The 72,089-nt window shown below is 39.4% G+C and overlaps 3 protein-coding genes and 1 long non-coding RNA gene across 5 annotated transcripts; 2 read left to right on the forward strand and 2 right to left on the reverse strand.

Annotated features, from left to right (window-relative positions):
* Positions 1–595: 595 nt before the first annotated feature.
* LOC135708693 (uncharacterized) lies at positions 596–2,133 on the reverse strand. Its single transcript, XR_010518307.1, has 2 exons — positions 1,670–2,133; positions 596–1,334 (listed from the first exon to the last, which is right to left on the reverse strand). It is a non-coding gene; the product is annotated as an uncharacterized LOC135708693 (long non-coding RNA).
* A 5,219-nt stretch (positions 2,134–7,352) lies between these two features.
* On the forward strand, positions 7,353–8,821 carry LOC135708694 (cytochrome c-2). Its single transcript, XM_065230797.1, has 2 exons — positions 7,353–7,457; positions 8,159–8,821. The coding sequence occupies exon 2, from the start codon at positions 8,180–8,182 to the stop codon at positions 8,504–8,506; it is 327 nt and encodes a 108-aa protein (XP_065086869.1). The 5' UTR covers positions 7,353–7,457; positions 8,159–8,179; the 3' UTR covers positions 8,507–8,821.
* A 14,194-nt stretch (positions 8,822–23,015) lies between these two features.
* AP-2alpha (adaptor protein complex 2, subunit alpha) lies at positions 23,016–40,959 on the forward strand. Of its 2 annotated transcripts, none has more exons than XM_065230785.1 (8): positions 23,016–23,477; positions 23,695–23,979; positions 32,718–32,929; positions 33,007–34,685; positions 34,741–34,884; positions 34,951–35,367; positions 38,825–39,029; positions 39,102–40,959. In XM_065230785.1, the coding sequence occupies exons 2-8, from the start codon at positions 23,916–23,918 to the stop codon at positions 39,177–39,179; spliced, it is 2,799 nt and encodes a 932-aa protein (XP_065086857.1). In that variant the 5' UTR covers positions 23,016–23,477; positions 23,695–23,915; the 3' UTR covers positions 39,180–40,959. The 2 variants fall into 2 exon arrangements, with proteins under 2 accessions (XP_065086857.1, XP_065086858.1); XM_065230786.1 differs by having other exon boundaries at positions 23,016–23,127.
* Positions 40,960–43,402: 2,443 nt separating this feature from the next.
* Positions 43,403–47,133, reverse strand: RpI135 (RNA polymerase I subunit Rpl135). The gene is made up of 4 exons (XM_065230787.1): positions 46,970–47,133; positions 46,157–46,902; positions 44,673–46,090; positions 43,403–44,607 (listed from the first exon to the last, which is right to left on the reverse strand). Exons 1-4 carry the CDS (start codon positions 47,036–47,038, stop codon positions 43,451–43,453), a joined length of 3,390 nt encoding a protein of 1,129 aa, XP_065086859.1. The 5' UTR covers positions 47,039–47,133; the 3' UTR covers positions 43,403–43,450.
* Positions 47,134–72,089: the final 24,956 nt, after the last annotated feature.

A 72,089-nucleotide genomic window follows, 5' to 3' on the forward strand; every position in this document is an offset into this window, starting at 1 on the left:
GTGTTCCGATGCTTGTGGACTAACTGGTTAGGTACAAAGGCCCCGATCCCAGATTCTGTGGTTCGAATCCCGGTTGTAACTTTTTTTTTATATTTGTTATTTGCTACTTTTCGAAATCATTCGCCTACGGGAGCAAATTTTATAGCTTATCATTTAAATAGCATATTGAGGAAAGTAACTTTTATATAATAGCACCACTTTTAGTTTCTCCGTGTCGTTTTGTGTTTGCTTCAATGTGAATGTGTTTTCATAAAGCTGTGCAATCGTTCTTCTCAATGTGATATGCTGTAAAATTTGCTCATTACACTCAATGTGTGAGAAAACGTCAAGCCATTCTGCGTGATTCTGAGATAAACAACTGAATAATTTTGACGTAGAACTGCGTCTTTGTCGACTATACTAGGGTGTTAATCAACTTCAATTAGGAAAGGGGGCTGATTTCCAAAGATTTCCAAGAGCCTCACAGAGTTAGGTTCTTTTTGTTTTAGTTTGAATCAATTTCACAAAATAGTAATAAAACACTAGAGATGAACTAGCCTAAGGCTAAAAATCTCTTTAATAAAGAATTAAAAAAAAAAAAAAGTAATAAAACAAGTTTTCCCGTGCTTATCACGTAATTGCAATATTTATTGATAGATTCTTAAGTTTTAACAAACATGTTTCATAAACTCTGTGGTGTTTATCTTTAAAAGATATAAATTCATATTTTCTACTTACGATTAGATCTTAAATGCATAAATAAATCTGGTATGTTCTAATACAACTCTACAGCAATTGGCTTATTATTGTTTTATTTTGCTACAGATAGGGTTGATACATATATTATGTCACGCTCTAGGGGAGTCTAAGATTTTGTGACAAGCAATGCATTAGGTATAGGGAAAACGTCACGATAGAGGGGGGGGGGGTTAATTTATCCTCGATTTAGCGTGACATAATTAATGCATGGGCCCATAGAAGGAATTATTTTTAACATCAAAGTGCTTTCAGTAACTTGGAATTATTTACTGTTTAACATCCCTGTTTGATCATGAGATTGGCAAAACGGAAGACCTTCAACCAGCTGAAAACTCCGGAGGGTCCAATTCCCGGTGTGCTCTCAGCGCTCGATGCAACGCTATCTGCACTGGTCCCTGCCGTTGCATTACCATTGCTAGCTTCGGATACATCCTGCTTCACGGGTGACGATGCATTTGCATTAGTCTTATCAGCCGATATCTTTGGTGAAGTCATGCTAAATCTTTAACACTCTTTTGATGCACTCTCTTAGTTCTAAAGCTAGCGGTTCTCTTTCTCCTGGTTAGTGCGTTCGCTCCGATTCGCTCGGGATGTTCCTGTGATTATATAATAATAAAAAATACAAATTTTACTAATGTAGCAAATGCGACAAATCAATCAATATTTTTCCGTATCAAATGTTACACTTTTGATTCTATCGATTGCCCTGCAGTTTAACTGGCAAAACATTCACTCAAAATGAAACTAGCCCACACTTATCACATATAACTACTAAAATACGCTAACCGATACCCTCTCATATTAGGCCAAGATTCATTTCCTTGCCTTTATGCAATGGTTGTTTAGATAAGGAAAGTGATAATGAAGTTTTCCTTAACACTAATTGATTGAACACGATTTTTTAATAATTTTGTTTTTGATGTTGGTGTACCTTTTCTCGGCAGACTTTTTTTTTATGACGACAGGCAATCCACAATGAAGCAGAAAACTTTTCTGAATGAAGGAAGGAACTCTACTGTTTCTGCTAGATACGGGAGAAAATTTCTTCTCCCGTGTGAGTGAGTATAGTACTGTCCCCGAAGTTATCCGCGAAGGCAACGACGACGACGACGACGATGGTGACGAGGTCAAGGTTCGCTGAGCTAATGGTGCTGTTGATGTGAGTGCGAGAAACAGGTGTCGGTATGCTCCGGGATAAATATCGGAGCAAGATATGTTGCGCATGCGGGGCTGGGCTCGTGAGAATCCATTCCACTGAAAGATTGATTGAAGCTTTTGTTGAGAGAAATGCGTTTTGCGTTTGTTGTTTGGTTCATAAATAAAGTACAGCTGATTGAAGCACTTTGACCTTCGAACTAGTTTAATGCTGCTGTGATGAGGCATGGTCACCGTGTACCTTTCACTAGTGCGATCAGAATTTTATCCTTGAAACAAAATACATTATTACACACTTAGATTTTTAGCCGAGGTGGGCACCACCGACCTGCTCGATATTTTATTTTGCTGGATCTCAGAGAAAAACTTGCCGAGATTCAGCAAAATTCATGTATGTAAGCTGAGATCTCAGCAAATTTTTCACTGCCGTAATCTCAGCAAATTTTTCACTGAGATCCAGCAAAATAAAATGCCGAGCTGCGCGGTGTGCCCATCTCGACAAAAAATATCTAAGTGTGTAAACATTCTTATTTAGACAAATGAAAGAGATTTGCCGTGCTTAATGATATTAAGCACAAATAAGAAAGAAATTTCTGATCAAAGCACAAAACTGACATCTACCACCGTGTTCGCGGGAAATATCAAGGAGGGGAGGTGGCTGTCAAATACGAACAATCGTCGCCTACCTCGCATAACTGGTTCTAAACGTAAACAAGCCATAAGAAACCTACAGCGTTTGTTTACCTTCCCCTGCAGAAACAATCATCCATACAAATAAATTAAATTTTGTATGGACCGTGGATATTCGTCAACCTCCCTTCCCCCTTAATCTGCCAACTTCCCTTACTTGTTAATTCGCCAACCTACCTTCCCCCTAAAAACACGAAAGATTTCCATCCGGGTGGCTGCTTGTTTTTACATTGACCTGGGCCGTGGTCCAATTCCTATCGACAAGCTTGATGTTCTTGTTGAGGCTTTTCTCTCAGCTCCACTGCGACTACTGTCTCTACTGCGATATCTTTCCTGGTTCTAATCCAGCATTTGCTTTCATTTCCGCCCCTAGATAGTGTATCGTCGATTCACCTTCACTTATATTGCTGAAAATCTGTTAATATCGACTTCTGATCTGTTGGTTTCAGTTTATCTATATTATGCCATATATATCGGAAAATTTTATATCGGCTTTTATATGGATCACTACACGGATAGAAATCTCCTTATACCTTTTGGCAAATTTCCATTGCTGATTATTCATAAAATGTATAAGTCAACTAATAAGCAGACGCCTTGCAAAAAGTTAATAAAGATCATGTGTCAAATTAAATGTATAAGCGGTCGCACACACGATGGAAAATGAACAGGTGGGCAGGAACTCACAGTCTCCCAGTGTTGGTGAGTTCTTTGCCGTTAATGTTCACGAAAAGTTCACTATTTTGCTATACAGAAATTCAAAACAAAAATTTTAATCTGCGGATTTGAACAGTTTTTGACCTGTTTCATACTACCGGAAGGTGTATGCTGGTCACAAATGCCGTGCCAAACTGATTTCCTACTCAATTAATCAATCTTTGATGTGAAATTCGCTAATAAACACGAGGCGCATTTCGTATAGCAAACATGCCATAAAAAAATGGGCATGGTTCATTTATGTAAACAAACTAACACTTCTTCCGACTGTTACACCTATGTATTAGTCGTCTCGGGTCGCACATACCTTTTATGCATTCTAATAGGGCCTATGTGGTTTGTCTTATGGAATGTATAAGGCTGATGCTTTGGCAAAAATGTATAAGTGAAACACATGAATTAAATAATTGATTTTCGTGATCATCGTGTCGCGTCGCGTTTCGCGACCAGGGTAGACGCGACTCACGCAAGGAATAATACTAAATAATAAGATCCTTTTGAATTGGTCGTGTCGCGTCGCGAATCGCGTCTACCCTGGCCGTACCCTTATACAACACCAAGTAGTATGTTCAATGTTGCGGTTGAATAAATTATCCAAATTTGTGTGAACAAAGCCTGAACAGAAGTTATTATGAAAAATAATACAATGCAGTTGAATCAAATCGTCAAGAAGTCGTTTCTTCAATAGGTGATTGTTGTTTGTACATCTAATCGACGAAAAATGAGCAATGCTGCTAATAACGGCAAGCATAGAGCCATATGGCCAACTTAGAACCGGTTCTGGATATTCCTGATTATGGTTCCGTATTGTTAAATTTTACACTGATAAAATTTCAAAAATTGTTTTTATGTGCCCCACACATGAATTTTTGCAATGTGATCAACAAATGATCAATGATCAACAACTATCTGGCCGTACCCTAAGGCATGTCGAGAAGGTATTATTTGTCTTTCATGAGTTGTAACAGAGCTTATTCGATAAAAATTTTGAGTATTCAGCAGATCCGAAGGAAGACGTGATCAGAGATGTTATGCCTCAGAACATCCCGGCGGCGCCGACTGGGATTGAACCCAGGCCTGCTGGGGTGAAAGGCAATCACGCTAACCACTACACCACCGGCACCGCTAACATCATTGCTCTTAAACAGCAATGATTTATACGATGGTATACGCTAAATTCTCATGAGATATAACGTTTAATTAGACACTATTACACATTTATTAAACGATAATTCAACAACGGGAGAATCAACCCGAAATAAAACAAGAACAGGAGACCCGGGGTGTTTCTCGTTAGTTATTGTTTTCATTATTTTTGTCCAAGCGCGCACCCTCACAGATTAGAAAATTTATTACATACAATACATTACATGCAGATGTCGTTGCATGGGACTCGAACCATGCACCTTCCGATCACTAGCCGCTAGCGTTGCCATCTGAGCTATTCTAGAATACATCATATGGGCAGCTAAATAATCAATAAAAGCTTGCTTGAAACTGTGGGAATAATTAATTCACTCGCCGATGTTTTACATGAGATCAATGTTACCTCTTCATCTCTCCAATTTCCATGGCTATTGTTTTCACTAGATCTAGATGCCGTTTATCTTAAGTAACAGCGAAGAGAAACCCGTGAAAAGCGTACGTTCGTCGTTTCGCTTTCTCATTATTAAAGTAAATAAATCGAACTGTTTGTTGCTAAGATGATTTCGGTAGTCCTTAAATGATGAATGGGCTGCACATAAGGAGACGTGATTGATAATTATCCCGAATATCCTGGTAAATACACTTTGACTTAAGTAACATTAGGGGGCCACCAAACTACGTATAATAACTTTTAACTCAAAAACCAGTATTTTTTAGTATATTAGCTAGCGATCTGCTTTGTATGATTAAAGCCCTGCTTAATATGTTAAACATTGCTATCACTATGAGATTCATATGCGTAGCCAGAGGGGGGCAGCAACACAAAGGCTTTCGGTGAAATGGCGTTCGGTGAAATGGCGTTCGGTGAAATGGCGTTCGGTGAAATGGCGTTCGGTGAAATGGCGTTCGGTGAAATGGCGTTCGGTGAAATGGAAATTTTCCCCATAGTAATTTTTTTTTTCGCCCCTCCCTAGCTCGAAACCTGGCTACGCTCTTGATGAGATTATATCAGTGCTAACATTTGAAAACGGCACAAAAGCCATTTGTAAACAAATGGTTTGTGGGCCCTTTACTCACTACTTGAAGTACACCCACGCGACACAACAGCAACATCGGGTAGGGGAAATTTTCCCCTTCCTGACGATGCTGTTGGTTTGCGTGGGCGTTTTCCGGGTAGCGAGTAAAGGGCCCACAAACCATTTGTTTACAAATGGCTTTTGCGCCGTTTTCAAATGTTAGCACTGATATGTGTTTAATTGGGAATAGGAATAACTTTTCGGTCATCAAAACAAAACTTTATTTTTCTCGGATCGGTGCGAATGTTACTTTCGACATAATGAAAATTTGCTCTAGATGTATGAAAAAATACAAAATACACACGGTAAGAAAAAAGTTCCCAATGGCCAGTTCATGTTTACCCATTTTTGACTAGTTTGTCTCCTTTTCTCTTTCTGATGTTGTCAAAAACGGAGGGACAAAATCACCCAACAGGGGTAGTAAAGTGTGGGAGCCCAGCGTTGAGTATAATCATTTTTACGTACATCTGGGTACAACTAACTTACTTTTGGGTAGAAATCTAGCCATTTGTAGAATAGTTCAATAATTTAGATTATCATTCGGGGCCCATGCATTTATTATGTCACGCAAAATGAAGCAAAAAATTACCCCCTCAACCCTATCGTGACGTTTTTCCTATACCTAATGCATTGCTTGTCACAAAATCTTAGACACCCTCCCCCCTCCCCCCTTAGAGCGTGACATAATATATGCATCAACCCTCGTTTATGGTATTATTTATTAGGGAAACTTAATCGCAATCATTTAAATCTCAAAAATTTAATTTCAACCGCCATCTCAATACTTCTCACGCGTTTCCTCGTGAAGCGCTCGTGTTTATTTACATTGCTCGATTGGAACCGCGTTTGACGGTTCGATTCGAACTTTTGGCATCAGTCTTCGCGCGTCTCTTATTAAAAATCGTCTCTGGCTTTACCTACTTTTGGGTTCCTGCATAGTGCCGAGAGGAGTGAAAAGAACTTACTTTAGGGTACACGCTATTTCAAAACTACCCAAATTTGGGTAGAATCCACCCAGATCGGTCAAAACTGAACCTACCCAAAAATGGGTAAACTGTGTTGGGAGTGACAAGTTGACAAATGAACAAGTCGATCGGATCATGTCGATGTTGTTCATTTGTCAACTTGTCACTCCCACCACAGCTTACCCATTTTTGGATAGGTTCAGTTTTGACCGATCTGGGTGGATTCCACCCAAATTTTAGTAGTTTTGAATAAGCGTGTACATCTTGGGCTTTTACGAGCTACCTCTATGCTTTACGGGCTAACCAAAAAATTTAACATCTCTTCTTTCGGTCTCGATCTTTTTTATAGCTCCTGTTAGGTTTTTTTTGACAACCATTTTGGACGATTTCGCATTTTGGCACCACTCAATTACAAACCTTTTGTTAACATATGCTGATGGGCCCTTTTCTATTGTTGCTCCAGATATGGAAAATTAAAACTTCGTCGGTGGCAAAACATCGCTATTTAAAAACTACCCTAATTTGGGTACAATCCACCCACATCGGTCAAAACTGAACATATAAAAAAATTGGTAAACTGTGTTGGGAGCGAGGTTGGGAGTGACAAGTTGACAAATGGACAACATCGAGATGAATCCGATCGATTTTGTTCATTTGTTAACTTGTCACTCCCAACACAGTTTACCCATTTTTGGGTAGGTTCAGTTTTGACCGATCTGCGTGGATTCTACCCAAATTTGAGTAGTTTTGAAATTGCGTGCATAATATTTACTTTGATCATAAAAACTTTTTTCACATGGGCTCTCGGACTTTTCGTTGACAGATCTGTCAGTTCACATCAACGTGCCATGTGCCATCGATTTTTTAGCAATCTTGCGAAACTTCTAAACGCGTTGTGCTTGAAGTAAAGTCTTGGTGGATAGACGTGTTCGACCTTTCGGTGCGCTGTGTTCTCATTATTCCTGTGAAGGTAGGTACATTTATTACTTTATGTAATTATTTATAGCGCGAAGAAAAGTACATTGGACAAAGGAATACCAATTTTGTTTTGGTTTTCCACTTGGTTGGTGGCGTGGATTTTTCATCTTCCTCTCGTGTCTGGTGGTTGCCAATCTCAGCAGGGCGAGATTAATTTTAATTATAAAAAAAAATCGGACCGAAACCTTTACTGTTACGAAACGAAGAAGAAAATTTAAGTGTGCCTAATTTTGTGCTGGAAGTATTCAGTGAACTCCAATTGGGATTATTTTTCGAGAAGTGTCCTTGTTATATGTGAGTAAAATTCCTGCTAGGTTACGTAATGAAAAGATGCTCGACCTTGCTGCTTCTCGATTTTTCCTATTCCGGATTTAAATTCAGTGTCACGAAATCAAAAATTTAGAAAGATTGAGGGTCAAAATACGTCAGCTGATAGGAGGCAAAACCCCGCTCAGACCAACTGTATGCTAATACTAATGATAAAGACGATGAATTACATCAGATCAGACGTTTGTTACGTCACAAACGTGAAGGAGGTTGACCTTCAATATCTTCATACGTCAGTGCGATATTTGGGCGTCCATTATCAGTGCAGTACTGATTAATACACTTAAGTGAAATTGCATAACATGTAACAAGCAAAAATCGATCACGTGATTCATTCTAACTTTATTTCATTGTTTTCTCTTTCAGTTCCAATAACCTTAATTCGACATGGGTGTACCAGCTGGTGATGTTGAGAAGGGAAAGAAGCTGTTCGTCCAGCGATGCTCGCAGTGTCACACTGTCGAAGCTGGCGGCAAGCACAAGGTCGGCCCAAACCTGCACGGAATCTTCGGTCGCAAAACTGGCCAGGCAGCTGGATTCTCCTACACAGATGCCAACAAGGCTAAGGGAATCACCTGGAATGAGGACACTCTCTTCGAGTACCTAGAAAACCCGAAGAAGTACATCCCCGGCACCAAGATGATCTTCGCTGGTTTGAAGAAGCCCAACGAACGCGCCGATCTCATCGCTTACCTGAAGTCGTCTACCGCCTAAAAACGCCATAGATCGTTTATCTACAAAAATATCTAATTCACAATAGCAACAACACTGCTCGGACTTAAAACAACATCAACCAAATCACTGAATAGATACGAAGAAAAAGAGAGTTCAAGCCAACCCATTAGGACAATTTAAAAAAAATCTAATTTTAATTTTATTTATATATTAGATTAAAGAAAAAACAGCTCAGTTGTTTCGCAAATTGTATTGATCGTGATGCAACAATAAAAACATGTGGAACACAGTTCGGTGGATTGATCCTCCTTAATTAAGGAGGAGCTTCCACGTGTAGTATTATGAAAGCCCAAATATTACGAGTATGTTATCGAAAGAAGAAAGGAAGGTCGCACTAGGACTATATTTGTTTTACTCTTTCAATTCAAATACCGATTTTTTTCTTGATTCACAATGGGATTGGATTGATGAAATTCGAATGCATTGTTTGGTCTGCATACTAACTGTCAGTAATTATAAAGGAACTCAAACTACCGAACCACCGGGAATTAGAAATTGAATAGTGAACGGTAAACATTTCAAAATTTTTATGTAATTTGAAATTAAAACAGTAATTGGAGATGAAGGAAATAAAATTCAAGTGAACAATGGTCCTCCAAAGGCCAAAAACAAAATAGTTTTAATCAAACTGAAAAGTTCATGGATTATTCTTCAAGAATCCTAGAGATGAACACTAGCCTATGGCTAAAAATCTCTCAAATAGACTAAGGCTGAAAGCCTCCTAAATAAAGCTAAATTAATTAACTCTCAAATAGAGAAAAAAATCTTCAAGAATCCCTTGACGTTCTAATGCGAGGCTAGCTGCTTTGGGCTTGAACTTGTTATGTAGCTGGATGAAGGGGTGAATGGATTTGCTTCTAGGACGCTTACTGCTACTAAGCGCAGATTAAAAAGGAATTGCTGGCGAAATGTTTTGCGTGCGTTCGCTTTTGCTTTAATTAACGTATTCCGCAAACCGTTGTTATCAGCACCTAAATGGTTGCAGCACATGTTCCTAAATTTATTTATTTTTCTCTATTTAGGAGATTTTTAGCCGCAAGCTAAATGTTTCTAAATTTGCATCGATACAATATGTGGTTTTCGAATATCAGCATTGGTTATCTAACGATTTAATTTCCCGAATAGAAATTGTAATGTAGGAAACATCAGCGGACATCTTCAATACATTGTTTTTAGTTTTCGTTTAGATCTATAAGTACTGCCGCTCTTCGCATGTCGGTCCCATAGTCGTTTTTGTCAAAACTAAGTTTTTCAAAGCAAATGTTTTCATAATTCGGAATTAACTCAACAACTTTGTTCTGAAAAATTTACTAAGGCAGCCAAATTGGTTGTCCCATCACATAAGAACCAATACTACGAATCAAACTTACAATGCGATTTTTTCGGCTTGCTGTTTTTCGCTATGGGACGGAGATGCGGCAGAATAGATTTCAACTTTTCTAACCAAATTTATAAAGAAATACTTTATTCGTAAAATTTAAGAATTTTAAAATTATTCTCCCATTCCTAGCCGTGCAAAATTATGAAACCATCACCATTTTAGTAATTCTCCTATTTGTCACAAGCGGCGGTTTATGTTATCGTTAAATCGCCAATCATTCGTTTACATATATCGGTGTTTCGATTTATTTACTTATATTGCGCGTTTCACACCAAATTGGACTAATAAGCGCGTTTTCACTTATTAAAAAGTGTGATAAAACTGCAAGTTTACGTCTAATCGTCTTGGTGTCTTCGGTGCACTTATTCCTTATGATGCAAGCAATAAGTGCTCCGAAGACGTGCACTTTTATCACACTTTTTGCATTTTTGGGACAGTCCAGTTTCAGATGCAATCAGCAATACAGACTACAGAGTTACATAGATGTACTCTAATAAAAAACATAAACGAACGATAACCTAAAACATTGAACTATTCCTCAAATGGTTTGGATGATATCCCGAACAGTAAATTACACATAAATTTTAATTATGGTAACTCTAAGACTAGTAGGTCCCGAAGAAACGTGCACAACTTTTTTGATCAGCTCTGGAACTAAACGGCGCCGGTGGTGTAGTGGTAAGCGTGATTACCTCTCACCCCAGCAGGCCTGGGTTCAATCCCAGTCGGCGCCGCCGGGATGTTTTTTTTTTTTTTTTTATATATCTTTATTAAGGAGACTTTCAGCCGTTGGCTGGCTCGTCTCCGACTATCCGCCGGGATGTTCTGAGGCATAACATCTCTGATCACGCCTTCCTTCGGATGGGAAGTAAAGCCGTTGGTCACCGGTTCATGAGTTGATGGGTCGATAGGTAGGGTCCAGGTGTGGGAGCTGCCTTCCTGGCACGTCGGTAGCATTGGTGCTCAGCACGGAAAACAAGATCGACGGAAAAAACAAACCAAAGGAAAAAAAAAAACCCCGGAAACTATCTTCGGTCCCAAGCTAATCGATGCACCCCTCGAAACATAGAAAAATCCTGAAAATCCACTAACCCCGCTTTTTATCTGTCAAACTTTCATAGCGAATCAAAACAAACATAGTGTAGTACTAGAATTTCGACTAGAATGGGGTCGCTTATAGCACAAACGAAGTGACAGACGGAGCGGCTCGAAAACTTAAGTGACGCACCTGCTAATGCAATGTTTCAGTTTACCACATGGCAACACCACTACTACTGGATTGTGCCACATGGCAACACTACTAATGGATTGTACCACAAGGTACCACATGGCAACACTAAATGTACTAGAATGTTTTGGTTCTATCTCTTTCACTCTACTCTAAACTGAAATGCATAAAAAAAAATGACAAAATGAATCACTCTTTGCACACTGTCAAAGATCATATTGCACACAAAATCAACTATGTTCAAATCAAAACAAAAATACTAGCCCATCTAGTGGCTGATGGCACAAGCTTCTAAGAAAATTCTATTACAGCGAACCACATTATTTTAATTGATTTCTTCGCCAGTTAGTCGTCTGTCACTTCGTTTGTGGTATAAGCATAGAGGTAACTCTAAGACTAGAAGGTCCCGAAATAACGTGCTCAAATTTTTGGCTCAGCTCTGGTACTCTCTTCGGTCCCAAGCTAATCGATTCACCCCTCGAAACATAGGAAAAACGAATAACCCCTCATTTCATCTGTCAAACTTTCATAGCGAATCAAAACAAACATTGCGTAGTACTAGAATTTCGACTAGAATGGGATACGTTAATCGTTTGCTTGGGACCAATAGGCTAGTCAAGTAGTGAGCCAATTTAAAATCGTTAGTTTCGTATTGATTGTTGGTATAAGCATAGAGGTAACTCTAAGACCACTGGGTCCCGAAGAAAATCATTATTATTTTTGGCTCACTCAGTACCAGAACAACGGTCCCAAGCAGTCCCAAGCTATTTCACTCACCCCTGCATGTTCTGCATGAATCCACACACCCCTGATGTTATCTGTCAAACTTTCATAGCGAATCAAAACAAACATAGTGTAGTAATAGAATTTCAACTAGAATAGGGTACGTTAATCGTTTGCTTGGGACCAATAGGCTACTAAAGTGGTGAGCCAATTTAAAATCGTTAGTTTCGTATTGATTGTTGGTATAAGGCTGATGTTTTGGCAAAAATGTATAAGTGAAACACATGAATAAAGTAATTGATTTTCGTTTCATGTATGTCTACACCTAAAAATGTGAAAAGAAATTATTTTTTTTCTATATTATAGGGTTAACTACCCCATTTCCGGCCTATTAAGCATAACCCGCACTTAGCCTTTCATAATCTAGCGCAGTTTAGCGCCAAACGGAATGTTATTATAACGGATGGCTTCCAAATTTATATACCTTTCTGTACGTACCATAATATTTGATAAAAAGAAACCAATCGTTGAGATATTATCAACACTTCTTCTTGACGCCAAACTTGGCCTACGGATTTTAAACTCGGCCTAACGCATTGAAACGCAATTGAAGCCTATTAAGCATAACCCGAGCCTTTGACTTATCAAATGATGCTCGAAAACTTGAAGGTTGTCATTTTATAAAGAGCTAAAAATGGTTTGGAGATGATAAATACATAGTTCCATAAAAGTAAACATAGTGTATTATCAATAGTAAAAAAAAAAAGAAAAGTGAAAATTACTAATTTCATCATCTTTTCTGGGGAATGGTAAATTCTTGGGAATGCTTTTCTGGGGAATGTTTTTCTGGGGAATGGTTTTCTAGGGAATGGTTTTCTGGGGAATGTTATAGAACCGTTACAAACGATACTCCTTTAGCTCAGTCGGTAAAGGTGCAGCTACAAAGCAAGTCTATGCTGGAGGCGACTGAGTTCGTTTTTCCGTCCGGACTATTAATTTTTCAGATTGGTAAATTTCTCTACTTCTTTGGGCATAGGATGGTACAGGCATAGAAAGCTCTCAATTAAAATGTGAAAGTACTTCAAAGAACACTAAGTTGAGAGCAGGCAAAAATCTAATATGCTATAAGCATTAAGCTTGAAATGCCATGTAGGAGTATATAAATGGTATTTTTAGGCAATGAATACAGTTTTTTTTGTCGCGGATTAGTTCCCCATATTCTGCGAGTCACGTGACTCTCTCTCACCGGTGAGGTGACAATAGTCACCTCGTGTGAGGTGACTCTCCATTTGATTTGCATGGAGAGTCACCTCACACGAGGTGACAATTGTCACCTCACCGGTGAGAGAGAGTCACGTGACTCGCAGAATAAGGGGGGGGTGAGGTGACAATTGTCACCTCGTGTGACTATCCACGCAAACAAATGTAGAGTCACCTCACACGAGGTGACTATTGTCACCTCACCGGTGAGAGAGAGTCACGTGACTCGCAGAATAGGGGGGCTTGTAACAGCCCTGCGATGGAGATTCCGTAGACGGATCCCGATGTGCTTTCCGTAGACGGATCCCGATGTGGTTTCCGTAGACGGAATCCGATGATGGATTCCAATGGGGAATCCGAAGCCGGTCCCAATGGAGAATCTCAAGCCGGATCCCGATAGAGTCCGAAGCCAGATTCCGATACCGTGTGTGATGCTGGATCCCGATAGTCAAAAGCCAGATCCCGATATGGAGTCCAAAGCTGGATCCCAATAGGGAGTTCTTCGAAACTTCTTGGGAAGTTCTTGGAACTTCTTTGGAAGCTCCAATGAAAAAATAACATACCCGAACGATAACCCAAATGATACAATCACAGTAATTACCCGATTTTGTCAGCCGCAATAGACTTTTTTTTTCAATAATTTCACATAACCTAATTCTAAATCTTTCTCATTCATCTTCAAGGTGCATGCTTAAGGTATACTCTGATGCAAAAAGACAAATGGAAAACGGCATGGGTTTCTTCGAACATAAGAAAATATTTTCAAAAAGGTGGCTGGCAAAATCGGGTCATTACTGTATTCCACAAATGATTTGGATAATAACCTGAACACGTCGTTCCAAGAAGTTCCAAGATCTCTCTAATAAAATTTGTATTGTAAATAACAAATTTTATTAGGGAGATCTTGGAACTTCTTGGGAAGTTCATGGGGAGTTCTTGTGAACTTCTTGGAAGTTCTTGGGAAACTAATTGGTAGTTTTCGAGAACTTCTTGGGGAAGGTTCATTAATTATGTCACGCAAATTTGGCCCATTTTCAACCCCCCTTCACCCCTTTGTCTCATTTTTTATATGGACTTTAATTTGTTTTTGTATGACTCGTCACAGTTTCCAAAACTCCCCCTCCCCCCTAAAAGTGTGACATAATTAATTGACGATCCCTTGGGAGTTCTATGCAACTTCTTGGATGTTTTGAATGTTCTGTCAAGAAATTCGGACATCTTTCAAGAACTCAACTTTAACCTAACTTAAACTAAACTTTAACTTAATATTAATATAAATTTAACTTAACTTAACGGAGCCAAAAATCAGTAATGTTTGAATTTACATTTTATACAGCAGTAAATCTAGGTTAGATTGGGTACCAATTACTCGTGGTGGGCTCGAGGCTAATAGGTAACAATTTCAATTGGAAGGATCTAGGTAGGAAACTGGTTTCTTAAGCCTCCTTCAGACACTACTCTCGGACGGTTGACCAAATGCTGACTGGGCAAGGGCAAGTAGCACAGAAATAGGAGGATAATAATACTGGGACACAATGGCTGGAAAATGTGTGGAAAGGAGGGGATGGTCACATCAAACTCTTACATCAGACAAACAAAGGAATTCGTAGACCGCCTGGATGTAGGGAAGATCATAGGTTCCCAATACATCTCTTACTTCACGTATTTCCCATCAAGGTGTATCTTCGGGTTCCCCATCGGGATCCACCATAAGATTTTCCCCATCGGGAGCCTTATTTGGACTCTGCATCGGAATCCGTGTGCGGGATCGATCATCGGATTTTCCATCGGGATCACTCGATTTCCCCATCTGGAGATTTTTTCGGTTTCGTCGGGATCTATCGTAGAATTCATTTTCGGATGCCCCCGCAGGTGTCTGTGTTCGAATTTCTCCTCTGTATCCATAAACTGGAAACAAATACAGGGTTATTCTGCGTGGCGTATGAGGTGAGACGACAATTGTCACCTCGCAGTCACATGACTCTTCTCACTCTATTCCGACAGTCGACTCGGGTGAGGTGAGAGGTTCATTCTTGGGTGAGTTGCAAAGTGACTCGGTGTTCATTCGCCGAAATGTCAGTTTGCTTTGTTTTCCGAAGAGGGCCCATGCAGTTTTTGTAGGTTCACTTGTCAGTTTAATCGCAGGTTTTTATTTTTTACTATGAACATGCGTTTCGAGTCGTATTTCATGTCAAACAAGATAGATTAAATATTTTATTATTTTCTTAAACATAATCCGCGTTCACATGTTCGAAATCATGCATAAAAACATCATTTAAATGGATTGAAAATGTTCGGCCTGTGCTAGACCCTTTCAGTTTTGGCTGTTTGTTGTTTTCGGTTGCGGACGAAGATTTTTTTTCCAATCGTGGTTTTTTTTTTTAATTAGGGTCCAGGTTCCAGTGTATTCCTCCATTTACGAACCACATCGGCGGTTCGTAAATCGAAATAGACGTAAAAAACATTATTTGCGATTTATTTCCTAAAAAGTTTTTGGAAAATTTTGTCGAATACCGCACAAAATGGGTATTTTTTGGTATCTGGGTGACGTACGGGGACCGGAAATCAACGCCTGACGTTATTTTTATTTCAATATGGCGGCTTCCGGTTAGAGAAAAGCTGGGAAGTACTGCAAAATAACCAACAACATGGGTATTTTTGGAATCTTGGTGACGTGTAGGGACTGGAAATCGATGTCTGAAGCCTTTTTGAAATTCAATATGGCTGCTTCCGGTGCGAGAAAAACTTGTACATTCTGTCAAATACTCCACAATATGGGTATTTTTGGAGTCAGAGTGACGTTTGAGGACCGGAAATCGATGTCTGACGGCATTTTGACATTCCATTCTGGTTAAAGAAAAACTTGGAAATTCGGTCAAGTACCCCTCAATATGGGTATTTTTGGAATCCGGGTGACGTGTAGGGACTGGAAAACCATGTCTGACGTCCTTCTGAAACTCAATATGGCGGCTTCCGGTTAGTGAAAAACTGTGAAATACTGCCAAATTACCCACAATTTTGTTATTTTTTGAATCTTGGTGAAATGTTGTACCGGATATCGATGTCTGACGGCATTTTGACATTCAAGATGGCGGCTTCTGCTTGTTAAAAAAACTTGGAAATTCTGTCAAACACCCCACAATATTGGTATTTTTGGAGGGACCGGACATCGATGCACGAGGCCGTTTTGAAATTGAAGATGGTGGCCTCCGGTTAGAGAAAAACTTGGAAATACTGCAAAATACCTCACCATATTGGTATTTTTGGAGACGGGGTGCTGTGTACGGACCCTAAATCGATGTCTGAGGCCATTTTGAAATTCAATATGGCGGCTTCCGGTGCGAGAAAAACTTGGAAATTCTGTGAAAAACCTCTCAATATGAGTATTTTTGGAGTCTTGATGACGTGTAGGGACCGGAAATCGATGTCTAAAGCTTTTTTGAAATCCAATATGGCGGCTTCCGGTTAGAGAAAAACTGGGCAATACTGCCAAATTACCCACAATATGGGTATTTTTGGAATCGGGGTGACGTGTAGGGATCGGAAATCGAAGTCTAAAGCTTTTATGAAATCCAATATGGCGGCTTCCGGTTAGAGAAAAACTGGGCAATACTGCGAAATTACCCACAATATGGGTATTTTTGGAATCGGGGCGACGTGTAGGGACCGGAAATCGATGTCTAACGCTTTTTTGAAATCCAATATGGCGGCTTCCGGTTAGAGAAAAACTGGGCAATACTGCAAAATTACCCACAATATTGGGTATTTTTGAAATCTTGGTGACGTGTAGGGACCAAAAAACCATGTCTGACGCCTTTTTGAAATATAAGATGGCGGCTTCCGGTTAGAGAAAAACTTGGAAATACTACCAAATTACCCACAATATGGGTATTTTTGGAATCGGGGTGACGTGTAGGGACCGCAAATCGATGTCCAACGCTTTTTTGAAATCCAATATGGCGGCTTCTGGTTAGAGAAATACTGGGCAATACTGCGAAATTACCCACAATATTGGGTATTTTTGAAATCTTGGTGATGTGTAGGGACCAAAAAACCATGTCTGACGCCTTTTTGAAATTCAAGATGGTGGCTTCCGGTTAGAGAAAAACTTGGAAAAACTACCAAATTACCCACAATATGGGTATTTTTGGAATCGGGGTGACGTGTAGGGACCGGAAATCGATGTCTAACGCTTTTTTGAAATCCAATATGGCGGCTTCTGGTTAGAGAAAAACTGGGCAATACTGCGAAATTACCCACAATATGGGTATTTTTGGAATCGGGGTGACGTTTAGTGACCGGAAATCGATGTCTAACGCTTTTTTGATATCCAATATGGTGGCTTCCGGTTAGAGAAAAACTGGGCAATACTGCAAAATTACCTACAATATTGGGTATTTTTGAAATCTTGGTGATGTGTAGGGACCAAAAAACCATGTCTGACGCCTTTTTTAAATTCAATATGGCGGCTTCCGGTTAGAGAAAAACTTGGAAATACTACCAAATTACCCACAATATGGGTATTTTTGGAACCGGAATGACGTGTAGGGACCGGAAATCGATGTCTTAAGCCATTTTGAATTCAAGATGGTTGCTTCCGTTTAGAGAAAAACTTAGAAATTTTCTCAAATATCGCACCATATGGGTATTTTTGGAGTTGGGGTTACGTGTAAGGGCCGGAAATCGATGTCTGCGGCCATTGTGAAATTAAACATGGCAGATTCTGACTGGAGAAAAACTTGAAAATTAAGTCAAATTCCTCTCAATGTGTGTATTTTTGGAATCTTAGTGAAGTGTAAGGACTGGAAACCCATGTCTGATACCATTTTGAATTCCATATGCCAGCTTTCGGTTGGAGAAAAGCTGGGAACTACTGCCAAATTATCCACATTATGGGTATTTTTGGAGTCTTGATGACGAGTAGGGACCGAACATCGATGTCTGGCGTTTTGAAATTCAAGATGGCTGCTTACGGCAAGAGAAAAACTTGTAAATTCTCTCAAATACCTCACAATATTTGTATTTTTAGAGTCGGATTGACGTGTAAGGACCTAAAATCGATGTCTGCGGCCATTTTAAAATTAAAAATGGCGGCTTCCAGTTAGAGAAAAAATTGGAAATTTTGTCAAATACCCCTTATCTAGGGGTATTTTTGGAATCGGGGTGACGACCAGAAATCCATGCCTGGCGCCATTTTGATATCCAAGATAACAGCTTCAGTTTAAATAAAACTGGGATATTGTCAAATACACCACATTATGAGTATTTTAGGAATCTTGGTGACGTGTAGGAACCGTAAACTAATGCCTTTTTACCCTTCTTACAAAGAAGGGTATAGATATCACTTGAAAAACCGACTATCGATCCGAGGCCCGGAGGGCCGAGTGTCATATACCATTCGACTCAGCTCGACGAGATCGGAACATGTCTGTGTGTGTGTGTGTGTATGTGTGTATGTGTGTATGTGTGTGTGTATGTAACGAAATGAATGCGCTCACGTTTCTCAGCAACCGCTCAACCGATTTGGACAAACTCGGCGCCAAATGATAGGTCTTGGGGTCCCATTGAACGCTATTAAACGGTTTTGGAATCGATGAACCGGTTCCGGAGATATGGCCGGAATAAGATCCGGTGAATATGGGCCTTCACGCTGGATTTAACGGAAAACGTATCAAAACCATCATGCGACACATCAAATTACTACAGAATTCAAAAATAAGATCAATGCAAGTCGTGTTAAGTGTTCCAGACCACATTGGACACACTTGGACATGTTCCGGGTACCCCGGGGAAGTTGATTGAATATGAATTGAATTAAAACCCATTAAATCACATTAAAATACGATGATAAGGTAGCCTCACCAAATAGACTACACCCGGATATATTCCGGGTACCCCCAGGCAGTGGCGTAGCGTCACTGGATGACACGGGGGTGGGCGCTTGGTCACTGATAATGACAATAAAATAAATAAACTTGAATAAGTAAGAAGGGTCTGATCACACCATAGGTGGATAAATTCGGGTTTTTATATTCAAGATGGTGGCTTCCAGTTACAGGAAAATTGAAATGCATGGCTGACGACATTTTGAATTCAATATGGTGGCTTTCCGTTAGCAAAAAACTTGGAAATTCTGTCCACTATGGGTATTTTTGGAATTGGAGTGACGTGTATGGACGGAAAACCCGCCTGTATTTTTTTTATTTTTCTGTAACCGGAAGCCACCATATTGAATTTCAAAATAGCATCAGACATGGATTTCTGGACCCTACATGTCACTCGATTCCAAAAATGTTCATATTGTGGTGTATTAGACAATGTTTCCAAGTTTGTCTTCTATCGGAAGCCACCAGATTGAATTCAAAATGGCCTCAGACATCGATTTACGGTCGCTACACATCACCCCAATTCTTAAAATACCCATATTGAGGGGTATTTGACAGAACTTTCAAGTTTTTTTTCAAACTGGAAGCCGCCATCTTGAATTTCAAAATGGCCTCAGACATCTATTTCCGGACCCTACACGTCACCAAGATTCCAAAAATACTGATACTGTGGGTAATTTGGCAGTAATTCCCAGTTATTCTCGCACCGAAAGCCACCATATTGAATTCAAAATGGCGTCAGACATCGATTTCTGGTCCCTACACGTCACCCCAATTCTAAAAATACCCATACTGAGGGGTATTTGACAGAATTTACAAGTTTTTTTTTCAAACTGGAAGCCGCCATCTTGAATTTCAAAATGGCCTCAGACATCTATTTCAGGACCCTGTTACACGCCACCAAGATTCCAAAAATACTCATACTTTGGGTAATTTGGTAGTAATTCCCAGTTTTTCTCGCACCGGAAGCCGCCATATTGAATTCAAAATGGCGTCAGACATCGATTTCAGGTCCCTACACGTCACCCCAATTTTGAAAGTACTTATATTGAGAGATATTTGACAGAATTTCCAAGTTTTTTTCGAACCGGAAGCCACCAGCTTGAATTTCGAAATGGCCTCAGACATCGATTCTAGACCCTACACGTCACCAAGATTCCAAAAATACTCACACTTTGGGTAATTTGGCAGTAATTCCCAGTTTTTCTCGCACCGGAAGCCGCCATATTAAATTCAAAATAGCGTCAGACATCGATTTCCGGTCCCTACACGTCACCCCAATTCCAAAAATACCCATATTAAGGGATATTTGACAGAATTTTCAAGTTTTTCTCCAACCGGAAGCCACCATCTTGAATTTCAAAACGGCCTCAGGCATCGATTTCTGGACCCTACACGTTACCAAGACTCCAAAAATACTCATACTGTGCGTAATTTGGCAGTAATTCCCAATTTTACTACAACCGGAAGCAGCCATATTGAAGTCAAAATAGCGTCAGACATCGATTTCCAGTTCCTACACGTCACCCCAATTCTAAAAATACTCATATTGAGAGGTATTTGACAGAATTTTCAAGTTTTTCTCCAACCGGAAGCCACCATCTTGAATTTCAAATTGACCTCAGACATCAATTTCCGGTCCCTACACGTCATCCCGACTCCAAAAATACCAGTTTTGTGGGGTATTTGGCAGAATTTCCAAATTTTTCTCCAACCGGAAGCAGCCATATTGAAGTCGAAATAGCGTCAGACATCGATTTCCGGTCCCTTCACGTCACCCCAATTCTAAAAATACCCATATTGAGGGATATTTGACACAATTTTCAAGTTTTTCTATAACCGGAAGCCACCATCTTGAAATTCCGAATGGCCTCAATATCGATTTTTTGTCCCTACACGTCACCCCGACTCCAAAAATACCAGTTTTGTGGGGTATTTGGTGAAATTTCTAAGTTTTTCACTAGCCGGAAGCCGCCATCTTGAATTCAAAATAGCGTCAGACATGGGTTTCCGGTCACTACACGTCACCCGAATTCCAAAAATACCCATATTGAGGGATATTTGACAGAATTTTCAAGTTTTTCTCCAACCGGAAGCCACCATCTTGAATTTCAAAATGGCCTCAGACATCGATTTCCGAACCCCACACGTCACCAAGATTCCAAAAATACTCATACTGTGGGTAATTTGGCAATAATTCTCAGTTTTTCTCCCACCGGAAGCCGCCATCTTGAATTCAAAATGGCGTCAGGTAGCTATTTCCGGACCCTATACGTCACCCCAATTCTAAAAATACCCATATTGAGGGGTATTAGACATAATTTTCAAGTTTTTCTCCAACCGGAAGCCACCATCTTGAATTTCAAAACGGCCTCAGACATCGATTTCTGGACCCTACACGTTACCAAGACTCCAAAAATACTCATACTGTGGGTAATTTGGCAATAATTCCCAGTTTTTCTCCCACCGGAAGCCACCATCTTGAATTTCAAAATGGCCTCAGACATCGATTTCCGAACCCTACACGTCACCAAGACTCCAAAAATGCTCCTACTGTGGGTAATTTGGCAATAATTCCCAGTTTTTCTCGCACCGGAAGCCGCCATCTTGAATTCAAAATGGCGTCAGACATCTATTTCCGGACCCTATACGTCACCCCAATTCTAAAAATACCCATATTGAGGGGTATTTGACAGAATTTTCAAGTTTTTCTCCAACCGGAAGCCACCATCTTGAATTTCAGATTGACCTCAGACATCGATTTCCGGTCCCTACACGTCATCCCGACTCCAAAAATACCAGTTTTGTGGGGTATTTGGCAGAATTTCCAAATTTTTCCCAAACCGGAAGCCGCCATATTGAATTTCAAAATGGCCTCAGACATGGGTTTCCGATTCCTACACGTCACTCTTATTCCAAAAATACCCATATTGAGGAAGCCGAAGAAACAAAAAAAAAATTGATTGAAACAAATTTAGAAGTAATAAATTACCGAAAACCGCAACCATCGCTTATAGAACTCTAAGGTTTTCCTTCCAGTCGACTGCAGCGGAGGTTACGACTCTTGTCACTTAAAATCGTCACTTCAGTACGACTTTTGTCACCGAAATACGACTGTGAGAATAAGGTGAGAGTTCACCGGGTTCATCCCAAGTGACTTCTCTCACCTCACTCGCCAGCTGGAATCGGTTGACACGAGTGACTCGAGTCGTCTCACCTCATTCGCCACGCAGAATAACCCTGATTATCCCCCCTTATTCTGCGAGTCACGTGACTCTCTCTCACCGGTGAGGTGACAATAGTCACCTCGTGTGAGGTGACTCTCCATGCAAATCAAATGGAGAGTCACCTCACACGAGGTGACTATTGTCACCTCACCGGTGAGAGAGAGTCACGTGACTCGCAGAATAGGGGGGATCAACATTCGGCCACCATCTTCTTCTACGATGACATGAAACAAACACTGAATTAAAAACTCATCAGTTTCTTGACAGCGGGAAAATATATAGCGAAATATCGCTAATATTTTGAAACCCACCAAATCTTTCAAATATATTAAATATATATTACAATGTCTTGCCCCTTGCTGCTGTTCATACTTGGTATAAAGTTTAAGCTATGATGGTGTAAAATTTAATCTAAGGAGCGCACCCGCATAAACAATAACCATAAGAAGCGCCTAACCACCAATTCGGGATATCATCCCAACTTTATGTGGGATGGTCGTACCATCTATGATATCGTTAGAGTATGGTACCCGTTTATTAGGGTATACAATCGGTGAATTTGAAAAAAGTTAATTTTTAAATCTAATAATGAATTGTATTATTTTTGAGTGTAGGATAGAAAATCATTAGACCCCTTGTAAAGCGCTGTGCGATATTCGATTCTGATCTGACAACCGATGTGTCACTTTCACTTCGAATGTGCATGTGTGCGAGAAGAGAAGAGAGAAAACGCCAGCTAAATTTTAATGTGAACAACTACAAACGGTAAAGTATACCAGTATAATACCAAAGTAGCAGACGGACGAAGTAAAGAGCGAAAAAATCGATTGATTTTTATCCTTAATCCCGGAGCGAAGAACGGTTAGCAGTGAATCCTTTCTGGCCAACTACTCAAGGTATTGTGTTATGATTCCAGTTGGAGGGTGAAAAATTGCACAAAGATCACGTAATCGGGCCCAGGACCGGATTGAAAAGTCGTCAAAAGCGCTATTCTGTCCGATTTGTGTCGGGCTTAGCAGCAATTCGCAAGTGTGGAAGTGAAATTTTTTAGGGCGTCAAAAGAAGTGATTATCATCATCATACGTCGTCGTGGAGTTGTCGTTTTGCCTCTTTTCACCGCGTACATTGATTCATTCATTCATATTGTCATCTCCGGAGGCCACCACGGACAGCACGGGAAAAAGTTGTAGAACATTGCTAAGAGAAGTGCCCGTCTTTTTCCTTCTCCGTGCTCTGCACTGTGGATGTAAGTTTCTGAATCTGTTATCAGATAATTGAGCTAAATAAATTATTCTTTTCTCTGACCGATGCTCGATACGGAGGCAGTAACTTTCGCTGTTCAGTCTGCGGGTTAGAGTTGAGTAGACAAAGCAGGAAGGCGAAATTTTTCCTGTAGTGTTTAGTAAAGAAAGTGTTTGCGAATAAGTCGGTGTTCTTCATGTTTTTATTTGCATTCGATACAGATTCCCACTAGCAGCAAGGCAGTAGATTACGGAGGCGCTGCTGCAGCTGGTATGATTAGCTGAACTAAAGTAGGCAAAAGTGAATACAACATCGATCGGAAGTGCGTCTGTGAGTTGATTAGTTGCCTATTACTACAGGAAGCATTCGAGCCGATAAAAAAAAATTGCGGAAACAAGGAGATAAACAATAGTAATCGACCGGAGGACCGTGTTATTCTAGCATGGCACCTGTTCGGGGAGATGGAATGCGCGGCTTGGCCGTGTTCATATCCGACATACGTAATTGTAAGTACCTAAGATCTGGTAATTAGTCGTAATAACTTTTTAAATATTGCCAACCGAAGGTAAATTGACGTCGGGTCAAATTGATAGCGTTCGTTTTTTTTTTCAACGTTTATTTCTGCAAGATGATTCAATATTTCTCTATTTTTATATAATTGTTCAAGTTTCTTTTTGTTGCCACATTTATTAATAATAAACACATTTTTCACACATATCAATTATATTTTATGAGCTTTAATCACATTAACTCACAATATGCAGACAAGTGATAATAAATTAACTAAAGTTATTCTGCCGTTGTACACATAACTGTTCCATGTTCTATGGATCCTGATGTACCGTGAGACACATGTGCTTATTACGGCAGTATTGGAACAAGTCTTAAAAAGTCATAAAAAAAAACTCTTGATCAATTTATTTACATATTGAATGATTGAAACTAAAACTTGCGTAAATAATTTAACAAATCAATCTATTAGGTTTTATTACCTGTACACCAGTACTGGTTTTAACAAATATTGAATTGAAAATAAACTACAAACAAAGTAAATATTCACATAATACTTAAAATCATGATCAATTTGCCCCGGTTTATGGTACTTATTTCTTTTTCCTTATGCGTACAAAATAGAGTTCTCCTCATGAATAAAAAAAAATAAAATAGTTACTCAAATTTGGGTTCCTTTCCTCTGATCATTTTTAGTAGTTTTCATTTTGTTAGTGATACCCAGAAACTATTTAGTAAACATGATTTTAATCAATGTAAATTGCAAAGTGTAGAAAACCAAAATTCAAAAGTAGGTTAGTCAAGTCGAAATCACCTTTAGTTATAATTTGCTTACAATGTAGTGTAGTAACTGTATCAGTCTTTGTATTTAGATGGCGAGGGTTGACAGAAGAGCATACATATTTGATCCTGATGAATGTGGGCGTCTATAGTGGACTAACGGTATAATGAAAGAAATAAGGATTAGTAATTTCCATTTAATTCCACTACCTTAATTGCTTATCCTTGAAAGATACGCGTATTTCGTCGTCTACAATGTGCAGATCTCTTTAGTGTCTTGTACTAAAACTCGACTGAAAAAACCATCGCATCTTACCGATTATAAATTAGGGTACATTTTTTTCACTTCAAAGAACTAAGGTCTTATATCTATTTTCCAGTATGGACTACCTGCATATTGAACCCGTAGATGAACTAGTCATAGGATAAAAATCTCAATAAAGAATTAAAAAAAAAAAAACCTGGATATTTTTAATTGGTAAGATGCAATGGTTTTTATCAGTCGAGTATTAGTACAAGGGCTCTACCCCGTTTGACATGATAAAGTTTGATTTTCGTAATGTCCATTTGGCCTAAGAGCTATTTGGTATAAAAAAAGAGCTGCTCCATAAAAAGTTTGACCGATGAGAAATTTTACAGTTGACCGATTTTTGTTCCGACTAATCGGTCGATTGTTGCACCGACGTATATGGGAGTTGTTTGTCGGAGACATAATGATTGTCGAACCAACTGTTAAAATCGAATCAATTTATTTGCTGCTGTTAGAAGAAAATAGATGAAAACTATTTTCTTCTTATTCGCTCTTCAAGCTTATTGCTTATCGTATATTAGCTTATTGCGTGCTCTCAGTGTTCTAGGTGCACCTTCCACAGGTATTAATTGAGAGCTTTCGATGTCTGTACCATTTTTGCATTAGTATAATTGTGTGGCAAGTATATATACTTAGAAATTTTTACAGAAATCTGTAAAATTTTACCGAAATCTCAACAGCTGAATGTTCGGTAAACAGTTTTACAGTTTTCCTACAGTTTTCACAGATATCTGTAAAAAAAATTTTACAGATATCTGTGAAAAAATCACAGATATTTGTGGAAAAGTATAGGAAATCTGTGAAACTGTTTACCGAACGTTCAGCTGTTGAGATTTCGGTAAAATTTTACAGATTTCTGTAAAAAGTTCTAAGTTTGTAATCATACCATAGAGGTAACTCTAAGACCAGAAGGTCCCGAAGAAACTTGTTCAACTTTTTGGCTCAGCATCATACACTATGCACAGGGAAGTCGAGAAATTTTCCAACCCGAAAAATTCCCAGACCGGACCGGGAATCGAACCCAGCCATCTCCAGCATGGTCTTGCTTTGTAGGTGTGCCTTTACCGACTGAGCTACGAGAGGTCTCATAGATGAAAAGTATTGCATTTATTAAAAAAAAAAATCATTTTAAAACATGATCATGTTTTGTTTTACCAGTGCAATTCGTTATGAGAGAGTCATGCATTAATTTGTTTTGTCTAGCAATTTGTAAACCATCGCAGCAATCTGAATAAGATAATTTCGATTTGTCTTCGCTAGACCCAGTTTGCAGTATGTATTGCATTCGTTACAGAAAATATTTCTGACATTTTTTTTATGAAAAACATTATTTCGCATTATTTATTTTGGTATTGATAAGTTATAGCAAACACAAACCGCGCTGCTTGTTTCTAAGATATTCTATTTGCGGGACTCTTATTATCCGGAGATGAACTAGCCATAGGCTAAAAATCTCCTAAATAAAGAATTTGAAAAAAAGGACTCTTATTGGCATTGGCTCTGGTAACAACGATTGCCAAACTAATCATCCTTCTCCTTCATCCAAGGCCGACGTCGGTATTATATCTATACATTGAATGAATCAATTAATCAATCTCTGTGCAATTTCACTGGTTCTGATCGATAGGCGATCAACTCCATAAATCAGCTGAATTGTAAATACACTGAAGTCTTTTTTTACGCGGTTTTTTTTTACACGGTTTTTTTACACGGTTTTCCACGATTTACACGGTACGTTTTTAACGATTTCTCGACAACGATACAACCTATCGCCTTGATTCCAATCACATTATCCGTTTCAAGCTATAGGTAATCGAATGGCATACTTAAAAAAAATCACAATTTTTGGTGGAAATACAGAAATCTTTAAAATATGTCTATATGGACCATATCATGCATTAATTACAAATGGCATCCAAATCCGATTTTTTAAAAACATTTAAGCATGCGAAAAATCTAAATCTCGTAGGTTTTTTTTTACACGGTACGTATCCCCCGTGTAAAAAAAGACCTGAGTGTACACACTCTGGAAAATATTTAAAAAAAATACGTTCATTTGTACACGTTGAATCTAAAATCTAAAATACTTTGTACACGAAAAATACATTTCATACAAAAATCGTTTTGGTGTCTTCGGAGCACTTATTGCTTGCATCGTGCGCCGAAAACACCAAGACGATTTGACAACAACTCGCATTTTTATCACACTTTTTAATAAGTAAAAACGCGCTTGTTTGTCATGTTTGATGTGAAATGGCCAATAAATGTTCATAAATAATGAATAATGTTTTGTTTTAAACTTAAATTAAACAGATTAATTAAGTTAAATAAAATTATAATGATCATTAGTAAATATTGCCCCGCGCTCCTGTCAAATTTTCGTCAGCTTGTACCGGACAGCTTGTACCGAAGTCAGTGTTCATTGCATGAAGTTTTTGACAGTTCAGTGGAACCAACAATCAATTCGAAACTAACGATTTTAAATTGGCTCACTACTTGACTAGCCTATTGGTCCCAAGCAAATCGATTAACGTATCCCATTCTAGTATACATTCCAGTGCTACACTATGTTTATTTTGATTCGCTATGAAAGTTTGACAGATAAAATGAGGGGTTCGTGCTGAGCCAAAAAGTTGAGCTCGTTTCTTCGGGACCTTCTGGTCTTAGAGTTACCTCTATGGTGGAACTGTTTACAAGCACTTAGATTTTTTTTTTCGGAAAAAAATATTTTAAGAATTCCGAATTTTTATTTGAAATATGCCGAGGAAATGCGCGGTGAAAGGATGTTGCTCGTGGACATTGCAGAAGTATGGTTTACATCTCACTGCAGTCTGAAAAATATCGAGAAAATCTACCCAAGAAAAAATCGACTAAGTCCACGTAAACAGTACCACTGAACTGTCATCCGATTGAGGTTAACCCCGGCGGTGCAACACCTTATTGGCTCACTACTTGACTAGCCTATAAGAGAGTTACCTCTATGCTACGAGACAGTTGCGATTAGCTGACTTTTTTGTTTACCAAGAACTTTTGACCGATCACACTAGAACCAACCGGTGGAAACTAACGATTTTAAATTGACTCACTACTTGACTAGCGTTTTGGTCCCAAGTAAATCGATTACCGTATCCCATTCTAGTCAAAATTCTAGTACTACACTATATTTGTTTTGATTCGCTATGAATGTTTGACAGATAAAATGAGGGGTTCGTGGATTTTACTATGTTTCGAGGGGTGCATCGATGAGCTTGGGACAGAAGAGGGATTTTCTTTTTTTTTGTTTTCTCTATTTAGGAGATTTTCAGCCGCAGGCTGGTTCATCTCCGGAAAGAGGGATTTGTACCTAAATTATCTTGCAACGTGCAAAATAATAATTGATTGCATCGCAATATTTTGTACATTTCTTGGTGCCATTAATTAAATAACTACGATCAATTAATTAATAGAGTTAGAATATTGTTTTTGATTCCAAAAACTAGTTAAATTTGAGAAGTATACAAAACATAAAGGCGATCGAATTTCTGTTCGATTGCAATACTCTCAAATTTAATCTAGTAAGAATAAGAAATCCTCGTAAAAATTCTAATGGAAGCGTTTGATTGGCTTGGGAGTTCATTTTTCATGTTTCAAACAATTAATAATTTTAAATGATGTATAAAATGCTCAAAAATTCGGAGTGGATAAGGAACAAGATTTTGATTAAACTATAAAATATCGCCAGGACAATTTCGAAAATGATTAATATTTTAGTAACATATCTTTGTATTCCACAAAATGTGATTTGGCTTATAGGACTTCAAGATCTAAACTCCAGGAATATATGAAGATCTTTAAATACTGGTTTTCTCATTCTCAGATCTCTTGTATGCTTTTTCTGATGTACCAAAACAAGATTTAGGCTCATTTTTCGCAGTGAAACTCTTTGATTTTATACGGTTATTTTTTGTTTAAGACGGATGTTGGGGTTTGGTTTATTATTAAATAACCGGGAATTGAACAATTGAATTTGAATGGACACCCTGGCCCAGGGATATTTTTTTCTAACTTCAAGAACTTTAAAGAACGAATTCTCACATGACCATAATTTGAAGAGCCCCTTTCTCATTTGAAGCTCATCGTCACTGTCAATTGAGTCACTTACTATCATTTGATATACGACAGTGGAGTATGGAAGAAACTCAGCAAAATAATCCCGAACAGACAAGTCGACCCAATGTCGGATCAATGTACGGCAAATTTAAGGTCGATGTCAACCAAATGTCGTGTTGTTGTTGGGTCAATTTGGGTTTATGTCGGGTCAACATCGGGTTGGGATTTGGTAGAAGTCAGGTTGGTGTCAGGTTGGCTTAGCTTTTTCACCGGAATGTCGACCAGAGCTCCGTTTACACTTACAGGTAAACGGGCATACATTTCAACGAAGAGATTCACATTTCTACATATACCTAATATGTATAAATTTCTTTCGTTTCGATGAAATTTATGCCTGGAATTCAGATGCAGGATAGTTTTAATGTCTATACCTTTCTCTCCCTTCACCATCACTCCATATCCCATCATCTTGACGAGAGATGAGTTACTTGCATGGTGCACGCCCAAGTCGTACTACAGGGTAATATGCCGAGCGTGGTTATATCACAAAAACCACGCAGGAACGGAAATCGATGGAGCTGAGGAATAATGAGGTAAATTCTACGCAGTATTTTAAAGGAGCCAACTCTAAGCTGATAATAATAGCAATTAATAATCAATCAACCATAAAAAAGGTAAGAATGAATTTATTTATTTTAAATGCAGTAATGACCCAATTTTGTCAGCTTCAGACTTTTTTCTTTCAATAATTTTACATACCCATAAATCAAAATTTTTCTCATTCATCGTTAAGAGGGATATTTAATGTATACTTTGGTGCAATAGGTTCAAGAAGATTACTGAAAAAGGACATGGGTTTTATAGAACATTGGAAAACATTGTCAAAAAAGGGGGCTGACAAAATCGGGACATTACTGTATTCCATTTACATTTACATGATTTATCACATATTTCCGGAGAGCTTCGAGGTTGGAGCGTAGTTGCTTTTGTAGATACGCGCAGAGAAATGATTTTTAAATTCAAATGCATATATATTTTTGGTATTGATTTAAATATATTATTCGGTTGATTCAAAGAAAAATATTTTTTAATCAACAAACTGGTTGTAAAGCCAATATTCTGTTTGTTGATTATAAAAACCATTTTGTTGATTCAAAAATATGTTTTGTTGGAATAGTGATACAATATGTTTGAATCAATAACAAAATACATTAGGCCCTGAAACAAAATTCAATTTTTCTGCGTGTAGGCACGTCATTTGTCGGTTTCTCGCGGATTGGGGCTCAATCTGGAAAAACTAATAACACAAACAGGTAGAGGAATAGTTCCTCTATGATTTGGTATAGTTTGTTTGCAGGATTGTTCTTTTGTTCGCGGGAGACCGGCAATTGACGTGTTTGTTTGCAGGGACGATTGCGCCCAGATCTCAGGGTTCTCCGGATTTATGGTCCTAATACAATATGAGCCTAAAAGCTGCAGTGACCTAGTGAGCACCATAGCTCGAGCCGTCTGTTAGTATTGTGTATCGCATGGAGAGCCCAATCGAGATGCTAGCCTATTAAGACTGCAGTTGGTCAACTCTCGAAAAAAAAACAAAAAAAAAATACCTACTCTTAAGTATATTCTACCCAAAATTAAGTTTAATTCACGTACATTTGAGAATATACAATTTAGTCAAAAGTAACTTATTTGGCTGAACTATATCGTTGCGTCGAATCTCTCGTTTCTTATTTGACAACAACAAAGAGTGCAAGTGAGAGGCTGAACTCAATATTAAGTATGTAAAAAGAACTCAAATTTTGGGTATTTTTTCTCCGTGTTGTCTGTCAGAAATAACCTGCTATTCCAAGGTTTATTTGAACATTTTCCATCTGTCAATTTTAAGTAAAAATAATTCACCAAATGGAACACAGCCTAAGTCCACTTAACTTTTATCCGATTGAGGTTAACTCCGACGGTGCAAATCCTAATTGCAATGTATGGAAAAGGCAAGATTAGATCATATATAAAGAGTGATACGGTCAAAATTTGGTCAAGGGAAAACGCGTGTAAATCGGTGAAATCGTTTATTTAAAAAATCAAATAAAATTTCTTTTTCAAGTTCAATTAGTATAAAATTCAGGAAAAATATTCAGTTAGGCTTCCGCTTTTCCAAATCCGAATTGCCGGGCCTTACGCTTGACCCCTGCCATCAGATTTTGTACAGCCACCTTGTCCACCTTCTTCGCCGCAGAAAGCCAGTTTGCCTTGAACTGCTGCTCGCCCTTAGCAGTTTTTTTGGTCTTCTTTAGGTTCCGCTTGACAATAGCCCAGTATTTCTCAATTGGGCGGAGCTCTGGCGTGTTGGGAGGGTTCTTGTCCTTGGGAACCACCTGCACGTTGTTGGCGGCGTACCACTCCATGGCCTTTTTACCGTAATGGCAAGATGCCAAATCCGGCCAAAACAGTACGGAACAACCGTGTTTCTTCAGGAAAGGCAGCAGACGTTTATTCAAACACTCTTTCACGTAAATTTCTTGGTTGACAGTCCCGGAAGCTATGAAAATGCTGCTTTTCAAGCCACAGGTACAGATGGCTTGCCAAACCAGATATTTCTTTGCGAACTTTGACAGTTTCATGTGCTTGAAAATATCTGCTACCTTTCCCCTTCCTTTTGCCGTATAAAACTCCTGTCCCGGAAGCTGCTTGTAGTCGGCTTTGACGTAGGTTTCGTCGTCCATTACCACGCAGTCAAACTTTGTCAGCATCGTCGTGTACAGCCTCCGGGATCGCGCTTTGGCCGTCGTATTTTGTTTATCATCGCGATTTGGAGTCACTACCTTCTTGTAAGTCGATAGTCCGGCTCGTTTTTTGGCTCGATGCACGGTTGTAGACGATACACCCAGCTTATTTGCGGCATCTCGGAGAGAGAGGTTAGGGTTTCGCTTGAAACTACCGGAAACTCTCTTTGTCGTCTCAGTGGCTTCCGGTTTTCGATTTCCCCCCGATCCAGACTTCCTGGCTGTCGACAAACGATCCCCAAACACTTTAATTACATTTGTAACGGTTGATTTGGCAACTTTTAGCGATTTTGCCAACTTTGCGTCGTTTTTCTCGGCTTTGTATTTTCCAGATGAGAATGATATGCTTTTATGGGCAGTGTAGTAAGTTATGGCCCATCTGTGAATTGTTATCACGCATCTGATTGTCTGGGTAGATCATTATGCTTACCATCAGGCTGCGGTATGGTAGAAGTCGGGTTGGCTCAGGTTTTTCGTCGATATGTTCTCAGGTTACTTCAAGCGTTCATCAATTGAAGATTCGTCAATTGTAAAAGCAGATCAAAATCAGTCGAATGTCCTTTGAAAGTGGATCTAATAGGATTTCCATCATTTTTATTCAATTGTATTTTGTATTTGAGGGTACCAGCACTGTTTGCCACAACATATATGAATGCAAAATTTATGGCAAACTTGGAGACAGGCATTGAGTACCAGTTTTCACGTCACATCCTCTATATATATATTTGCTGGCTTAAGTAGCTGCAAATAAAGCTGGCATACTTACAATCCACAGGTAAAAGCAAAGAAGCTGAAATCAAGCGAATCAACAAGGAGCTCGCCAACATTCGGAGCAAGTTCAAAGGTGATAAAACGTTGGACGGTTATCAGAAGAAGAAGTACGTGTGCAAGTTGCTGTTCATCTTCCTGCTTGGTCATGATATCGACTTCGGTCAGATGGAGGCTGTAAATTTACTGTCCTCGAACAAGTACTCCGAGAAGCAAATTGTGAGTGGTTAATTTTTACAAAAAAAAAAAAAAAAAAAAAAAAATGATAAATTAACTTATTTTTTTTTCAATCGTAGGGCTATCTGTTCATTTCGGTGTTAGTCAACACCAACAGTGACCTGATCAAGCTCATTATCCAGAGCATCAAGAACGACTTGCAATCACGTAATCCTATCCATGTGAATCTGGCACTGCAGTGCATTGCCAACATTGGCAGCCGGGACATGGCCGAAGCATTCTCAACCGAAATACCCAAGCTGCTCGTTTCGGGCGACACGATGGATGTGGTAAAGCAATCGGCTGCTTTGTGTCTATTGCGTTTATATCGTACTTGTCCGGATATCATCCCTGGAGGCGAATGGACCAGCAGGATCATTCATCTTTTAAACGATCAGCACATGGGCGTAGTGACGGCGGCTACCAGCTTGATTGATGCGCTGGTCAAGAAAAATCCCGATGAATATAAAGGATGCGTCAGTTTGGCCGTCTCGAGATTGTCTCGCATCGTAACCGCTTCCTATACGGATTTGCAAGACTATACGTACTATTTCGTACCGGCACCGTGGCTATCTGTTAAATTGTTGCGATTATTGCAAAACTACAATCCACCCACTGAAGATCCTGGCGTACGGGGACGACTTAACGAGTGTTTGGAGACGATTCTGAACAAAGCCCAAGAACCACCGAAGAGCAAAAAAGTTCAACATTCCAATGCCAAGAATGCGGTTCTCTTTGAAGCAATCAACTTGATTATTCACAACGATAGTGAAGCAAATTTGTTGGTTCGAGCTTGCAATCAACTAGGACAGTTCCTCAGCAATCGTGAGACAAATTTACGTTACTTAGCTCTGGAATCGATGTGCCATTTGGCCACTTCTGAATTTTCCCACGAAGCCGTTAAGAAACACCAGGAAGTGGTTATTCTTTCAATGAAAATGGAGAAGGATGTCTCGGTGCGTCAGCAAGCAGTAGATCTTCTATACGCCATGTGCGATCGTACCAATGCTGAAGAAATTGTACAGGAAATGTTGAACTATCTTGAAACGGCCGATTATTCGATTCGTGAAGAAATGGTTTTGAAGGTAGCCATCTTGGCAGAAAAATATGCTACGGATTTCACTTGGTACGTGGATGTTATTCTGAATCTGATTCGAATCGCCGGTGATTACGTTTCCGAAGAAGTCTGGTACCGAGTGATTCAGATAGTTATCAATCGAGAGGAAGTTCAAGGCTATGCGGCGAAAACTGTCTTCGAGGCTTTGCAAGCACCAGCCTGTCACGAAAATATGGTCAAAGTCGGTGGTTACATTCTCGGAGAATTCGGAAACTTGATAGCTGGTGATTCACGTTCTGCCCCAATGGTACAATTCAAATTGTTACACTCGAAATATCATCTCTGCTCATCTATGACCCGCGCTCTATTGCTGTCGACGTATATAAAATTCATCAATCTATTCCCTGAGATTCGTTCCACTATTCAGGATGTATTCCGGCAGCACAGTAATCTGCGTTCGGCCGATGCCGAGCTACAGCAACGAGCGAGTGAATATCTTCAGCTGAGCATTGTCGCATCGACAGACGTATTGGCTACGGTTCTCGAGGAAATGCCATCCTTTCCGGAGCGAGAAAGTTCTATTTTAGCAGTGCTGAAGAAAAAGAAACCTGGTCGGGTCCCGGAGAATGCCGAAATACGTGACAAGAGTCCAGTACCGAATTCCCACAATGCTCACGCTGCTCAAACAAATCACATTGCAGGGTAAGTTAATTTGAATCCAAAAGTATCATGTAACCAACGTAAATCTACATTTCAGTGTAAACTCCAATGCAAGCTCCGATCTACTCGGATTAAGCACACCGCCGGCAACGCAGTCTCAAACTGGAACACTGATTGACGTCCTTGGAGATATTTACAGCACCACGAACGGTACTGGCAATGTGATTAACAACGCCAAAAAGTATGACAAAGTGAAATATCAACATTTTTCTGAGTTGAAGTATAATTTCTCAACTACCGTTTCCAGATTTGTCTTCAAAAACAATGGTGTTTTGTTCGAAAACGATCTCCTACAGATCGGTGTCAAGAGCGAATTCCGCCAAAATCTCGGACGCCTTGGTCTGTACTATGGCAACAAAACTCAAACGGCGTTGCAAAACTTTGTTCCGACTTTGCAATGGTCGCCGGAAGACGCTCTGAAACTGAACGTTCAGATCAAAGCCGTGGAACCAACGTTGGAAGCCGGAGCACAAATCCAACAGCTTCTGACGGCCGAATGTGTCGACAACTACAGCGAAGCACCGTCCATTGTAATTAGTTTCCGGGTGAACGGTGGAGCGACACAAAAAATCATTGTTCTGCTACCGTTGACCGTTAATAAGTTCTTCGAGCCAACCGAAATGAACGCCGAGTCTTTCTTTGCACGGTGGAAAAACCTCGGAGGGTGAGTAGTGGAATGCCTTTTTATGGGTTCTGATGACTGTGCAGAAAGATCAGATGAACTTTTATTTTTATTTTTATTCTTTATTAACGAGATTTGAATTGAGCAGTCCTCTCTTGATACTGATTCACACTTCAATCAATTATCAAGGTACTGATAAGAATGCATGATACTATGCACATGTTTGGGTGTATTATGTTTCATTTTTGCTTGTTTGTCAGTGCCCAGTTTTAGTTGCGATGATCTAAACGTTGAGAAATTCTAGATTTGATACATGTTCCTAGATATTTTTTTTGCTCTATTAGAGAGACTTTCAGCATTGGGCTGGTTTCTTCTCTTAAAAACGAGGGGTGGGGAATTCAGACGGGTGAGGTTCCAGAAGAGAACCCCGGGGATATGGAGTTAGGGATAGAGTTGGCGGGATCTCCTATAGAAATGTTGCTTTTATCCTTTCCTTTATTTAACGTCGGTCTCTGTTCCGCAATCTAGTGCCAATCACCGACGGACATCTATTGCCATCCATTGACGTCAAACGAATGTGCAGGAACGCAGCTTCCACACCTGCGCACCCAAACACACATTGGTCGGGACCAACGGCTTGACTTCCCTTCCGAAGGCTGGGATTGAACCCAGACCCATTGGGGTGAGAAGCAGTCACGCTTACCACTACACCACCGGCGCCGGCAAATGTTGCTTTTATAATCAGTGTTGTTTTATAAAATAAAACAGCTAAAAAGGTTATCTTCCATTTAATTCCACTGAATTAAGTTTTGTTTTTGTTTTTGGTTCCCCAACGTATTCAAATAGGGATACTTCTTCCAGCATACATCATTTATGCAATAAACACCATCGAGTTGGAAAATGATTCCTGCAGCAGTTTGCAGCAGTGAGCTTTTATTTAAGTGAAATCGGCGGCTGAACTCATTGTTTACAAAAGCAGTTTCGTCCTAATGAAATGTTGGCATCGATTTGTTTAATCCAATAGCTCATTGGTGAATTTTTCGCTAAGGCTGTGAACCATTTCATTTGGCGAGTTAAATTTAACTCGTGGTTAAAAGTGACATTTCGAAAGTTATTTTCTATGTTCGAAAATCACCGTGCTGTCGATCGACCGGTTTTCGAGCCACAGTTGTCAAAATTTAACTTCTTGTCTGTCAGAAATAACCATGTTTGAGTGTTCACTCGGCTGTCGACAAAAGCAGGCCACTCTCGATGTGTGCTACGCGATCGTCTGTTTTCTCGGCAGCAACCATTGTGTGGTCCTCCTCATTGTTCTTCATTAGCAGTTCTTTCGGTCGATGCGTCGTCGACTTTGGAAAGCAACCGTTTCGTGATGAGTGTGTGAGTGCTGACTACGTTTTGCGTCCATTGCTGCAATGGACGCGCTCTGACCCTCGTTGGCGTACAGCAATTTGCCATACAATGAAACTACTGCAAGCGGCTCCAGTTCTGATGGAGGAGGCTTTTTGGATAGCGGAAGATAAAGTGTTTATTGTGTTGTACCTTTTGACTATAGTTTTAAGATGTATTGTATAGTAACCAAGAATCCTCGGCTCTGTAAAGTTAATTCGGTTGAGCCTTATCAAATAAATTAATAAACAACAAGAAATAACCATGCTCGGATAAAGGGTGTCCACGATGAAATTGCCACACACAAAATTGATTCGCAAAATTCGAGTTTTCATCCGATTGCCATCAAATTTTCAGGGATTGAGAAATAACTATTAAACTTCATTTTACCATTTTACTCGTATTTTATTTACAGTCCATACGCAAATGCCCGCACCTTGGCCTTAACCCCGGCCATAAGATTCTGCACAACCTGTGAATCAACCGTTTTTTTGCATGTAAACCCATACTTTCTTCAGTTCCTCGACTGTCTTCACTACCTTAGGTCATTTAAGAAGGTGCTGCTTCATAATCGCCCAGTACTTCTCGATGGGGCGGAGCTCCGGAGTGTTGGGAGGGTTGAACATTTTCGGCACGAAATTGACCTTATTGTCCGCATACCACTTCAGCACGTCCTTGGAGTAGTGGCATGAAGCCAAATCCGGCCAGAAGATTGTTGGGACGTTGTGGGCCTTCAGGAGAGGAAGCAGCCGCTTCTGGAGGCACTCTTTTATGTACACCTGTCCGTTCATCGTGTCCTGGGTCACGAAAGGTGCACTCCGCTTCCCGCACGTGCAGATGGCTTGCCAAACCAGGAATTTCTTCGCAAATTTGGACATCTTCTGAGTGCGGACATGCTCCGGAACGCTGAACTTATCCTTGGCCGTGAAAAACAGGTTGCCGGGGATCTGTTTAAGTCGGCCTTCACATATGTTTCGTCGTCCATGATGCAGCATTCAACTTTCGTCAGCATGTTGAGGTACAACTTCCTGGCACGGGTTTTGGCGGACTTGTTCTGCTTCTCGTCGCAATTAGGGGCCTTTTGTACCTTGAACGTTCGAAGCCCAGCCTTAGTTTGGCCTTCTGGACAAAACTTCGGCTTAGGTGCAGCTTCTTAGCCACATCTCTAACGGAGGCGTTCGGATTTCGGTTGAAGGCCCCAACTACGCGGTTGTGATTTTTGGTGTTGTACAGAATACTTTTTCCTTCACTTCTGGGCTTCCGATCGGTGGTCAACCGTTCCTCGAACCGCTTAATCACTCGCGACACCGTGGAATTCGCGATTCCCAACGTTTAAGCGATGGAACGATGCGAGAGATCCTTGTTCTCGTGATGAATGCGCAAGATTTTATCACGCACGAGCTGTTCTTTCGACTCCATTTCCGCGAGTTTTGATCACAGGACTTTAAAACTTGCAGGATGTAAATAATGCACTATGAACTAAATCCACCTAAATTTTCATTAAATTCTACCCAACGGTTAAAAAGTTAGAGCAATTTCATCGTGGACACCCTTTAGCAGGGTTCATCGATAACTTTCCATCTGTCAAATTTTAACCAAAAGTTAAAATCGACAGTGAGCATTCATAAGGGCGTATACGCGATGATCGATTCTCTTCATCGATTTTCTCTTTTGTTAATAACTCGCTAGATTTAACGTTTGTCGGTGCGTTTGCTGTTGCTTTTGATAGCCAATGCAACCTGTTACAACTCTACATTGAATAAATTCTACAAAATTGTTTCGCTTAGCTGTAGCAATGCAAAGAGAAAATCGATGAAGAGAATCGATCATCGCGTATAGGCCCTTATGCATACGCACATGACCTCGAATTTTCGGAAATGGAATAGGAATCTTCTTTGCAAAATTGTTCTGAAACCACTGTTGAAAATCCTTGCTTAATCCTCCCCTCTGTTATTCCATATTAAATTTTCATAGAACTGTACTCTTGCGTTGTGCAATATCGATGTTAATTATGCCTGATATGAATCATTTTCAAAAGATGCGTACACTCAACGCTCAATGGAAGTACATTGTCAACCATACTTCTGAAACCTCTCTTTCCATTCAATAGTGAGCAACAACGAGCGCAACGCGTCTTCAAGGCACAGCAACCTCTAGATCTGCCCGGTGCTCGGAATAAGTTGATCGGATTTGGCATGCAGCTGCTGGAAGGAGTCGACCCAAATCCGGATAACATGGTTTGCGCGGGAATCATTCATACTCAAGCTCACAAGGTGGGCTGTCTGCTTCGTCTTGAACCAAACAAGCAAGCACAGGTGAGTCACCGTGCGCATCATGAGAAATATTCAAAATTAATATAAAAATTTATGTTTCGTTCTCTTTTTCAGATGTTCCGCCTGACAATTCGCTCCAGTTTAGAGAATGTCACGCAGGAAATGTGTAATCTACTGGTAGACCAATTTTAAGCGTGGAACGGCAGGCTAGTTTTTTTTCCTTTCGTTATAAATGATGCTGGTGTGTAGTAATGTTGATTAATATTAGTAGGAAACTGTAGTGTTTTCGTTCTTCGCCTATAGAAGAAGTCATGCAAACATACAACACATACTGCGGCAAAAGTAATGCATATAATAACAGTAATATTGATATGGAAATATTGTATCACCAGAGATGAAACAAGATTTTGCGAACGATTGCGGAGTGGAATAATAACTATAGCAGCATTTGAATTGTGGGGCGAGTATGTGTGCAAATTAAAGCAGAAGATCATTAATAAGCAACATATGGTGATGTTGGTATGTTGAATCGTAGAATAAAAGCTGTTGTAATGTTGCTAGCAGATCGCAAAACTGTTCAAGGCAGTGAAGGATAAGTGAGGAAGCGAGGAAAGGCGGCTCCAGACTGTCGCGAGAGGAAATCGAAAGCAAACCATTTTGCTGTGAATGTGTGACACGATTTATCATGTTCTTCTCTCACTCTGGTCTTCTGCTTCCCACAATGTATCAAAGATTAGGCTGAGGACAAAACAAAAATTAAATCCTAAATGTAACGATTATGATTCCGGATATGTATTTGTTGAAATTGATTAGAGCAAAAGTATTTTGGACTTCTAACGACAAGTAGTTGATTTAGTTTTACACTAACTAAAAATTGCAACTTATAAATCTCATTTATTGCTTAGACATATTACGAAACGCAGACATTAGGGGATAAAGAACACAATTTGAGGACAATTAGACTAATAGTAGTTACGAGTAGGTATTGTGAAATTGAGACAAGGATCAAGATATTTGCAGAATGTTGAAACACGTAAATAGATTTCATCGTGAATCAAGGCTGACATTGCAGTAAATAAATAAAATCATCATCACACACGCACGTTATCCATGTCTTGTTTACGCGTTTCTTATTGTTCTGAATTTTAATACCAGCATTGCACAAAGCATTATCATCATCGGTGCAATAAAATAAGTTTTTTAACTGTGCGAGGCAGACTGCATTCAGGACTAAAATCGCATAGGTCTTTTATTCCACCCTTTGTAGCCATTTTATTGACCAATTCGTACCTAAGCCGTTGTACTGCTTGTCATTTAAATGGCATCCGCTTGCGTTTTTCGGTGTTCTATTCCTTCTTTTTATAACTCATATATGCATATATCGTTATTAATATATTACGTTATACTGTTTGTATATCATGGAAAGTTGTCCCATATACATATTGTGCGGAAAAATGAACAAGATAAACAAAAAGTAAAGGAACCAGGAACATAAGCTGAGAAACTAATGTGTAGTGTATGTAAACTATTGGCTGACGTAGTTCTTTTTTCTTTACTTTCGCTGAACTGAGCTAGAACAAAACATCATTGACTGTCACCCGATATTCGTACGGAGGAATGAAAGTTACAAAATAATTAAAAAAAAAATACAAAACACGCTAGATAACGATTTGTCCCCCAGTCCTTCCTCGATATGATGTAATAGCATCTGGCAAAATTCACTTTTCATCCATTATTCTCTAATGTTTAATTATTAACAAAAATACAGAATACGAAGGACAAAACAGAAATACTATACTACTCGCCCTCACTGCGCGAGGGCAAAAAAAAAAACGGAAGTAGATCGTTTATGGATCGGAACAACACACAAGAATATTAGCAGCGCGAATGGAAAATAAATACACTAAAACTATATTTAAAACCATAATAAGATAAAACAAGAGGAAAAATATACAAAGGTTATTGAAGATTAGTTTATTGTTTTTATTTAACTGTTTATTAACTCCTATCTTGGATCAATTACTGGATTGATGTGATTTACTTGTTGCATAACAGCCATAATATTTTGAATGGAAAAATATAATAATTACGGCGATTGTATGCCATTCCGCGGAAGTCCATTTCCCTTCCACTTGGCGGAAGACCCCATCGCGCGGAATACCGAATAGAACGTTTTCGTGGTTGTTTTTTTGGTAAATAGGGTAAATGCTGCTATGATTGTGGTACGTTATGAGCCATAGGTTGCTTATGGAGACTCCATAAGCAACTATAGAAACCTAATGCTTCTAACGTACCGCAACTATAGGAGCAACTACACGTTGAAACACAATGGCTACTAACAATTGCCGTAAATACAAATTCAGGCGAAATAAAGGCAAAGGTAATGGCATGTGATGAGTTCTGATCATTTTATATCCGAAAACGGTAGGCGAAACTTAGTACGAGAGACAGCATTTCGCTGGCGATATGTCTGTCCGAAAACTAGTGCCTCCGCGGAAAGACGCTCCAACCATGGATTATGTTTCGTTTAAAGTAAAGTCGACCACTTTGTGAAACAGTTTTGGCGTGATTTTCTAGCAGCGATTTCAGAAAACTGACAAATTACTATTTCTTTTATGGAAGTCACAAATTTTGGCTTCTTTTTTCGTGGTTCTAGAAGCCAACCCAAAATATATGTTTTATTTTGAATTTCGAGTAGTAGTAAATTGAATTTTGAATAACGCTTTAAAATAACGGCGCCGGTGGTGTAGTGATAAGCGCGATTACCTCTCACCCCAGCAGGCCTGGGTTCAATCCCAGTCGGCGCCGCCGGGATGTTCTGAGGCATAACATCTCTGATCACGCCTTCCTTCGGAAGGGAAGTAAAGCCGTTGGTCCCCGGTTTATATGAGTTGATGGGTCGATAGGTAGGGTCCAGGTGTGGGAGCTGGCGTCGGTAGCGTTGATGCTCAGCACGGAAAACAAATCAAGAAAAAAAAATGATTTAAAATAACGTTCACTACCACTCGAACTTCGAACTAAAACATTATTTGGAATTTTCATCAATTAATAATTAATAATAATAACAATTTCTTCTACAAACCCCGAGGAAAGAGCCCAAATGTGTGCATTTCATAAAATAGTAGTAAATTGTTGGTCCAGTTTTGTGAAATCACACCTTTTTTTACCTTCAATTACTTCCCGTGTATATTCCTTCTTTTTTGTTAATTACTTTATTTGTACAGGCTCAATCGAATAAACTTTACAGAGCCAAGTTATCATTTTCTTTATACATTATAAATGTCTTAAATCTAATATATTCCTTCTGAAATGTTATTATTTTTTTCCTACATCTTATAGCGAATTCGTTTAGTTCCAACCTGTGGATCGGGTATCAAGATTGGGCCTGCTTGTTTTCTGAAAAACGTCAGTTTGATCGTTTGTTTTTAAAACTCAGCTCAGGTTGAGCTTCGCACTGACAAAAAGTTCGGTTTCGATAATAATAAACGAAAACGATAATAAACTAATTCGCTAATATTAGACTCAGACATAATTCCGGTTGGAAGTAACGTTTGCGAGTTATGAGTTGTCAAAACATATAAAATACGCCGTTTTGTTTTGTTTTTGCAAGATGCTAAGAATTTTAGCTAAAATATGAATTATTGAATATAACAAATAATTACGCAAATCGAAGAAGGTTATTTAGTGTGGAACGCTCAAAAGAGTGTTACCAAAAGTGGATTGCTTTTATTGACAATAACAACGTAACGTTCACTCAAGAGAAGCTATTCATCCATATTCTCGTTTTCGATCGAACCGTATTTTTCATATAAAAAATATATATAATGGAAAATACGGTTTGAACGTAAACGAGAATATGGGTGATTATCTAGCATCCAATACGGCAAAAACAGCAAGAAACGGCTTTGTAGCAAATTTATTAACGAAACAGAAAGTCGATGAAGATAATCGATCAATGTAACTCAGAACGTAATCCATTGTTTTACAATGAATATATTTATCGTTCCATCGGGCCTACCAATTAAGGGTGATGCATATATTATGTCACGCTCCAAGGGGAGAGGGGGGGGGGGAATGGGTGACACACTACATACATTCAGGCCTATTCTGCGCGGCGTGTGAGGTGAGGTGACACGCTCTCACTTGGGCAGTGACAATTGTCACCTCGGGTGAGGTGACTCTCCGTGCAAATCAAATGGAGAGTCACCTCACCCGAGGTGACAATTGTCACTTCACCATCACTTCACTGTCACTTCACCTCACACGCCGCGCAGAATAGCCCTGATTGTTTCTTCAGTTTTACGTGACATATTTAATGCATGGGTCCTTAGTGATTAACACACTTACACACTCACTTTCCCTTTACCTACCATTCCATTATTGAAATCAACAAAAGATTAACGTTATAGACAAAATTTCGCGTTTATAAAAGATTTATTGAAACAAGAAAAAATAACCTACATTTACAGCTGAGGCATCTCTAGGTCCAGTTTAACATTGATGTTCATTGCCGTCAGCTGCGAAACCAAAAACTTGAAAATGTACGGTATTTCAACGTATCCGATTTCTTTATCGCTGCGACAGAGTCGACAGGTGGCAGGCGTTCGTTGCGTCTCGGTGGTGTTCGCAGTGATCTTCTTCGTAATGCTGCTGATTGGACCTAGCAGCGTACCACAACTCCTGCACACCAGTGTCGTTATCTTATCCGACCCATGGAACAATCGATCCTGCAGCAAGAAGGACGCACCATGCGCAATCAATGCATCGCGTTCCATTTCTCCAAATCGCACACCTCCCCCACGGGAACGACCTTTATTCGGTTGGTGAGTCAACTGATCCAGCGGCCCAGTGGACCTAACTTGCCATTTGTCTGACACCATGTGGCGCAAGCGTTGATAGTGCACAATTCCGAAAAATATATCCGCTTTCATCTCTCGTCCATCGACTCCACTGTACATCCGCTCGGTTCCAAAATAATTGTACCCACTGGCTTCTAGTAGTCGACCAAAGTAATCGATAGCAGTGTTGTTCTCGGTAAATCTGAACGGTGTAGCATCGTGCACCAAACCGTGACAAGCGCCTGTTTTGCCTGCCATCGTTTCGATCATCATAGCAATTGTCATACGCGACGGAAACCCGTGTGGATTGAAGATGATGTCCGGAATCATGCCCGACTCGGTAAATGGCAAATCAACAGCTGGCCACTTTTGAGAACAAATGCCCTTCTGTCCAGCTCGGGAAGCGAACTTATCGCCAACATTCGGATTCCTAACTATGCGGTAAGTAATAACGGCTCGTTTCGGTGCGCTGGACAAAGTGGATCCGCAAAGTTTGATGTTGTCTACAATGGCAGCTTCGTGCCCTTCGAATTTCACCACATGGTAACTGTGATCATTGGTATCGAAGTAACAATAGAGAGGATTTTTGTACGCAAGCAGGGCACTTCGGAAGGGAAGACCATCGTTATCTAGGAAAGGCTTAAGGTTTTCATTGCGAGGATCTCGAGCGAAGAAACTATCTCCTTTGAGTTCGATGAACTCATTTTTGTAAATATTTCCATGGGCAAAGCCACGCTCGAATGCTGACTTGTTGATGATCATTGCATCTTCCATATCGTAACCTGGAATAAATAGAGCAGACTTTAAACACATCGATGAATTATTTATCAATCAATTCAATGCAAACCTGTATATGAAATCACCGCTACAATGGCATTCGTTCCCATGGCATAGTTGTCCAGATCGATGTTGTCATGATGAACCGGTCTAAACAATGGCGTTCCCGGAGTTTGCAAGCGATAAAATTTCGAAACACACTGCAACTGCCAATTGTGACAAGGAGTTCCCATAGTTTGCTTGCCCATCTGACACTGGTACATGTTTCGTGGCGATTGATTACAATCCGGCATGGGAATCAATTTTGCCAAATTGCTTAAAAAAGATGTTTTTGACAGCTCCATGTGTGTCGTCACATTCGGGTAAGCTTCCTCCTGGGTTATGCAGATGTCCATGTAAACTTGTTCGAACGTTCCGATCAGCTCAATTTTGTTGGCAAACAAATTCATGACCGGACGCATCATTCGAGCTACGCCTACGGAAATGTACAATCCTGGATATTGACCGCCTTCCTTGGAAGGTATCATAGCGATTTCTGTGGCTTCCGGGATTTCCTGTCCTTCGATCTTCAGCAAACGGAGCTTATAAACCGCTACGGCCGCGATATTTTTCGGGATGTGTCCGATAATTTTACCTTCCAGCATAACGGTATAACAATCTCGAGTCTGGAAACTGTCGAAGCATATGCTATTGATGGGCGTCATTCCGAACCGGATCAAGCATCTTTCAATGTTAGCCACCTTTTTTGGATCTGCACTATTAGAAACGAGGCAATCGGAGGTCAAATGATTTAGCAAACCACATGGCGTTCCATCGGGCGTATGAACGGGACAGATGAAGCCCCAGGCATCGGGTAGCAACTGTCTTGCTTCAGTTGTTCGCATTGTAACAAAAAACGAACCACGATGGACAGCACGGAAATGGGACATGTATCGCATTCGATTGATGTTCTCGGCAACTATAACCAATCCGGAATCCTGCATCAATCCCATCTCGCTTGCTTTCGGCATATTACCCGTTGCTAGAAAATTAGCAAACGAACGATCCAAGCTTGCAGTATTCTTGCAAGCCATTATCATTTCATTTTGCGATAGGTGGGCATCTGCGTCGCTACAAAGCTTTAAAATGTTGAACTTCATGCCGTTGAGGAATGAAACAAAATGTTCACGCAATAGCTTCTGGTACAGATGTCCTCCTAGTAGCAACTCTTGCATCATAACGCTATCAGCACCCTCTGCTTTGCAACGTCCTTGTGCGGCAGTAAACAGTTTCTGCATCATGAAAACCAACAGGTTAAACTTATCCAGATCGTTGTCCAGGTGAATTAGAACGCAGCTCTTCAACAAGTAATCTGCCGTTTCCTGATTTGTATACCATGGTGGTAAATGATACAATCGTTGGCGAAAAACATTTCCAATGTAATTTTTACATTCTATTTGATTATGAATGCCCTCTTCGTGCAATTCTCGAAGCATGTTCTGTATACAACTGTAATGTGTTGAAACACCATACATTATTAAAATTAATCCATTAGAAAATCGATCAACTACTTACTGTTTGTAATATTGATCATGTTCGAAGCCGGCGATGAGTCGTTTGAATATTTCATTGTCCGTGTAATCCGAAAGAGCTTTCAACAGCATCACGATAGGAACGAATGTTAGCGATTTTCTAATCGAGAACATCAGTTTTGCCGTCCCGTTTACAAGGTAATGTAGCACATTGTTCGTGGAAGTTTGATCCGTCTTTACGCATCGAATCATGACACCGGTACTGCTGAATTCCTTTCCACGTTCCTTCCAGGAATTTCTATTCAGAGCTATGGGAAAATTCCTCCTCGTCATAATTAACATTCTAATCAACTTCTCAAGACCCCTCACGATGAAATGTCCACCCCATTCATCCTCGTGCTCTCCTCGTTCAACCAGCTCTTGTGGTGATAATCCGCCCAAATTACATGCCTTTGATCGCAACATAATTGGCAAAGGCCCAACGTCTCTCGTTATTGGAGGTTTCGGTTGACCATCCACATCCCAGTCGATCATTATCGTACACATTCCCGTGTACGATTCATTCTTCTGTCGACATTCAGAAGGGAAAATCCGCTTCTCCCTGACATTAATTTGACTCAGTGGAATCGTTGGTTTTGCAATTGAGCACCCGGTGACACGTAAACGCACTCGATTCTTGCTGGGTAGTTCAAATTCTACTGGTTCCAGGTTTCGAATTACATCATCAATACCTTCTTCCAGCATGTAATTGAAGGAATCGATGTGGGGTGTTCCTAGATTGGCCAAAATCTGAATCAAACCGGCGACGACAACGTGACTGTTAGAGGTTATTTGCGGGAAAATACAAATTCCTTACCTCATTTTGTTTCGATGGAATTTCGCTGAACTGTGACCGAAGATTAGTTAGCACAGGAAGATTTTTCATTTTTCATTAAACATCCAGCGCTATTTGCCGTAAAATTGTTGAAAATAATGCGAAACGCGATCCATTCGTTGCTAACCAAAACAACATGCTGTTTTGAAAGAAGAATGACAGTACAGTTCTTCTCGATTGCGTTTGCGTTAGGAGCGTTTGGAGTACACACTATTTTAAACTTCCCAAACTTGGGTAGAATCCATCCAGATCTCTCAAAACTGAACCTCCCAAAAAAATGGGTAAACTATGTTGGGAGTGACAAGTTGACAAATGAAAAAAATCGAACGGATTCATGTATATGTTGTACATTTGTCAACTTGTCATTCCCAACGTAGTTTTCCCATTTTTGACCGTCTTGACCGATCTGGGTGGATGCTACTCAAATTTGGGAAGTTTTGAAATAGCGTGTAGTGCTCAGCGTTGCCAGGTTGCCAGTTTTATCTGGCACAGCCTGATTTTTTCAGTACACATAGAAAAAATACTACCCTAAATTTGAGTTATTTTTACTAAATTTTGAGTTCAGCCTCTCACATGAACTCGTTATTTATTGTTGTCAAAAAAGGACCGAGAGATTCGACTCAATGATATAGTTCAGCTCAATAAGCTACTTTTGAGTAAATTTCATATTTTAAAATTTACGTGAAATAAAATTAATTTTGGGTTGAATATACTTCAGATAAAGTAGAGTCGGTGTATAATGAGTCACGCCAAGAGAAAAACAGTTGAAATCGCATCACGGTTTTCGAAAGATTTCCATTCTTTTCACTTGGCAACAGAGGACTTCTACAACAAATTCAAATGACTTCTAGCGAGAGAAAAAAAATATTGCGGCTGTAGTAAATCATTATATCAGTGATTTTATCAAATTATCTTAACAAAAAATAGTAGAAATTCTCATTACTAATCATTACCGAGCGTATCCCATGACAATTTAACGCTCACTGCTTGTTTATGCTCATTTCTTCGATTATATTTCATATTTTATTGCAATACCTTTCGTGGACCTTTCGTAGCATCGTAATGTTTATTTACTTTGCACGATAGGTAGCCGTTTTGACAGTTCAATAGGTAGACTTGGCTTCACTCTTGGCGTGACTAATATAATAATGATACACCGACTCTAAGATAAAGTAATTATTTTGCTGGTGCACGGTAAGAAAAAAGTACCCAACGGCCAGTTCACTTTTACCTACTTTTGAATAGTTTGTCTCCTTTTCTCCTTCTAATGTTGTCAAAAACGGAGGAGCAAAACCACCCAACAGGTGTAGTAAAGTGTGAGAACCCAACGTTGAGTATAATCATATTTACACCTACTGTTGGGTACAACTAACGTACTTTTGGTTAAAAAGCCAGTGGAAAATTCCATACGAACTGCACACAAGTAAATGAAAATTACTTTGACCCGCTTTACCTACTTTTGGGTAAAGCCCTACACGCAGAAAAATGGATTTTTGAAAATTGGAGTGCTTTTTGAATAGGTCGTATGTACACACAAACATCCTTAATAAAAATTGTACGGTTAATTTGCTTAACGACGTGTTCTGGGTATCATCCAAACCATTTGTGGAATAGATCAATGATTTGGGTTATCGTTCGTTTATGGTTATTTTTTATTAGGGATATTACTAAACGAAGAAAAATTAGAATTGAATGATTTTATTTAGAAACGATGTTTAAACATTGATCCGATTTTAATTTATTTAAAATTTGTACTAACTCCGAATAAGGGAGGGGTGTAAAACCTTCCAAAAACCTGACCACATCAAGCTGCCAGTGCCCTGACTACTTTCTCACCCGGATCGGTCTGGGTTCAATCCCAGCTGTGGTCAGTGGGATTTTTCTGAGGCACCCTTCACCATCCCTCATCAACGGATGAGTTTTGTAAAGGGGATGATCAACCCAATACACCTTCCTCAAAATGTCCTTTACTCGCTTTCTACTTTCTATATACACGGAGATTTTGTTTTTTTTAGGCTTTATTAAAGAGATTTTTAGCCTTAGGCTAGTTCATCTCTATATACACGGAGATGAAAAACTACCCAAAATTAAGTACTTTTCCCTCAATTCCGGGGTTTAGCCCAATTACCCAAATTTGAGTGTATCGCATATATGTAGTACAGTAGCCGTTCGCTAATTGGGGCACGACTGCACCCCAATTATCGAATGGCATTCGCTAATTGGGGGGTGTCGACAAGTGTCAAAGTTGACCGGGGGGCGCTTGACTCGTTTGTTTTGGTTTTCAGTCTTTCGTCTGCTTAACTGATGCTGTGAGCAGCTACTTAGTTTTTGTCTTGCGTGAGTGTAAATTGAGTGAATCGATTGAATATTTTGTTGAGTTATTTCCGGCGCTGGTAAATATTTGTGCATTCATACGTTGTTTGTAATGTTGTAGCAATTATCCTCCTGAAATTTGTTCAGCTTTCACAATGGAAGGAGTATCAGCTTCCAGTTCCGGAGTGGATAATAAGCAAGTCGTGAAACGGAAGCACACAGCGTACAACGGAAGCGTACAGAACAATCCCGCTCAGACTTTGAAACTGAAAACCCTGCGAACTGAATTGCTGGAAGCAGAGTGGAAGAGACGCAATCTGTAACTGTTTTGTTTTAATTTGCTTGTTATTAAATTGATTTTTTACAAAAAATATTTTGTTTTTCGTTATTTTTTATCAATCATTGAAAGACCCCCCAAAAAATATGACATCAAAACGTCAGCATGATTTTGACATCAGATTTTGACGGATGACTGCTTTTTAATTCGGTCGCGCCCCAATTAGCGAACCCCCAATTAAAAAGCGCCCCAACCAGAAAACCCCCAATTAGCGAACTTCCACTGTAGTTTCCATTTAACACCATAAAAAAAATTACTCTTAAGTATATTCTACCTAAAATTAGGTTTAATTCACGTAAATTTGAGAATATGCAATGCAAAGGCGAACCAGCCTTTAGGCTGAAAACCTCTTAAAAAAAGAAAAAAAAAGAATATGCAATTTACTTAAAAGTAACTGAACTATATTGGTGGGTTGAAACTCACGTTAAAAAAAAAAACAATAAAGAGTGCAAGTGAGAGGCTGAACTCAATATTAAGTAAAAAGAACTCATATTTTGGGTAGTATTTTTTCTCCGTGTACAATTTTCACACTGACGTACTATGACCAAAGAGGTAATACCCTGGGTACTGCGAACACAGCCGTTTTTGTTTTGCAAGTCAGCAGTAAACAACTTGAAAATTTTCCGATATCACAAATTGTTTTGCTAATGCACTGCTCACAATTTGCATATACATGCTGTCGAAAGTTCACCCTTTGCTCCATAAATAACGCACCGACAAACCGACATGAATGACCATAGCAAAAGCAATAACATTTCTGACCAAAGCACACTACTGACATCTGACTCCATGTTCGCGGGAAATATTTAGCTAAGCCTTGAACTTGCATGCAAAAGTTGTGAATTAGTTCATGTCTGAACTATTCTGGACAAAGTATTTTTATCTAGATCAAAAAATCCTATGGTTTTGACAGTTCGGATCACTGAAAATTTAAATCGACCGCTTACGATTTTCGGGCATAAGTCAGAATTAAGTGTCATGTCGGTTTGTCGGTGAATAACGTGTACATGGTATTGGGAGTGCACCTACCCACATGACTCTTATAAAGTTTGTTTGCATTCTTCCTTCAGCAGTTCGTGTAGGTTCGTTCGTTCGTTACATTGTTTACATCCGAGTATTTGAGCAAGTTATTTGTTGAAGAATATTAGTAAAAAAATGCCGAAATGACAATATTTTCAACATTGACCACAATACTTTCTCTGCCGACGGGGATTGTATGAGAAAAGTATCACTTTTAGCAGCTCTAGATCGTTGGATTCTTTTTGACAGCACCAGTTGGATTCTTTTTGACAACCATTTCGTGTTTCTCCGCACCACTCAGGTAATACCATAGAGGTAACTCTAAGACTAGAAGGTCCCGAAGAAACGTGCTCAACTTTTTGGCTCAGGTCTGGTACTATCTTCGGTCCCAAGCTAATCGATTCACCCCTCGAAACATAGGAAAAACCACTAACCCCCCTTTTTAGCTCAGCTCTGGTACGATCTACGGTCTCAAGTTAATCGATGCACCCCTCGGAACATTGGAAAATCCACGAACCCCTCATTTTATCTGTCAAACTTCATAGCCATGATCCCGTTGGTCGATCAATAATTTATCATCAACCTTTACCAAGACCTTTACATAGAGAAAAACACATAGAAAAATAACGAGGGGGACAACTCTATCTACGATACAGGAAAGATTGTGGTTTGCTGTGGCTAGCTGCGCGTACGCTGAGTAGATAGAAAGAGGATTGATGACGATTCTGAAGCTTTCCTGCAAAAAGATGATGCGCGATGTAAGAAGATGCGAGAAATGAAAGAAGATTTTTAGAAGATTGATTCGCTAGTGTGAGATTTTTCGAGCACTAGCATTGAGATTTAGATGTGTCGCCCCCCTCGAAAAATAATACAAATCAGGCTTTTGAAAAATCCAAGTTTCAGCGGTGATAAGTCCGAAATAATGTGTCAAACTGAATACATTTTTGAAATTTCAACCAAAAAACAATTTTCTATTTATTCTACCAAGTTTCTGTGGAAGTCAAAACATGATCCTAGCAAAAAAAGTAGTACTCGTAATAATGGTATATAATGCTGAATTTTATCGTGCTTTGTTTCGAAAATATCTTCCAAATAAACAAACATCATCCAAATCACCCGATTCGTCCACTAAGTCTATTGCCAGTTAAAAATTAATTTCAGTCGGAGTATTAATCAGCAGATTAAATCGTTTTTCATCTGGTATTACACCGAGCAATTGAACCAACAATCAATACGAAACTAACGATTTTAAATTGGCTCACCACTTTAGTACACTGAACCAATTTGACATATTCCTGTTATGTGGGAATCTAATAAATTTGCGCTATAAGATAATCCATTGAAAATGATATGATTGAAAATGTGTCAGGTAAATTCTATATGAATATCTGATACATTTACAATGCTGATAATTTGGTAACTTTTATATGATCGTCATATGATAAATGAAAATCAGTCAAATTATAATAATTAACTGAAATGGATTTGAAACCCAAGCATAAGCTTTACGTTTCACCACAATATAATATATGTGTCATAAATCAATCGAAGTAAAGTTTATGTGAAAATCACATGAAATTTACTTCTTCTTTTGACACATATATTTAATCGATTTCTAAAAATAAATCGAAAAATTAACATCAGTCAGTGAGAGCTTTCACAGTTGTGTCTTTTTTGACGTTGGATAACGTCTTTCGGCAACATACGGGGGTACAAAATTGAAAACAGTCATTTTGGATGAGTTACGAAAAATTAAAAGATTTTGAACGATAATAACTCAACCGTCTCTCGATAGATTTACGAGATAAGGGCATCAATCGATTGGAAATATTTCTAGCAATTTGCTGAATGTTTCAAAACTATTGATTTCATTCTGTAAACTATTGAAAAATGGTTAAAAGTAAACCATTGTCTAAAGATGGTGAAAATCGATTGATTTTTTTATATTCTTATACTTTCTCCAACCGAGACATCAGATGCGAGTATCTGACACCTCTGATATTTTCTGTTCTACTATATAAGCGTCCGACAAGGTCGCCCGTTCCATCATTGTCTATCCGATCGTCGACCCAGCAGCAGAGCAGCAGTACCAGAGCAGCGGCAGCAGAGCAGCGGCAGCAGAGCAGCGGCAGCAGAGCAGCGGCAGCAGAGCCTGGGGGCGAAAGGGCAACTACGCCGAGTGCGTTGGTGCCAGTGCTCCGGTATACTGGGCCGCCGTCATGGAATGCCCAGCTGCTGCAGTTCTCAGTCGGTCTGCTCCGCAAGGGCAACTACGCCGAGCGCGTTGGAAAAATGGCCCTTTTCAGGGCCACAACATTATCAAGAAAGAGTTTAACGATTAATTTTCTAATTGCGAAGATTCAGCAGAGCCATATTTTATCTCGAAAAATAGTTTTAAAATTCTTAACAACGAGAATCTTGAAAACATAATAAAATTTACTTGGAAAGTACCATATGTTATTTTCTAGGGGATTGGGCAAAGACCTTTTCACTTTGATGCTACATGTAAATAAAGTGAAATTCATTTCCAAATCATATACCGGACCCGGCTGTGTTTGTTTTCAAAATCTCGAAAACAAACCCCCGCACACGTTCTACTTCGTTACTTCTAGACTAACATTTGAAAGGGGCGGAAGAGCCAAAATGTAAACAAACCATATTTTGGCACATATAGAGAGAACAGTTCACAAACTACTCGATAAACACGAAAAAGTAGAAGAAAATATCACTTCATATCATCAAAAACGTTTCTTCTTACATGGTGGATTTCCAACTTTCAACTCGATGATGCAACTGGTTGTTACGCCTTGCACCAGAACAACGAATTATGTTGTTTTAATATGCCAAACGTATTGATTCTGTAGTATCTAGTCACGCCCGATTCATTTGAAACGCATCCGATTGATAGTTCACGTGTAAACAACGAACAAAAAGAAGACCAAAAAAATCTCCGGGCGTAATTCCACTCTCATAAAATTTACGAACGAAGAACCAAGGCGGAACAACAAACAAAAAATCCCGATGGTGTACTTCCACGGCGTATCACCAGTGTTGGCAGTTCAAAGTGTGGAAGATCTGGGGGGTAACAACATGTATGAAATTATCAGAGCGTATGATGTTTTCTTCTCAATTTCATGACAAAGAAAACTTTTTTTGAGTTTTTATTTATGCATGATGATAGATTACACTATTAACTATATGTCAAGCTTATAAAATCATCCAGAAAATGGAAAGTCGTGAAATAGGATTAATTTTTAGGGCATCAAAATTCGGAAGCGATTTTCTCGATATGGTTTTTTTGGAGTTCCGCCCTTTTCAAATGTTAGTCTAGACTTAATCTAGACTAGAACGGAACGAAAGGTCACTTCAACTCTTTTGAATTATTGTGGTGGCCCTGAAAAGGGCCGGTTATGTCAAGATACGACGAGCCAGCTGGATGTCCTTCGGCATGATAGTGACGCGCTTGGCGTGGATGGCACACAGATTGGTATCCTCGAACAGACCGACCAGATAGGCCTCGCTAGCTTACTGCAGAGCCATAACAGCGGAGCTCTGGAAGCGCAGATCGGTCTTGAAGTCCTGGGCAATTTCACGGACCAGACGTTGGAAAGGCAACTTTCGGATCGGCAGTTCGGTGGATTTCTGATAGCGACGGATCTCACGCAAGGCGACGGTGCCTGGCCGGTAGCGATGGGGCTTCTTTACTCCTCCAGTGGCTGGAGCGATCTTGCGAGCGGCCTTCGTTGCCAACTGCTTGCGAGGAGCCTTTCCTCCAGTGGACTTGCGAGCGGTCTGCTGAGCTGGTTGTGATGTGTATGCAATGAAAGGACACTGGAATAAAAAATAAAAATCACTTCCATTCTGTTTTATAACATGCGTTTGCTGTGTTCAACCAATCAGAAACGATGAAAGAACAAGAACACAACAACTAACCAAAAGAATTTAACCCTCGAGTAGGTATAAAACAGCCAAAATTTGAAATTTTTGTTCACTTTTGTTTCAACCTTCATCGACGTTACAATTGTCATATTAGAAAATTACTGGACGCGGCAAGGGTGGAAAAGGACTTGGCAAAGGAGGAGCCAAGCGTCACCGAAAAGTGTTGCGTGACAACATCCAGGGCATCACTAAACCTGCAATCCGTCGTTTGGCTCGTCATGGTGGAGTTAAGAGAATTTCCGGTCTCATTTACGAAGAAACCAGAGGAGTGCTGAAGGTATTTCTGGAAAACGTTATTCGTGACGCCGTTACTTACACCGAACATGCGAAGAGGAAGACTGTCACCGCCATGGATGTCGTTTACGCTCTGAAGCGGCAGGGACGTACTCTGTACGGATTCGGGAGTTAATTTAGTATCATCGACTCAGAACAAAAAACCGGCCCTTTTCAGGGCCACCATATAAATTTAAAAGGTGTTTTAGAATTGACTTTCTTGCCAGAATGTGAAAGGTTGAAGTGATGTGATGGAGCGTTCATCAATCTGCGGGTGTTAAGCTTAAATCAACGTAGGTCCTGCTGGTTACCGCTACTAATCCAGTACCGACAATATTCTGCATACATTTTGGTGTGGTACTTCCAGATACGTCGTGCACTTCCGGAATCGAGAGAAGAAATTAATGAAAACGCCTGAGTTGTCCGCAAAAGAGTTATTAAGGAATATTCCTAAAATATACACAATTAAGTACAACACATAACAGACGTTATCCAACGTCAACCCTGCGGTCGTATCTAGTATACAACCCTTCCAACTTTTTTTATTGTAGCTGATTTGGGATTCGATCAAGAACTGTTGAGGTGTGATGCTTTCGGTTTCTGCGCTCGATTCCACTGGGACACGGCTGACTTCAAGATTGAGCTCGTTCAATTCGCATGAAGTAAGAACAGCTCTCCCGACATGGAATGTAGTGCAACTTTATGCTCGTTTTGCTAGAGTGAAGACAAATAGCACTGACAAATTTATGTTCCGTTTCGGTGATGTCAATAATTTATGAAGAGGAATCATGTAAGATGTATTTTATTTTGAGCGATATTCATCCCAGAAAAACATGCCAAAACAAATGTTTGCTGTTGGTTTTCTTAAAAGGCAAATCTATATGACTATATAATGATTGGGATAAATCTTTTTACAATCTTTAAACCTCAAAAATCAAAGGAAGCTATTCCAATGAGATATGAGATATACATGTTTTCCTATACTGCAAAGTTAAATGACAGTCGAATAGTTTCTACATGTCTGTTTACACGCGACATATCAACAAACGTCAAAAATCGTTAAAAGCAACTTCAATAAAATATACATGGTTATCTTATAAGATATATCTTTTAGTGAGCAATATTCATCATGAAACCAGATATATTGTACTGAATTTTCTCATAATGCAAACTTATATGATTTTCCATTAGTTTCTAGATGTCTGTAAAGAGCCTGGATTTATAAAGAGACGACATGTCAAAATTGGAAAAATCGATTGTCTGTCAAAGTCATAGGAAAAGTCATTCCAATCGAGCAGAAGACCTGTCAAATAGATAAGATGTCGCCTCTTTATAAATTCAGGCTCTTTAGATGTCTGTTCCCACATATATCAACATGACATATCAACAATTTTTCACCATGAAATATATCAGACAATATTCATATACTTTTTACCTATCGCTAACCACGTTCGAAGCAAAGTATTATCAAGTACAAAGTATGTGAAATTACGATAGAAATCATTCCATATCGCAGTCATAGTTTTAAAGTGATAATACAATGGAATCTATCAATCATCATATAGAATGAATAAATCGGCTGACATTGCTATGTTATAAGATGGATACAGTAAACGGTACATGTCGATTTGTTTCAGTGTAGCCTATTGGTCCCAAGCAAACGATTAACGTACCCTATTCTAGTTGAAATTCTATTACTACACTATGTTTGTTTTGATTCGCTATGAAAGTTTGACAGATAACATCAGGGGTGTGTGGATTCATGCAGAACATGCAGGGGTGAGTGAAATAGCTTGGGACTGCTTGGGACCGTTGTTCTGGTACTGAGTGAGCCAAAAATAATGATGATTTTCTTCGGGACCCAGTGGTCTTAGAGTTACCTCTATGATTGAACTATTTAATAGTTTTTCGTCGATGAAAATAAAAATAATTTTATAGTTATAGTTTAACCTTGAAAAAAAAGTCTTCAGTATTCCTAAATTCAGTCTTATAATAGATATATTGAGGTTTTAGTTTACTTGACCACCCTAGCGGCAATACCAAACCACTTAGCTATCTAGAAAAAAAAATCACACATAACTATAAGTCTACGCTATCAAGTGCGCACAAAATTGGACTAATAAGCGCGTTTTCACTTATTAAAAAGTGTGATAAAACTGCAAGTTTACGTCTAATCGTCTTGGTGTCTTCGGTGCACTTATTCCTAATGATGCAAGCAATAAGACATCAAAACGATTTGACGGAAACGTGCACTTTTATCACACTTTTTGCATTTTTGGGACAGTCCAGTTTCAGATGCAATCAGCAATATATCACCTAATTCGGTGAAGCATCTTATTAGCACGCAGTTATTAGCGAGCTGTTAAACGAACCGATCTGTTCAAGAATGCGAAAACTAATGACATATATTTCTTAATCATACAGCCTACTGTCAATAATCAATACGAAACTAACGATTTTAAATTGGCTCACTACTTGACTAGCCTATTGGTCCCAAGCAAACGATTAACGTACCCCATTCTAGTCGAAATTATATTACTACACAATGTTTGTTTTGATTCGCTATGAAAGTTTGACATATAAAATGAGGGGTTATTGGTTTTTCCTATGTTTCGAGGGGTGAAACGATTAGCTTGGGACCGAAGAGAGTACCAGAGCTGAGCCAACAAGTTGAGCACGTTATTTCGGGACTTTCTACACGAAACGAAAATCAATTATTTTATTCATGTGTTTCACTTATACATTTTTGCCAAAACATCAGCTTTATACATTCCATAAGACAAACCACATAGGTCCTATTAGAATGCATAAAAGGTATGTGTGACCGCTTATACATTTCATTTGACACATGATCTTCATTAACTTTTTGCAAGGCGTCTGCTTATTAGTTGACTTATACATTTTATGAATAATCAGCAATAGAAATTTGCCAAAAGGTATAAGGAGATTTCTATCCGTGTAGTCTTAGAGTTACCTCTATGGTACCCCATTCTAATCGAAATTCTAGTACTACGCAATGTTTGTTTTGATTCTTTATGAAAGTTTGACAGATAAAATGAGGGGTTATTGGTTTTTCCTATGTTTCGACGGGTGAATCGATTAGCTTCGGACCGAAGAGAGTACCAGAGCTGAGCCAAAAAGTTGAGCACGTTATTTCGGGACCTTCTAGTCTTAGAGTTACCTCTATGCTACTGTGATCGAATGATAGGTGTATCTTCAATCATGGGTTGCTTGTACTCCTTCACTCCTCCTCAAGCTGTATTGATTGAAGTCCCATTTCTTTCCGGCAGGTCTCTAGCTTCACTCTCGCCAGCGACTTGGTCAAGGCGTCGGCGATCATGGACTCGGTAGGGCAGTATACAACCTGGATTACGTTGTTGCTTACCAAGTCTCCGATAAAGTTGAACAACGTGTCTATGTGCTTTGTTCTTCGACTTCCTCCTTCAGCTCGCAGCATTGCTATGCAGCTCTGATTATCTTCGCGGACAATGATCGGCCCGGCAGCTTTCTCACCAACATCCTTCATTAGCTTCTGCAATCAGAGCATCTCCCGGCAGGTATCGGCACATTGTTGCTTCCCAGCAGCTTAGGAAATCGGTCCGCCCAGATATAAAACAAAGCCCGAGTTTAATTTGCGGTCTTGATGATCTCCGGCTTGCAATATCGGGCCGTTTACCGCAACATACAGTAAAGCACCCACTAAGCACTGGAAATCGTCCTTCCGTGACATTGGTTTCTCCTCCTTTTGCTGTTGCTTCGGGTAACCAGGGTCCATTAGTATACGGGATGGTTTTGCGTCTGCTTGTCTAAATCTTGCGGCGATTCTACGGATATACGAGGCTTGATCCAGCAGGAATCGTCCATCCTGTCCTCGCTCAATACGAATACCAAGGTAGTTGCTGACATCTAGGAGATTGGTTATTTTGAAGTGCTTCTTCAGTGCCGCTTCGATTCTTCTGTACTCCGCTTCATGCTGGCAAGCTATAAGCATGTCGCCCACGTAAAGCAATACAAATGACGAACGACCAAGCTTTGTCGTCACGAACAGACAAGGATCTGCTTCCGATGGCACGTACCCCAAGCTTTGCAGTACTTCGGTGATTCGGTGAATCCATACTCGTCCTGCCTGCTTCAGCCCCTACAAACTTTTTCGCAGCAGGCAATCGTCGCTCTTCGTACCTTTTGAGAATCCAGGCGGCCGCCTCATGTAAATGGTTTCGGCTAGGTCCCCGTACAGCTTCCTCCTGATGGCAATCGACAACAGCGTGCGAAAGGTAGTCTACTTCGCGACGAGGGCAAAAACCTCGTCATAATCGATACCGTATCGTTGGCTGGATCCTTGTGCGACAAGTTTTGCCTTGTATTGGGCATTGGCGTAGCTAATGGGGGTGCCAAGGGGGCCAGGCTGCCTCCAGAATTATCTAGGCCCCCTCCAGAATTATTTAGCCCCCCCTCCAGAATTATCTAGGCCCCCTCCAGATAAATTGTCTAGCTACGCCAATGGCCATTGGGTGACATTACCGTCACCGTCCATCTTCCTTTTACACACCCATTTGCAGCCAACAGGTTTGCGATCGTTGGGCAAAGGAACGACCTCCCAAGTGCCATTCTCGTGCAAGGATTGGATCTCCTCCTCCATAGCGCGCTTCCACAAATCTCGCTCCGGCCACTTCATCGCCACTTCGAACGAACGGGGCTCGCAGTACTCCTGGACAGTCAAAAACCTCTGTGGCGCGACTTCTTTGTTCTCGCGGCTGGATCGGCGAACGTTTGTGGTAGTGCCAAACTCCTCCTGTCCCTCGGTAGCCTGTGACGTGGTGACGCAGTACTCACCTGAACGGATTGTGTCGTCCCGGTCATCTTCGTCGTTGGATGTGGCAGTTTCAAAACCGTTGAAGTCGCTGGATTCACCGTCTTCTTGATCATCATCAACCTCGGAGTCCGTTGCTACGGGAGCATCATCATCGCCTTCCTCAGGCGTAGTGGAAGCGTGCTGGGCCCATTGGCGTTGACGGCACCGTCGAAAAATTTGCTCTTCCAGCAAATTTAGACAGTTTCTTATGGGTCACAGTCTGTCGCACAGTCTGACGTTTGCTTATGGATTTTTTCATAGGAGTAAAGAGCTACAGAGTCGCCGTCAACGCCAATAACCTATTAGCACACAGCTATTAGCAGGCAGCAGCCTACTGTGATCGATTGATAGGAATACTCCTTCAAATCTGTGGTGCTAAAAAGCGATATTATTTAGACATTTTTAAGCAAATCTTCGGTATCAGGTCGAAAAACATAAAAATGTCTGCATAGTAGGCTAGAAAAACTGTTAAGTAACCCCACCAAGTTGTCCCATTTTAGTGTGACTATTCCCACTATCCAGAACTTTTCTTAAGGGGAATTTTCGAAAATAGCAAACCCAGTTTTTCAATACATCAGTTGAAATTACAAAATGCTCGCAAAATCATTGTCAAATCTCATTCATTGAGCCTCCCTGCGAGAATAAACTCGCGTGAGAATGCAGCAAAATTCACGCTTGAGATTCTCATTCATATTCACGCCCTGACACTCACAACGCCGAAAAATTATTCCAGCTTTAAACTCATAAAAACCACTCAAACGTCAATTGATATCAATGCCTATGCATGTTGTGTTAATTTCCCAAGGTTTGATGCATATATTATGTCACGCTCTAAGGGGGGAGGGGGGTCTAAGATTGTGTGACAAGCAATGCATTAAGTATAGGAAAAACGTCACGATAGGGGGGAGGGGGTAATTTTTTGCTTGATTTAGCGTGACATAATTAATGCATGGGCCCCAACCCCTGATGCACAAACAATAGTAATAACAATGAATAACGCCAAAATATAAAGCAATGAATTTTTGAACCTGAAAACTCATCGGTGATTTTTGCGACGTTGAATTTTGAAAGGAAAAACTCATAGGCGCATAAACTCATGCATGATATTTGTGTTTTTGAGTTTTTTTGAACACTGAAAATAACAAAAGGAATGTAATGACAATAGCTTTTAGGAATCTAAAATGATGCGTCGAAAAAAACTGGGTTTGAAATTTTTGAAAGCTTATCATAATAGATTGCATCTTAGTCTGAGATATATTTGGTCATTTATCATTTCCTAAATTCGGTTCATCTTATATAATAAAATCCAGTGTATATTTCTATGAAAAACACCCAGTTGCTGAAAGTTCCAATCACATTCAAAGGTTAACCGTAGTCGTAATCTGTAGGCACGTGCATTGTTTGAACTTCCGAGAACGTTGTCGATGCTTGAGCAATCAAAGGAATTCTTAACGTAAAGTTATTTACCCAAAAGCTATCTAAACTATTTCTTCATCTTCACTTTTTATTATTATCATTTATTTCATCTATACATTCACTCATCTCTATCGATTTTCCCTGTCACTGCTGCATGACTCCTTTCGTAAGCTCTATCGATACCCCAATGAATGTGCACATAACATATGCCGTATGGGTACGGTACTGTAAAAGGGACACAGAGAGAAAGATTTTATTCTTGCAATCAATTTTATGATTCCTGAAAACAACCATTCCGGATAAAGACTTCTGCTGGATTTGAAAGGCGTACTACACCAAGGGAAACTATTTGACAGAATCTAAATCGAGTGTTTTCCTCGACTGGAGGAACTCCGAGCAGGAATTTTCCACCGGGTAAGGTGTTTTGATATGTTTTAGAAGCAATACAGCATCCAAGCAGGATCCAGTGGCATGAGTGTTAGGCAAGAGCACGTACACGTAAGACACCATAGCATAAAGATTATGTGTACATTTATTCTCTCTTTCTCTCGGATTGAACCTTTTTGGTTAGGATAGAATCCAGTATCTTACTCAAACCGAATGTCTTATGCTATCCGATCAGACTTCTCGGCAAGGGCGTTCTACCACTTCTACTGCTGCTGCTCCTTACGGTTGCACACACATTTCCAATTCTGGCACTTGTATGAAAGGAACGTTTTCGCTACGGAGAACAGCAACGGGCATATCAGAAATATCGAAATCGATCGAACGGTGAAGATGCCATGTTTTAAGAGGAAAATATTGCAATTTATTATGTGATTTCATGGAAAACGAGCGCGCTGTAGAAAATTATTTCTGCTGTTGTTTGTTATACATAAAGATATTTTTCGATTTCATACCACGGTTTATGCGGATATGTGGATGTATGGCACTTGGCGCGCGAGAGCGAGCGTGAGCTTGAGTAAAAGCGAGGAAAACGACAATTGCAATCGAGATAAAAAATTAAATTTAAATAACGTCTGCATGCCACCATCGCCACCGGGAGCAGCCACCAGAAGCCCTCTGAGAAGGAAAATGTTCCTAAGGAGATGAGCCATTCAGAAATCAGAGCAGAGCACCAATCGGTAGAAGCTATCCTTCGTGTTTGGCACGGACACGATGTTAGATTGGAGACTTATGTGTCCAGAGTTTAATTTGCAGAATAAAGGCGTAGCAGTGGGGGATTATGAAAAAAAGAAACCCTAGGAAACATAACATGTATTACCCTGAAGGCCATAAATTTATTTAGTTACCATAATAAAAATTACAATTACATAATTTGAATTTAAACACAACTTTTTCAAAAGTGTTTCCTATGGTCTCCAGACTAACAATTTTACGGAACAAATCATTCATGTTAATGTTCGAACCAAAACATAACTCAATCAAACTGACATGTTTATTAGCCGAAAAAATATGAATTTAAAAATATTTTTGACGCATAACTTATGTCTGAGCTCAGTTACCACTTGACAATTTGACCCTGAGGAAGTCTACGATACATGAAGGGACATACTGATGTAACATATTTTTGCTCAATTTTAGACCCCTATCCCATACAAATGCTACCTGTTTTCTCAGTCTATATAATTTCACATTCAACGGTTGCCCTTGCTACGCCGTTGTGGATGTAGAGAGGTAAAAATGTACAAAATTTATTAAATTAGTATTCGAATAACTAATTATTCGTTTCTTCTTTATACCCCTGGTGATGAACACTTGGGGCTCCTGGAATGGGAAATTAAGGGATCGGTCCTTGCCACCGTGTTTTTCGGTGTCTTGCACTATACTTCTCAATGGTAATGATTTTCGATGTTTAATTAAATTCAGTCGTTTCTCCTGGTCAGATTTATTGAACACGTTTTTTTTTTTACTTTCCTACAAGTAATGATGTTCTACGGAGCATTTGTTTGTGTCGTGGCGATTTACAAATTATGATATTATTCTCCCAGCTGACATGCATCAAACATAGTCGCTTTACAAACGTCGCCTTTCGTTGACTAATGTGCCATCGTATAAAACCATTTTAATGCTAATGACGGCTAATCGATTAGAGAGATGACCTTATATGTACCTGTACCCAGAAGATCAGCCAATACAAAGCTCATGTACCAGTACCTACTGAACATTTGCCTTTGTAGTGATCTGAAAGGGCCGCATAACCAACCGGCAGTAGCGGATGTCACATTCGTTATCTTATAAAGATGTTCCATACGTTTGCAAGTACCTTTTATTATTACTATCCAAGCGCAACTTTACATTGTGCCTCCAGGGCTTGCAAACCGCCCTCTGAATGGGATAGATCCCCCCATACTCTTGGTTCAGATAATTGAGCGAACTTTCACAGCCTCGCGGGCATTGTGCTGTTCTTTTTCTCCCCAGTCAATGTGCAGTGTTTCTATACCCAAGTAGGTAACGTACGGGGCATGGGTGAGGGAAATCGACTCCATCTTTTGTCTTTGGATGTTTCCTCCCTCGCTTGGTTTTAATCTCACGGTCACTGGACGTGGTGGTCAAACAACGGAAGCAGAAGGGAAACGCTAGGGAAAAGTCGTGTACAATGGAAAAATAATAAGTAATTGTAACAAATAAGAATGTATATAGACGTACAAGTGAACTTGCAAATAAATAAAAATAATAATATAAATATATGTGTGATAAGGTACAATAATAAAGCAGTAATGTGTATGAAAAGCAAAGGCAGAAGAATGGCGGAAGATGAGAAAATAAGATGGGAAAGGGAACTTGAATAATAAGAAAATATTTCGTCTGCAGATGTCGAGGACTGCCAACGGCGGCGTGTGGGGAGAAAGGGCTCCATTTTCAAAAGCAAACATAACTTTTCGATAAGTGAAGGGTTGTGTTGTAATAATTTATTTCCGAAAAAAAAAAAAACTTTTCCGACCATTGCATGGGACAAGCAAATGTTAAAGTGACCAAGGAATCGTAATAATAATAATACTTTCGGATCGGAACATGACCTAACGAAAGCCATCAGAGTCAAATACCGAATTAAAGAAACGGCAGGGGAAGCCGCGGCCAGCCGCTCCATACAGAAGCATCCATATACCTAACAAACAACATGGAATGGAAAACGAAGTGGGGAAGAAAAAACGAAAAATCTCATAATCGAAGTACAACAGCAGCAGCCAGGATCAGTGGCAGCCGTCTGCGAGGAGCCATGGTTTTCGTTCGAGCAAACAACATACGCCAGTGGACATGCGAAAAATTCACGACAATTTCTCGAGAGCAAAGTGGGAGACGGTAGCCGGCAACGCCAATGCAAATATTATAACAAAACAAATCGATGATATTTGCAATAAGGTCCGATTGGAGCGATTTCACGGTTTACGGTTGCATGCATTGTGACTTTATTGTTTGATCAGAAAAGGTATTTGCTTGTGGGAAATTGATCAAGGCGAATGAAATTGTGCTGACGATAATGACGTTTCCTATAAAATTATTTAAGTTTAAGAGTTGTATAACATAAGAATTAGACTGTAAACGGTTCGAAATCAACCTAAGTTCAAAGAGTTTTAGTAATGTATTGAATAGACCTCTTTTTAACTACGATAAATTTAACTGACAGGTACGCTTCTTCTAGACTGTTTTAGTTCTAAGTTCAAAACTTAAGTATACATTTGATATTTAAAAGATTGTACGAGAAGTTTATGTTCAGCTGATTTCCAATTCAGGAATGTACTTTGACACTGTGATAAGGAACACCAATAACATATGAACTGTTGTCTGATACCACTATAGCCCAAGTAATTTTAAAAAATTATTAAGCTCTAATAACATTTTTTTTTGTTTACCGTCGATCTTGTTGTTTGAACCGGGGACCAACGGCTTTACTTCCCTTCCGAAGGATGTTATGTTATGCCTCAGAACACCGACTGGGATTGAACCCAGGCCTGCTGGGGTGAGAGCTTATCACGCTTACCACTGATATTTTTTATTATCACCAACAAGAAAAAAAAATGTCTTTAGTCTACTGAACATAGCACAAGAGCTAACATCGAAGTATACATTTTGACATGAAATTCTGTTATATAAGTTCAACTCGTAAGATTATTTTAGATTATGCTTTCTAATCTAAAGACTTTTAGATGGGGTGGCTTGAGGTTCAAGGTATTTTCGTATAAAACCGTCAACATCATCAAAGCGTAGTACGAGGCTTTGACCCAATCCGGGTATTCACTGGCGTGAGGCACGGATGTATATAATGCAATGTTTGTTTGACCTATGAACAAAATGATAATCGCGTAAAAACAGAATTGAGTGTAGGGGAAAATAGTCAAAAGTGAGACAGTTTTTATTATTTTTTTTTTCGTTGAAAGCTACGAACAAGCCCTGGACGCAGTTGAACTAATATACGTTTTTTGACTAAAAAAGGTACAGGCGGATTGTTTGTTATCTAATTTAGCGCTACAATCAGAAATGTAAAGGTAATTTGTTGTCTCATTGTTCTCCACTAGACAGGAACAGTGAGACAATTGAGTCTTGAACATTGATACACATGTTTTAATATTATTCAAGTAATAAAATTATTGTTCGACCACATCTTAAATGATATTTGAGAGGTCGTTACATTACGTAACATTTTTAGAGAAGAGGGCGGTTTGAATCGTTCTGATCCATACAATTTGGTTTATGGTCCATACACACAACGTGATAAAAGGAGAGGGGGCTCGAAAATGTGCCTTTGGCATGACGTTATTAATTGTCATTCCCTATATAAAGAATACTTCTTAAACTTCTTACAAAAAAGGTATGCATATCACTGGCATTTATCAGTGTTCCTCACATGTTTGCGTTATAAAAAATAGTAGAATAGTGGTATTAAACAATCAATTTCCTTATCATCTTATAATTAGAAAACGATAGTGGCGCAGGGAGCGGCACCAGTGGTTAAGTGGTAAGCATGATTACCTCTCACCCAGCAGGCCTGAGTACAATCCCAGTCGGCGCCGCCGGGATGTTCTGAGGCATAACATCTCTGATCACGCCTTCCTCCGGAAGGGAAGTAAAGCCGTTGGTAGGGTCCAGGTGTGGGAGCTGCCTCCCTGGCGTCGGCAGCATTGGTGCTCAGCACGGAAAACAAGATCGATGCAAAACAAATGAAGGAAAATAAAATAAAACATATGCAATAGTAATAAGTAAATTGAATTTAGATTTAATATGCGTTTTGAATCTTGGAGGCGAACCAGCCCAAGGCTGAAAGCCTCCCTAATAAAGATAAATAATAATAATATGCGTTTTGAAATTGACTTAAAATTGATTGCAACATTGATCGCGTCTAAATTGATTTATGCTAAATTATACAACAAGAAATTAAAATATTTTTCTCAAACTCACGTGATGTAGCTTGACAAACTTCACTTTCTATGAAAATCTAAAGAATTTAGAACACTTCTATGATTGAGATATTCCCGTTTACTCACTATTCGTGCTGTCTCAGTGTTGATTTTTTGATTACATAATTCTCTATACTTAACAAAAATAGGCCACGTTGATCCCATAAGAGCTACGGTCTTCCATTTCTCAATAAGCACTACTTTGTTTCAAATGTAATCTAAAGAATCGTAATCTTTCCATTTTGGAGCCAAAGGGCTACGCACAATGGATCCGTTTGCGTTGCGTTGACGTAAATCATGGGTTATACGTCAAATACGTAATATTACCAACCGATCGAAACTAACGAGTTAAAATTGGCTCACTACTTGACTAGCCTATTGGTCCCAAGCAAATCGATTAACGTACCCCATTCTAGTAGATATTCTAGTACTACACAATGTTTTTTTTTTATTCGCTCTGAATGTTTGACAGATAAAATGAGGGGTTCGTGGATTTTCCTATGTTTCGAGGGGTGAAGATAGTACCAGAGCTGAGCCAAAAAGCTTAGCACGTTTCGTCGGGGCCTACTGATCTTACCTCTATCACAAACGAAGTAACAGACGACTAACTGGCGAAGAAATCAATTAAAATAATGTGGTTCACTTTAATAGAGTTTTCTTAGAAGTTTGTGCCATCAACCACCAGATGGGTTAGTTTTTTTGTTTTTATTTGAACAAAGTTGATTTTGTGTACAATGATTCTTTGACAGTGTGCAAAGAGTGTATCATTTTGTCATTTTTTTATGCATTTCAGTTTTGAGTAAAGTGAAAGAGATAGAACCAAAACATTCTAGTACATTTGGTGAAAATGCTAGTTCAATCCAGTAGTAGAGTTGCCATGTGGTACAATCCAGTAGTAGTGGTGTTGCCATGTGGTACACTGAAAAATTACAATAGCAGGTTAGTCACCAAAGTTTTCGAACCGCTCCGTCTGTCACTTCGTTTGTGCCTCTAAGACCAGAAGGTCCGAAGAAACGTGCTCAACTTTTTGGCTCAGCTCTGGTACTATCTTCGGTCCCAAGTTAATCGATTCACCCCTCGAAACATAGGAAAATCCACGAACCTCTCATTTTATCTGCAAACTTTCACAGTGAATCAAAACAAACATAGTGTAGTACTGGAATTTATACTAGAATGGGGTACGTTAATCGATTTGCTTGGAACTTATAGGCTAGTCAAGTAGTGAGCCAATTTAAAATCGTTAGTTTCGTATTGATTGTTGATATTACTCTATTAATGTTTTCAGATAATTTTCGCCTTTTTTGGTCAAATTTGGTGTTTTAGCGCAAATTTGTCGTTTTTACTAATTTTAACTATTTTTGAAATTTATTGGGTTAATTTGGCGTTTGAATGACGTTTTGATTTTGGGTTTCAGGCAATCATGAAGTTTTCTTTTGTGTTTTGAGCTAGTTTTGAGTTCTAATGCCATTTTGGGTTTACAACAGCTGTGTTCAATATTGGTGGGAATGTCTAGTGGGTCGCATTCGACTCAAGTTTGAGAATCACTGAATAATGATTATTGTCTTCACAGACAATCAGACGTAACTTTTTGAGCAACTTTACCATCAAAATAAATATCATCATGGAACTCTGCAACAACATCTTGCTAGATATCTGCGGAAAATATGTCCGCCTAGTTGTAAAGAACTTATTCGTACCAAGACTGCTCAATTGATCTTTATTGAATTTGTAATATAAAAGCAATAAAAGCAAAAAAAATCTTGAGTATCACTAATTTCTAAGGTCATTCTGATGGTTGGCATATAAATGTAATCCTAAAACTTTCACAACGTACAAATTAATGCAAATATTTTTATGGATGCATTGATCTTCATTTTCAATCATTTAATGTTACTGATTGATAATTAGAATATTTGCTATGGTTTTTACTGAATATTCATATGATTTGTGTTACAGGAGTTGTCTTTTTGTATCCCCCATTGTAGCATTTTTGTATTTTTCAAACATTTTTTCTCAACAAAAGAATGATATTTTCAGAAAATTTTAGGGTTCAAGACATTACTGCATAGTTAACATGAAAGTAATGTAAGCTCGGAATAAACTATGTGGTATTACCAAACCAGATGTGGCAGCTTCGATTCCCGGTCCAGTCGAGGAAATATTACGAGTTGGAACTTTCCTCGACTTCCCTGGGCATAGAGTATCATTGAGCTTGCCACGCAATACATAAATTCATGCATTGGTTGGCATGGAAAGCTTTCAATTAATAACTGTGGTCCCAAGGCTGAAAATCTCTCTATAAAGGAAATAAAGCAAAAAAAAAAATAATAACTGTGGAAGTGCATTTAGAACACTAAGTTCAGAGCCGGCAAAACGCTTGCTAGTGAAGCGTAAAAAGACTCAAGTAGAAGAACCCTTTGTGCGACACAATATACAGGTTTTGAGGGGTGATTTCGTTTTCCCAGAACTAATACAAATATGCTATGAAAAAAAATCATCATTTGTTTCCTTATATAAACCAACTTTGCTAACTGAAACATTGTTAAAATCTCTGAACATTTTTAAAAACCGATTGATACCACAAACGAAGTGGCAGACGACTAACTGACGAAGAAATCAATTAAAATTATGTGGTTCGCTGTTATAGAATTTTCTAGAAGCTTGTGCCATCAGCCACCAGATGGGCTAGAATTTTGATTTTATTTGAACAAAGTTGATTTTGTCTGCAATGATCTTTGATAGTGTGCAAAGAGTGAATCATTTTGTAATTTTTTTATGCATTTCAGTTTTCATTAGAGTGAAAGAGATAGAAGCAAAACATTCTAGTACATTTGGTGAAAATGCTAGTACAATCAAGTAGTAGTGTTGCCATGTGGTACACTGAAAAATTGCAATAGTAGGTTCGTCACCAAAGTTTGCGAGCCACTCCGTCACTGTCACTTTGTTTGTGATTGATACTCAAATAAAGTTAAAACACGGGAAACTATAATAATAATTATGGTACTCGTACAAAGTTCATAATGCCGTTGAAATAACAAAGCTATCCAATTGTTTCCATTTCCCTAAATCTATGCTAATGAAAGTTCAAATTATTTTTTAATCGAATCCCAGACAAAGTTCATGCAACTGTCACTCACTCGAGCGTATTGTCATTCATTAGCATTATTACACATATCAACGTCATCTTATTGCTGACTTGTGACTGGATCGTTGCTACCGTGTGCCATTGGAGCAGCCCGCCCATGTCCCCACGATATGTTATACTGTGTGCACTAAAACCGTCTCAGGAGTGTAATGCAATATCATTGCTCCTCCTCGTAGTCACAGTCGCTCTAGTCGTCGTCGCCAGCGTGCTTGATCGCATTATGAATAAGTAATGATGGAAATGAAAACGAAAATCGAATTTGTAAGTTTTCCCAGTAAAACTACCATCACTACCCGCATAGTCGTGGACTGGCTTTACTTGGCCTATGTGTAGAAGGAGAACCATCGAATTCATTATTGTACCATGTTGGACTTCACTTTTGTATAATACTACATATATCTGTTTCTATACTTTCCTGTTATCGCCTCGTGAATATCCGGAGCTCTTATTAGTGGGTTTATTTGTTTGCTCATTTTTATGGACTTTACTAATCATGAAATTGACCTATCATCGGTATCTCGTTTCAGCTAGAAACGACAGCGACGACAGCCGGAGGACATGTCGACAACGAATAGATGGACGGATTTTCGTTTAATTTGCCCGTCACATGCACACATATATCGGAACGGATATGGATGGACTAATCATATCGTCCTTCCTTTCTTACTTTGTCTTAGGTTCTGATGCATGCCCTTTGTTTGGTTTATTCGACTCTGCGGTTTAGGGTACGTACATTAGACAGACTGGAAAGTCAGAAAGAAGTTGTCGATGATGGTTTGGCGTAATGAAGCTACTATATAGGTACTTTCATGGGTTGAGTGGTCAGGTAAACCAATTCCGATGGGTGGGGAATTGAACTTTCTTCCATCGCACGTGTGTCGATGGAATTGTCGTGTGTAAATCAAATGATAATTATCTTCTGTTGGTATGTGTTGGAGGATTGTGTGGCTTATGCAACTCTCTACGGCAAGGTTTGACTAGAAACCTCGATAAAATTTTTATGGGTTTTCTCTGATAAGCATTAATCCAATTATGAGGAAATTTTCTTCTTCTTAGGAGCATTGATAAACAACCAATTTAGTTGAAATCTAACCCAGGAAACAGGCACGATTACATCGCAGTTTCATAACTGTGTAGGAAGTCCACGGTAATAAAGTTAGTGACAATGAGTTGGAATTTCAAGAAATTCGCTATATAGGTAATGTCTGAATATTTCCTCCTACCAACTGAGTGTATACAATAATTAATTTCATAAATAACGAATCGATAGTATCGTAAGAGGATTATTTTCGCTGTTCGCTTTGTTTATTATTTCTCCCACTGATGGCGAACGGGTAACCACGAGGGAGAGGATTTCGTTCTATCCTTTTGCTCGGTTGTTGATCTAATTATTGATCTGTTTTTCCTTAACGGCATTCGACCGGGCGGAAGTTTTTTCACCTTTCGATGAGCATTCACTTTCCTGTGCACCCTTTCTACGCGAGAAGCGAGGGTTTACCAGGATTCAAGTATAAACAAAAACATAAACATTAGCGATCTCTTCGGAAATTCCTTCGCCTGTCGCTGTTGGGGACGGCGATTATAGTAGATTAAATATGTTTGAAACGATATCATTATGGAACACCTTGAAATTCCAAGAGAATCGGGAATATATTTTTTAATAAACTTTTCTGTGGTGTTTTCAATTTCATTAGGGTAATGTTAGTTGAGTAATGGAACCCAACGGATAATTTATAATTATTCAGCGCACTTCATGTTTTTTTTTTGGAGCGGGTGATGCTTGACGTTTTGTTTCTGCTGTATATATCGTTTCACTGTTCTTCTCATTTCGCAATTATGGTCGTAGCAGGAATAAAATTTCAACTGTGCCTATACCTTGCTAGCGGCGGTTTATGTTTATTATTTTTTCGTTTAATAAAATAACGTAATTTAATATGTGTGCGCCTTGTTCCATCATTTGCGCTGAGTTTTTTACTCCGTTAAATCGTTTTACACAGCCCCATAGGCAGGCGAGGAGCGTGCAGATTAATCATCAACGTAATTTACGATTGTAAAATTTGGATGATATTTGAGATGCCTATTTTCGCTTAATTAGAAGACAATTATGCCGGTAGCTATGACTTGACGATACTGGAATATTTTTCTCTGCCATCCTGTGCTTTGTTTTTAGGGGCTTTGCGTTCAAGTATTTATATAATTATTTGCTTTGATAGAAGTTAACATTATTCGTTTCCGCATATCCTGAAACTACACATATAGCTTATTACTACACTGCGTCAAGGAGATTCAAGACAACCCTTAACATAGATAAAATGTCTGCCTCATTCAGCGGTTTTCTCATTTTTTTTTGCGTACAATCAGGATTGTAATAGAAGTTACAAGTTATATGTATGCAAAACATAGACACCAAA

The sequence above is a fragment of the Ochlerotatus camptorhynchus genome, unplaced genomic scaffold (genome assembly GCF_037179485.1).
Source record: "Ochlerotatus camptorhynchus isolate MF236.1 unplaced genomic scaffold, CSIRO-AGI_Acam_v1.1 ptg000331l, whole genome shotgun sequence".
Taxonomy (NCBI): Eukaryota; Metazoa; Arthropoda; class Insecta; order Diptera; family Culicidae; genus Ochlerotatus; species Ochlerotatus camptorhynchus.

Excerpts from the sequence above, each read along its gene's own strand:
- LOC135708694 (XM_065230797.1), top strand. The coding sequence starts at position 8,180 with ATGGGTGTACCAGCTGGTGATGTTGAGAAGGGAAAGAAGCTGTTCGTC.
- AP-2alpha (XM_065230785.1), top strand. The coding sequence starts at position 23,916 with ATGGCACCTGTTCGGGGAGATGGAATGCGCGGCTTGGCCGTGTTCATA. Across the intron at positions 32,930-33,006 it reads AGTACTCCGAGAAGCAAATT|GGCTATCTGTTCATTTCGGT; the intron begins GTGAGTGGTTAA and ends TTTCAATCGTAG. Across the intron at positions 39,030-39,101 it reads AACCAAACAAGCAAGCACAG|ATGTTCCGCCTGACAATTCG; the intron begins GTGAGTCACCGT and ends TCTCTTTTTCAG.
- RpI135 (XM_065230787.1), bottom strand. The coding sequence starts at position 47,038 with ATGAAAAATCTTCCTGTGCTAACTAATCTTCGGTCACAGTTCAGCGAA. Across the intron at positions 46,903-46,969 it reads TTCCATCGAAACAAAATGAG|ATTTTGGCCAATCTAGGAAC; the intron begins GTAAGGAATTTG and ends GGTTTGATTCAG. Across the intron at positions 44,608-44,672 it reads AGCGGTGATTTCATATACAG|GTTACGATATGGAAGATGCA; the intron begins GTTTGCATTGAA and ends TATTTATTCCAG.